The sequence below is a fragment of the Cervus canadensis genome, chromosome 3, assembly GCF_019320065.1.
Source record: "Cervus canadensis isolate Bull #8, Minnesota chromosome 3, ASM1932006v1, whole genome shotgun sequence".
Classification (NCBI taxonomy): domain Eukaryota; kingdom Metazoa; phylum Chordata; class Mammalia; order Artiodactyla; family Cervidae; genus Cervus; species Cervus canadensis.
Window position 1 is genome coordinate 83,663,036 of NC_057388.1, and position 72,089 is coordinate 83,735,124.

Consider the following 72,089-nt stretch of genomic DNA (forward strand, 5'->3'; position numbering starts at 1 on the left):
GTTAAGAAAACAACTCATACTCTTTTTAGAAAATTTCCCAGAAATTGTCACATGATGCATCAGCTTATATCTTTTAGCAGAATTCGGTCACCTGACCCCCAGCCAGCTTCAAGGAAGGCTGTTATATGTGATCTGTATTTCTGGCATCCATTAGATTAGATTAAAATCTATTACTACTAAAAAAGGGAACAGGCAAGTGGGGAATAATAAGCAGTCTCTGCATTACTATGTCCTACATGATAGACACTTTTTTTCATTTCCTTTTTCTCCCTGTACTCACTAAAGCTTCCTAAGTCATAAGGAATTCATCATTGTATTCCTAGGTCAAGCTCAGAGCAGGCACACAGGAGACACTTGAAAAATATTTGTTAAAACAAAGGGCAGTAATTCAGTTATTTTTAGTCAAAGATGCATATTAAAATCATTAGGGGAGATAAAAAATCCACACATGCGCATACCTGGAAGTGACTGTTGGGAAAAGGCAGTCCTAAACTGTGTAGGGCTTTGTGCTAGACAAGGGTCTGTCATTAAAAGAGTCATAAGAGTTTTTCAGATGCTATCAGCATGCTATTTACCTCACAATATTAAATTTTACTCCATAAGAGAATTAAGACCTTCCCTTAGTGGAGACTAAGCATTCTCCAAGAAGAAAATAATCTGTGATATTAATGAAGATCAACATCAGGGGTTATTTTCTAGCTACTCTAAAAATAAAGCAAGGATTTCTTTCTGAGTAATGATGCAGGACTCAATTCTGTGTTCCTGAAAGACCAAGCATCCCCCTTTCAGTCCATTATATCTTTTCATATACACTCAAGATCTGCATCTGAAATTACTTACTTGTCTTTCAACTTATTGAAAACTGATTTTCCCAATAGCTTTGTCACCATTAGGCCTGATTGTGGAAATCCAGGGAGAGGTGAAGACAAGGAGTAATCACTGGTGACTAGGTCAGGGTGGACTTAATTGTCCCGACTGGGTGGATTCCTTCTGTTACCTTGTTTAATAACTGATCACAAATAAGTAATAATAAATTTCAACATTGAAATCAAACACTGTATTTAAACTTCTCGATTCTTTCCTTTCATTGACTTTTGACCCACACAATTTAACAGACACTTGGCAGGTCCCCCAAAGTCCCTATTATAGTCTGTGTGCATCCCCTCCCCCACATTCAGTGGCTTTTCTTCCTCCTTGCTGCCTGCCATTCAGCATGACTTTGCTTCCTGAAGCCCTTAATTGGATCTGCAGTGTGATCAGGCTAATGCTGCCTTCTGTAGGACTTTACATGAAACTACACACTTTCTTGGTTTTTTCAACCCCTTTCTTCTGTGGCTTTCTTTCTCTGAGAGTTTCTACCTGAAAAAGCTTTCCTAATAAATCACTTGCACATGAAACCTCATCTTAGGGTCTGCTACTGGGGAACTTAAAGTCCCATTTATTCTCCAAATATTTAGAAACAAACATAAAGAAAAGCAGCTTGCATTACATGGAAACAATACCATGTAATTACATGGAAACAATACCAATACTCAAAACATGAACTGAAAAAATATATTTGGAATACATGACAAAATAATAATTCTGATCATATATAAAGAGTTCTGAAGCAAATCAATTCAAAACAACTCAAACCTAACATGGGAAAAGGACATGGACCAAAAATTACGACAAAAAATGATGCATGACCCAATTTCTCAAAATAAAATAGTAATTATTAAATAATGAGATATTATTTTTATATTACTTGGATTGGCAAAGACTCTTGCAAAGTATAATAATACAGTGTTAGTTTGGGTCTGGGGAATAAGCCCTAATTTTTGGCAGAAGTGTTAACTGCTACAATCTCTTTAGGAATTAACTTTATATATTGTATACTGTAAAATGGACAAGAATTGCCTTTTTAACTCTGCTCTTTCTCATTTTTGTCTTTAAATCCTATAATAGCATTTGCCACAGTCTGAATGTTTGAACCCCTCAATCTTCATATGCTGAACTCCTGATGCCTGTTGGGATGATATTAGGATATTGGGCCTCCAGGAGATGTTTAGATTATGAAGAATGGGTGCCTTAATCCAGGAGGCCTGAAGAGCTTGCAAGCCTCCTTCCACCATGTGAGGACACAGTGAGAAGTCTGCAACCTGGAAAAAGACCCTCACCTGAGCATGCTGGCACCTTGATCTGAGGCCTCGCAGCCTGCAGAACTGTGAGAAAAAATTCGTGTTGTTCATGAGCTACCCTGTCTGTGGTATTTTCTTATAGCATCTCAGACAGACTATTCAGCATTTATCACTTTGAAATTATTTGTTTGTTTGGTTTTTGCTTATTATCTGATTCCTCTACTAGAATGTAAACCACATAAGAATAGAATCTGAAGACTTCCCTAGCAGGCAGGTTATGGTTCCACCCTTAAAATGGATACTTGTATATGTACGGCTGAGTCGCTTTGCTATGCACCTATTCACCTGAAATGATTATAACACTGCTTGTTAATCAGCTATACCCTAATACAAAATTAAAAGTAAAAAAAACCCAAAACTTCACGCTCCCAGTGCAGGGGCAACAGGGTGGTATGATCCTTACCCAGGAAACCAAGATGTTACATGAAAAAAAAAAAAAAAAGAACAAAATCTAGTCTACGTGGTATCCTCCATGTCTGCTCTTGGCATGTAATATCCTCCATGTCTGCTCTTGGCATGCACCATTTAAAATAGTTCAATCAATAAATCAAGTAGTCAACACTTATGGTGTGGTTTGAGATGCCCTAGTCACTCCTTGATAGCCCTCTTCAAGGTCTGAAATTCTTCCTTAGGCAATAAACGAAGACCCTGAGGGAGCCTATTAAACTATTATTTCATGAAAATCTAAACAGAAGTAAATTAGCTAAGGAAACAGAGCAAGAGAGGAGTAAATAATTAAAACTGAGGGTGTGAACCAGGTAAGGTCAGAATCACGCAGTATATTTTAACTGATGGCAAACAAGTAGATGTAGACATTGGAGGGAAGCTGGGGAGCCTCGCTTGGGTTGTAGAGATTACAGAACCCAAATAAGACAAGAGACATCTCAAGACAGTTCAGAGGAGAAACCAGAGTCTAAACCTAAGCAGGCAGAGGACCACAGTGCCCATCAGAACACTCAAAACAGAGAAGTAAAACCGAGGGCACAGAGGCAAATTGAAGGTATGAGGACAGTTCAAGCAGAAAGAAGTAGCGGGTTAGAGCAAGAGTCTAGAGAGACCAGCAAAGCTGAGAGTAGAATATATGGCAGTGTTTCCGGATGAAGTGGGAGACTTTTAAAGTATCAGTCATTTTGGCAAAAATACGTGAAATAAATGATAGAAACTCCTCAATTTTGCCACTTGTAGGACTATGGAAGAGTTTAAGGTGTGGTGTGTCCCTCCTTGTAGGACCCTCTGTCATGGTCCAGCTGCTGCCAGGGCTGCACTTGACTGCAGACCAACGCTCCAGGAGACAAGAGGGCTCCGGACACAGCCTGGGTTCAGCCAAACCTCTGTTTGGGGACTTTGCTTCCAGTCACACTTCCCTGGGCACTTTCTTGAGTTTTCTTCCTCGGATTTAAAAATTTTATTCTAAATCTTTGAAGATAGCCAGAAACATCTCAGACATCAGTCAAGTCAGACTTTTGATGAAATAGATCTCTTAAACTGAAGAATCCACTGGGCCTCCTTGAAACTGGCTTATTTTCTTCTTCTGACCTGCTGCATTAAGGCTCTCCAGGACTTTGCCAATGAAATAGAAGCAGTTCTGAAATCTGAATCCCAGGGATTCAATGGAAATTTGCTGAGGTGTAAAGAAGTTGAGTGACATCTGTAAAATAGGGACAATTCTTGTGCCTCCTTCATAGGGTTGATATTAGTATTAAATGTGTTGACACATGTAGAGTGTCTGAGAGAGAGGGAAGGAAGAGAGGTGGGGAAGAAAAAGAAAAGCTAAAATATTAGCACTCGTCAACTTGTCTCAGGATTGGGGCTGCGGTTAGGCTCAAACTAGTTCACTTTGTCCAGTTACTGTATCATGCTTTAAACCCCAAAGGTGTTTAGGCTTGAACTTGCCCATTCTCTAAGGCGTTTTTCTGAGAAAGTTATATAACAAGCTTCAATAACTAACTTTAATCACTGTTGGCAAAGTTAGAAGATCACATACATTAACCAGGAGTTGAAAGACCTCCACAAATAATTCAACTTACTTCTACTTTAGGTAAAGTGTTGGTCTCTTAGTTTAAAGGACGTATTCTAACTTTCAGGTTGCAGTATGTGGAAAGTTAGTAAATAATACAATATTTCCATTTTCCTGATCAAGACTGAGTAAACTAAGTTAAAACATAAGGCGCAACTGCTATGCTAACACTTTTAATCATTTGAAGCTAAAGCACACGCACAAAAATAGTTGAGTGAAAAAAATTAATAGAAGAAGTACCCATTCTGCAAATGTTATCTAAACCAAAACCAAGGGATCGTTTAGGGGCAGGAGAACAGCACTGGAGTCTATCTAAATGCATACCTTTGAAGATATTTAGACTGAATTTTAATTCCTTTCTTTTAAGTGGGGCTAATTCTAATATCCATATGCTGGTTAATTATACAAACAGAAAGATGTCCATCATCTACATACAGTACTAGATAACTAAAATATTTGGGCCTACTCTCAAGAATATGTCCTGTGTTTGTCTCATATTTTCATCTCTATGATAGTGGCTCATATAATAGACAGGCTTGGGCACAACTTGAGCATCAGAATTAGCTAGAACTGAGTTTTCTAGCTTTGGGATGGTGGTCATCTTTGAATCGTTTTCTAATGCTTATTTAGTCACTTGTAAGATGAGGATTATTCTTACTCCAGGGCGTTACTGAGTGATATAAATTCCATAATTAATTTTCACAGAAAACCCTTAGGTGATTTCAGAATCAGTTGTTGATTGTCTGATTTTAAGGATTTGGTTGAAATTGTTTTCCTGTAAACACTGTCTCTTAATGACATTTTAATGAAAGTCTTGCTGTACTCATGTTAGCATTTAAAATATAATAAATATCACACTAGTTAAGGCAATTTAGGCCATCCGTAAATATTACTCATTGTCTTGGATTTTTTCAATTCTAAGAATTGTGTGTTAAAAATTAAAAGCAGATAAGCCATACACAACTGAATAAAAGATATTTTTTGTTCAGACCATAAACATTCATTAAGTAGCTGAAGTATTAATTAAATACCACCTTGGGAGATTCATTACCTCATAATTATGTTGACAAGTGAGCACGTGCCTTTGAAATTTTAACCTTTTGACATTGTCTTGTAATCTGTCTAATCTGGCTTTTTTTTTTTAAGCAAAAAAAATTATTCTTTTAAAGATCTTGTCCTCATCCCTCTAACTCATACTTGGTTTATCCCCCGATCTTATACTAGGTTCAGACTCTTCAAAAATTCTGAAGTGGAACAGCCTACAATTTTCTTCACGTTTGTTCTTGGATATTTCCATAACTGACTTCTCCAGCCTCTCAGAGGTCCTTCTCTTCTGTGCCTTCTCCCAGTTGGTGAATTTCAAGGACACTCCCATCCTGCCATAAACTGGCCAGATTCTTAGTCTCCTGTCACACTTGCTCTGAGTTCCTGTTCCTCTGGTCTCAGGTGAAAATTATAGGGCACTCCTGTTCACCTCTGTTCTTGGTGGAGACAGACAGCAGTTCCTACTGTGCTCATCTACAAGGGTAAATGTGGTCAGGTTTTTACGGAATAGCAGAGAGGGGCAGAGATGACAAGGATTGTTCATATACCTTTATAATGGCACTAGAAGGTCAATGTTTTAGTTAATTTTTCTTTTTGATAGCATTAGTCGCCTATTTTGATACATATATGTGATGTGCTAGGCATATTGTTTAATTTGATAACAGCAATAATAATGGTTACTAATGATGGCTCTTATTGTGTAGATGTAATAAACCTGCCAATAGCCAAAGTAAGTTAGATGCCAAGAAATACTCTTCTTAACTACTGCTTCTTTGATTTTTGGTAACTGCTCTTTCTCCTCTCTGGTGAAATAGAAACAGAACCAGCCTGTTTAGCCAAACTAAGATATAATGACTTAAGGTTGTAAAACTATCTGGTTTCTATATTAATAATTTGTTTTGCTAATATTTGTTTTAAATGTCACTTATATGCCGCTTGCTTATTTCACTAATCCAATTGGAAAAACTGAATAGAAATCACATTTGACAGTTCAGAAAAATGTTTCAGTCAGGCTGAGAGAAGACAGTTTTAAGTCTGAGCTAGAATATGTTGTTTTCTAAGTGGACTTTTCTGCAGGACACAAAGAGGCAGCTAAGTTAAGGCAACATACAACACATACTAAGGCTTTAGTCAGTCTGATCTGCAAGAGTCATGACCCATGTAGATCTCATGTTGTTTAGTCACTAAGTCATGTCCAACTCCTTGTGACCTCGGGAACTGTAGCCCACCAGGCTCCTCTATTCCTGGAATTCTCCAGGCAAGAATACTGGAGTGGGTTGCCATTTCCCTTCCACGGGATCTTCCTGACCCAGGGGTTGAGCTCAGATCTCCTACTTGGCAGCTGGGTTCTTTAGCACTGGGCGAACTCAGGGAGAATATTGTAGTGATAAACGCCATCCCTCAGGCACAGCACCACCATCAGATCTGGCTACACTGCAATATGACTACTGAGTATTTCATTTCTACCAGAACAATTTCTTAATGGCTCATATATTTAGATTTTTTAAAAAGTCTTATTTTGGTGTTTCCTAGGAAGCTTTAATGCCAGCAGGTCTATGAATCATTATATGGTCTTGGATTTCTATCCTTTCTTTGTGCTTGTCTTTCATACAGAGGAAGGTGAAGGGTAATAAAAGGGATAGTTTTATTAATTATTATTCTTAATTTCTTGTTAATTTATTAACAATAAGAACATTACATTTATTTTGTATTTACAGTGTGTCTGGTGTAATGGCAGAAAAAGAACTTTCTTTTATCCTCTTAAGTTCTATAGCTGGAGCCTGTGAATTCAACTGGCCAAAGACAGATTAACAGGAGAAAAACACACAAACTTTATTGAATATTTTTACCCACACATGTAAGTTTTTATAGGAAAAAGGGTGACCCAAAGGACCAGTTAGGATCAAGAGTTTACAGATCTTTTAAACAGAGAATGATACATTGTGAAAAAGTGACAAGACAAAAGGAAAGGGGGTTAAGATTTGAGGGACAGTAAATTGTGACTAGGAAATATCTGAGGGAAACTACCGGGGGATAAGGGTCATTTTTGTGAGTTTATGCAGATTAATTTTAGCATCAGCTACCCGTCTCTGGTGATGTTTCCCTCTTCCTGGTACAGAGTACACCTTTCACAAGGGAAATCTTCAGGCAGCAAGGGAGAGGTCAAAATATTGTCTGCATTTGCTGTTGCTCAAGGTAGAGGTCAGAAAGATTGCCTGCATTTGCTGTTGCTCAATCACCTTCATCTCAAAATAGTCACAATAATATGGGAAAGGGGCACATTTAGGGTGGCATGTTTGGAACCTCTTCACAGGCTTTGTGCTAAGCAATCTGTGTGTTTTATCTCATTAAAATTTCACAACAGACCTGTGAGAGTGTTGCCATTAATAGTCATATTTTTTAATTGAAAAAGGAAAAAGGAAAACTAAAGTGCAGTGAAGTTAAATAGTTTGGGCAAGGCCATATTGCTCCCAAGGTGAGAAGCCAGGTTTCAGCTCTGCTTGTCCTCACATAGAAAACAAATTTGCCTAGTCCAGTAGTTCAGTCATTTATAGACATGAAAGAGCCCTGAGACAGCTCAGAATTCTGTTGTGGTTGCTGAAGAGATTAAAGAGAATTCATAACTTACCCAAGACCACATAATTAGAAAACAGCTGCAGTGAGGATGCAATATCCAGGTGTGTCAGGCTGAAAACTTTGAAGAATCAAAGTGATTTGATCCATTCCACAGTAAAAAAATACATTTTACACTGTGACCCAGTGCATGCATGTATAATATATATTGAAAAGGTTTGTAAATTCATACTCATGCTTAGCTTACTATATGGGAGTATAGTGCCTTCTGTGTTTCCTGTTCTTTCCCATTCTATTCTATCTTTTTCTATTTCACTCTACTCTTGTCTATTTCACTTATTTTCTTTAAAAAGCTTATTCCAACCAATTAAATCAATCCTGTGGTCCACTAATAGTTTGTGATCTACAATTTGGGGGAAAATGCTAGAGATAAGTCTACTCAACATCACTTTCTTAGATATTCATGTTCACAGTTACCCTGCTTTTGTGCCTAAAATGCACAGACTTCTTAGGTGATTTAGTTTCTGCTCTAAAATGTTAGTTTCTGTGTGTGGATTTTGACCAGTGACGATCTCAGTGCAGAGATTAGCTGTGCTTTCTTGTGGAAGCGCTGACTGAACTCTCCTATTTCCTTCAACCGGTGCCCTGTGATCTTTGTTGAGGCAAAGATCAGTCTTACAGTCATCAGGCAATGCAGTCTCATAATCTATAGATGGAGAGAAAGAGGAAATTGTTAATGCAGCTTGTACCAAATTTCCACATTTGAAGTGAATTTTGCTAGGTATGACTCTTCCCTTTTCACTGACTATATTCTTTAAATGAGGCTTAGATTACTGTTATTACCCCCCCCCCCCCAAATTCTCTGTATTGTCTAGCTATGTCAGTAGCCATGATAAACATTTCTTTATTGTTCTTGGACTATGCTTACTGCTGTGCTTGGTCGTTCACTCTTTGCAACCCCATGGACTGTTGCCCTCCAGGCTCCTTGTCCATGGGGATTCTCCAGACAAGAATACTGGAGTGGGTTGCCATGCTCTCCTCCAAGGGATCTTTCCAACCCAGGGATTGAACTCAGGTCCCCTGCATTGCAGGCAGATTCTTTACTGTCTCAGCCACCTGGGAAGCCCCTAGTTCTTGAACTAGGAATTCACAATTCCTAATTTTTTCTAGAGATATCCCTAGTCTAACTACACATATTGGCTTTTATGGGCTCCTATAAGTCAAAAACAATTCTCTCTACACTTGTTACTGCTATCTTTCTTATAGTTTGGGGCCAAATACAATGAACCACAATAAGCAAGATTTAATAATACAGGTAAGAGAGGGGAAATAACGCTACACTTCAGATATACAGAGCTTCTTGGGAAGAATACTTCACAGGTATCTTCATTGTCGCATCTCTGGGAGTTAGGCTAATCTAGGTGTTACCAATATATTTTTATTTAAAGAATTGAGTAATACCTAAAGGTTGAATCATTTGAGCTATCCAATCACTGGATAATAAAGCTAAGTGAAAGTGTGAAAGTGTGAAAGTGTTAGTTGTGTCCAACACTTTTGGGACCCCATGGACTGTAGCCCACCAGGTTCCTCCATCCATGGGATTTCTTAGGCAAGAATACTGGAGTGGGTTGCCATATCCTTCTCCAGGGGATCTTCCCAACCCAGGGATCAAACCTGGGTCCCCTGCACTGCAGGCAGAATCTTTACCATCTGAGCCTGGAAATAAATGCTCAACCCTTTTTTGAATATAGATTCTTTAATCCCCAAAGTCACCAGCCTTCAGGTCCCACTGGCGAATGGAAGACTCAGTTAAGACAGAAAGAAAAAAGTTAAAAGTAAATGTAAAAAAAAAAAAAAAGTAAATGTAAGTAGAGAGAAAAAATGTCTCCTTGTAAAGGAAAACACCAGTAAATGTTTCCACTGCTGCTGTGTGTGCTGTATTCTAATCTTGGATTATATCATATCATTAGGTAGAATGGTGGCAATTCAAGAAAATTCTAAGGGAATGAGATTAGTTAAAGTCCCTGCTAGGGAATTTCCTGACAGTCCAGTAGTTAGAACTTGGCCTTTTCATTGCTCAGCATTGGGGTTTGATCCCTGGTGGGGGAACTAGTTCCTGCAACCTCTGGGATGTGGCCAAAAGAAAAAGAAAATAATCTCTGCTAATTATAACCTCTAAGATACATTTTACTTTCCAGATAACAAGGTAAGGTAAAACATAGCTATTGTTACTGAAGAATGATAATTATCACATCCTCAACTCTTTATCTGGTTAACATTTAAGATATGATAACTTGAGTTTTATGCAATAGATATGCAAGAATGATAGAAGATTAAAAGTAATTTAGTGACACTTAGGATAAGCAAAAAGTAATTAGTTGAAAGGATTAGCAGATAGATTCACTCACTCACACACCCAGTTAAAAACTTAGAGGCCAAGCACAGTACTGGGAATTGGAACAGTCTAGAAAAGGAGGCAGTCCTGAATATTCATTGGAAGGACTGATGCTGAAGCTGAAATTTCAATACTTTGGCCACCTAATTTGAAGAATTGACTTCTTGGAAAAGACCCTGATGCTGGGAAAGATTGAAGGCAGGAGGAGAAGGGGACGACAGAGGATGAGATGGTTGGATGGCATCACCGATTTGATGGACATGAGTTTGAGCAAGCTCTGGGAGCCCGTGATGGACAGGGAAGCCTGGCTTGCTGCAGTCTATGGAGTCGCAAAGAGTCAGGCACGACTGAATGACTGAACTGACTGAGGGAGGCAGACATTTCAAATTTGAACACAAAGTGTGGCTGGTACTAAGAAAAAAGTACAATTTTTCTGACCGTGTTGATAGACTTAAAATAACCTTGGTGGCAATCAGAGATTAACACTTCAATCGTCATGCGTGCTAAGTCGCTTCAGTCATGTCCGACTGTCTGCTACCTCATGAGCTATAGCCCACCAGGCTCCTCTGTCCATAGGATTCTGCAGGCAAGAATACTGGAGGGGGTTGCTATGCCTTTCTCCAAGGGATCTTCCTGACCCAGGGATCCAGTCTGTGTCTCCTGTAGCTCCTGCATTGCAGGCAGATTCTTGACTGCTGAACCACCAGGGAAGCCCTAGTAATCATATCTATTGGTATTTGGAAAGGCTGCACAGTAGGAACAGACATGGAGAGATATATTTTTAGGCTCGGAATAGAGATTTTTAAAATCTAAGAAAAAGAGATTAACATGAGAGGTGCACAACAGGATCCCACTGGAATAAGATATATAGAATTCCCATATGTAATTAATTCTGTCCATGAGAACCTGTAACTCCCCAAACTTCTCCTTCAAAGGAATAGGAACTTTCATGGGTAATGAAAATTTTGACTTTTATTTTTGTTTACATCCTGGCTGAAAAGCTGGCCTAGACTGGATTGCCACACATTCCTGCTGGGAAGACTTGATTGCTTGAGACTTTAACCATACTTTTGCTTTCACAAAATAGGCATTAAAAAAAATTATTCATTTATATGGTGGTGCTGTTGTAGTTGCTGCATGTGGGATCTAGCTCCTTGACTAGGAATTGAACCTGGGACCCCTGCATTGGGAGTGTGGAGTCTTAGCCACTGGATCAACAAAGTCCCCCAAATATGTGTTCTTAAGGCAGACTGCAGAACATGGCTTTCTAGGATGATAAATGCTAAGTCACTTAAAACTCTTGACAACATGTTTGAACCAGTCCTCTATCCTAAGAAAAAAATAAGTCTGCACCCTGAGTGCTCCATGTAGAAGTTATCTCTACAGGCTCCAGATATCTTAAACAGATAAGAAGAAAACATCTGTTTGTCGCATTGTCTTTTGAAGTTGAGCCCATCTGTTCTTTAATGGTACTTATCTTCACCCTTAGTAAATGTGTTCAGGTACATTTAATGCCATTGGGTCCTTGTTGTCTTTGGACAAAGGAAATTTATGAATACGCAGGTGTTTTCTGTTTGTGTTAGACTACAGTGATCATTTGGACCTTTGATATAATCTCATATGTAGAAGACATAGTAACCAGGACTTTGACGATTCAGAGAAATAATGTCATCTGACTGGTCCAGGGAAGACAACTCTTATGGCTAATAGGAGATCAAGTGCAAACTCATATCTCATGTTATAGCTATTTTACTGATGTGAATTACACTGTGCAAAGCACTGGTAATGATGGAGGTATTCATTATTTTTCTTAAACTTGAACTTGACTGGTACTGTCCAGGAAGTGGAACTATTCCTTGCTACCCTTCTGAGTTCTTGTGCCTGTACTGGTAATAAAATTTACACAAGACACATTAACAGAAGAAAATTTCATGTGCACAAGAGATCATAAAATGATGCTCAGAGAGTGATATGAAGTAGAAAGCTTTTGTGTCTTTTTATGTAAGGAAACAATACATTTGTGAGCATTTGCCAAGACAAAGAGGCTTAGGTTTGAGGCCTTAATAAATAAGGAAATAAAGCAAAAATTAGGCTTGGATAGTAAAGTATTAAAGAAGGAACAGGGTTTGTGTATATGGGCTTCTCAGCCCTGAAATGAATTATCTCTGGTGATACGGATGTCTCTATTAGGATCCTGTTACTGGGAGGGTACTCTTCACAAGGGAGATTTATCTCCTGTATTCAGGGAGACAAAGAAGGATCAAAGGGTTCATATATGTGCTGCTTTCCAAGTAACTTTAACTAGAAATAATCAATATGCAGCTTTGGCATCTTTGGGGGCAGGCTATGTGCCCTTAACTCCAACCTGCTAAGCCCCCTTTGTCCATCAGTACCAGGCAGCTGAGGCACTGGAACCACAGAAGAACCAGCCCTGGTCCCAGATTTACGTGATGGAATGTTGGTGTGATGACTGCAAGTCAGGAGTCATGGCGCTCAGCCTGGGGTCTGACAGGAGCACCCCCGGGGAAGCTACTGTGCTTCTAATTAGCCTCTAGGATTTAGGGGCTCTTCATGGCTCTATTCCACTGTTCAATTACTTCATTTCAGTCATATCTGGGGGTGTCAGGAAGTCATGCTTGGCTATAGGAAATATTACTTGTCTTCTGAGTAATGTTTGAATTCTGGCTTATGGATGCTATACATTTTTTTTTTTTATGTTTGAACATCTTCATTTTAAAGTGTCACCACAAGCCATGATTTTGAGTTTACTGAAATTCCAGGTACATCAAAGTCATTTATTTCATTAACTAGCTAACTCACTTAGCATCCACAAACAGGGGGCTGACAAAGATTCTCCACTGGACCCTACGTGTCAGGCTCGCTGAAGTATCTTTTTGCCATGGCCTCAAACACTGGGCTTCTGTGGCCTTCCTCATAGAGTCCAATTAAAGCAGGAACCCTGGGAAGGCAGCTTACCACGAATCCCCCCTCCTCCTCCTCTGATCCACGGGACGTGTAGCAGCTTCCTCATGTGCCACCCCCCACCACGTGACCTCTGACCACCTGGCCTGCATTCAGCAAGAATCCTGTCGGGTGACTTTAGCCAGACTCTCCTCTCACCCCTGATGTTTCCTTTAGTAATTTTGTACCCACTGACCACCCTCAGCCCTCTGTTCTTCAGTTATAAATTCTCAGAGTCCTTGCTGTATTCAAAAATTGAGCCCAGTTGTATGCTGAGGTCTTTTTTCCCCTATTGCAGTAGTTTTTCTTCACAAAATTTGTTTTTACTGCTTTAATTGCTGTCTCGTTCTGGTTTCTGTTTGATAGTTCTGAGGCTCCTGGATGATACATTTCAGTTCTTGTTTGAAAATCTTCATTTTAAAGTGTCATCATAAGCCATGGTTTTGAGTTTACTGGGATTCAAAGTATGTTGAGTCCATTCCTTTAATAACTAACTCCTGTGTGTATCTATTGAGTATCAAATAAGTGACTTAGAAAGTTGACAATAACCTAATCCTACAGTTAAAGGTATATTATGTACATCTTTTATAATACCTCTAGGGTGTACAAAGATATTTTGGACACAGAAAATCCTTAGTAGGCACATTCACATACTTTTCAAAGGAACTGTTGTCCAAGAATAAGAGGAATTGCTTTCTTATTTTCAATTAAACACTGTTGGTATTAACCCTGTCATGCATTTTCAATAGGTTGATATTTATACCTTTTACAATATGTCAACATAGCTTGTTTACAGTTTCAATATTTAGAATTCATGTTTAATTTTACTATGGTTTTCTAGCTTCTTAACTATATTACTTTCTGATTATGCCATGGCTCAACAGGGCAAGCTTTTATTGCATAAAATGAGCTTGTATAAATTACATCTCTTTGTTCCACTACAGCAATTGAATAAAATTAGATTTTGGGGACTTCTCTTGAGGAACTATGTTATTTATTTGACTCTTCTTTTTCTCTTCTTCCCTCTCCAGTCCCACCTTATGGAATGAAGCAGAACTCAGAAAATTATTTTCCTATGACTAACAAATATCAAACATAGCTTTCTTCATCATTTTGAAAATATTCAGTCTAATTCATTTTTTAAAATTTTGTAGTAAAATATTAATTTTACACTGAATGCTACATTTCCTTGAAACCAGTGTCTTAAAGTTGATTCTTCATCTATATTACACTGCAGAAATCTGTCATTATATCACAAAATGTTTAACCATCAAAACAACTGCCATAAGAGTTTGTTCTATCATTGGGTTCTTAAACTTACTTCAAATGCCAATGAAACATTTATAGCATTCTTATATTAACTTATCATCCTGGCTAATTCTTTCTATTAGGAAGGCACTTGAATTTGCTGGAATTCAAACACACATATTGAAATACATATACCCACCCACACATACAAAATTCCCCTTTCCCCCATCACACAATAACATCTCAAAAAATTAAGTCTTTCTTTGACTGGGCAAAGAGCTGTCTTTTCTCATCCAGCAGGTTAAATACTGAAGAACTATTAGATTATCTGGAACTGTTTCTGACCTAAAGACTTTTTAGAAGAAAACTTAAATTTCACTTCAAAAGTAAGTAGTCTTTTCAAATTTCTGCTGCATAGCCTGATAGGGAACACGAGATATGGCTTTCTGTGAAAAAAAATAATTAAAAGTTGTATAATGTGCTGTGTTTTTAAAGCTATGTATTTGACTTTAGGAGGAAAATTTTTCTGCATTTACTTGTGCCTTGTAGGGAATACACAGATTAAGGATTAGCAATATGTTTTAGCCTTGAGGATCTCCAACCTGTGCAAAATTTATCTGGGGGAGAAACTGACAAAGTTGAGACAAAGTGGAAGGAACCAATAATAAGGAATACTGATGATGATAGTAATAATAATGATAGGAATGGGGAAGGAAAAGGAGTTGATGGAACGCCACCAAAAATGCTACTAACTTCTCTTATCGAACTAAGTTTATCACCTTATCTATTTCTGGCCAAGTTACATTATAAAATATCATAGCTTAATGTGAAATTTTCTAGGAAAAATGTCTTGCTTGAAAGCACCTTTCTTTCCCGAAAACATAAATTTCTGCTTTAAAAGAAGAAACTGCTTTGGGGATTTTTCTGCTTTGAGGATATTACACTGGTCTCTTATTTCAGAAGTTTACTCAGAATTCAGTTTGGATTCACTGTAACTTGTTATTGGAGGTAGAAGGCAGCCTTTGGGTTGAAATAATAAACTAAACAGTTCAGAAAGGGCACATGCTTTTCTGATATGATTAGTGTATAAGTGCTATCAGGGCAATACATCTGGGAACTGCTGCTTCACTTGGAATTATGCTTTTTATTTTTCATGTTAAAGAATGGTTCCCAAAGTTTTTATGAATATAATTTATATTCATATTATATATATCCATATATATATTCATACTATATATATATATAATCCCTTTCAGTATCATGAGGCTAGAGGCTGTTTGCTGGGTATTGTAACAGTGTGTTTATCATGCTTGGTTGACCTGGGGACTGTGAGGTAATGGAGACTGAGGAGGTGCTTAGGAAAGAAGACATAAAAGGAAGCTCATAGACGATTAAGATTTTATCTTGGCACTGTTTCCCCATTGCCAGTGATAAGAATGTTATCTTTCTGGTACCAAAGAGGGCATCTTTCTTATGGAAAATTTTGTTTCCTGCTTTTATGTAGAAATAGGGAGATCAGAAAGTCTTTCCTATACTTGCTGTTTCTCAAGTGTCTTCAGCTCAAAATCATCAACATGCTGAAGGGGCATATTTGAAGATGGCACATCCTCATCCCCTTCAATTTAAACATACACAGAAGTAGAAAAAATTGACCTCCATATCCTCATCACCAGTGTCTGTAAGGTATAGTTCGGGCCGAGGCAGTAAAGGAAAGACGATCTCAACAGAAGTAGGTTACCTTTATTCAGGCAAGGAGGGGCAACAGTCAGCCCAATGACCAGGCTGAAAGGGCTCAGGGAGGCTTCATATTTATAGGGAGGTTTGTGGAAGCGATAAGGGAAATGTTAATCAGGCAGGATGTTTTGGGTATTCTTTAGTTGAGATGGCATTTGTAGTTGGGCAGGGGGTGATAAGTCTTCTGGGCGGGTGTAGGGGGTGGTAGGTTTCTGGACAGGGGGTGATAAGTCCCAGAGAGATGCAACTGGCCTGGGGCATCAGGGCGGGACCTAAAGTTCTGTTTTGTTTTCTCCGAAGTTAGATGATTCCGCAAGGGCCTCTGAGTTTTCTTTTCTAGGCCCAAAAGACTCCTTCATTCCAGACCCTGAAATCATAAAAAATGGGAAAAAGGGTGCCGTATCTCTCGGGCTACTTCCTGCTGGATGGGGGCGATGGTTTTGGGTCTGGAATGGAGGATTGTCCTAGGGCCCAGGGTCTCTTTTTTCTGAGCTTGGGGTGAGGCTCTTGAGAAGAAGAATGGTCTTGACCTGATCTCGAGAGATGGCCCGAATCCGTTCTTGGAGAAACCTTTGAAAGAGATTGAAGAGACAGGGTCCAAATAAGAGGAATAGAATGATAAGTACCAATGGCCCCAGGAAAGGGAGCAACCAAGGGAGTATCTGTTGGAACAGGTTTTGGGGACTGTAAAGGTTTTGTAACTCTTTTCTGCGGTGTTCAATTCTGTCTCTAAGTTCTTTGACTCAGCCCTGGACTATGCCCGTTTCATAAACAAAATAGCAGCAGTCCTCTCCTAGGAAAAGGCAGGTCCCTCCCATTTTGTGGTGAGAAGGTCCAGGGCTCGCCTATTTTGTAGGGCCACAGAAGCTAATGAGTTAATTTGTCTTTGGATTGAAATGAAGGACTCCACTACTTGCTCCATGTCTTCATTAAGTTCTTGGGACAGCTTGTAGTAGAAATGGGCAGAGGTCGAGATGCCTCCAATCCCGGTGCCTAGGGCTGCTGCTTTGCCAGTCCCAATCAGGAGGGGGGCTATGACAGCTCGTCTTTTTCTGTGGGAAAGTTCCCCTTGGGGGTAGACTATTTGTTCTACCTCTTCTTTGAGGAATGTTAGGCCCGGGTCAGGAAGACCAAGATGCAGGGTCCAGGGGGGGTCCAAGGGGAGACATGAATATGCATAAGTCCCACAGAGAATGAAGATTCCCGGATTGGTGCAATTATTTGTGCTGTTCCAGAGAACCCAAGTGGAACAGAAGGAGAGAGCGGAGTTTGTAAGACCAATGTAGTTGGGACTAGAGTAGTTAATACAGGTTAGGTTTGAAGACCCTGAGAGTAGGACATTGTCAGAGACTGGCCCAATGAATTGTGTAGTTTTTTGTTGGGAAGGGGAGGTACAGTTGCCCTGTGACAGCCAGGTTGAAGGTAAAGAATTGCTATGTGCAGTGAGGGAGACAGTGACGTGCATATCCAGCACTGGGATGTGTGTTGTGTGTACTGGAAGAATTAGAAGGAAGAGTTGAAAAGGCGAGTAAGGTGTTGGTTGCCAGAGGGAGGTTTTAGGAGAGGCCGTAATTGGGAAAGGAGGTCTAGGCATTTATAAGTCTCAGGGGTCGCCTGTAATGGGGAAATTATGTTCTTTATGACTTGTTCTTGTTTCTTTTCCTGATTTTGATCTAGTACCCCATCCCCATCTGAGTACCCCCAGTAGGTAATGGGATAGAAACATATGTTTCCTCCATTTGGCTTATGGCAGGTACTCATGAAACTCCCTCTCTTTTGTACTTTGACAGTGAGTAGGGATTTGGACTTCCCACCCCCGAGGTTCATGGTGCATGGTTTTGGAGCTGTATTATAACATGAGGAATGTACGTAGGAATAAATGCCTGAGCAGGGGCAGGGAGTGGCCAGAAGGCTGGGGAGTGCAGCAAGGATAAGGAGCAGAGGAGTCATGGGGCTGTTAGCTAGGCAGTGCGGAGGAAATAGCGCCCTAGGAGCAGAACACAGCCAGCAACGTAGGCGATACCCACGGAAAGACGAAGGATAGGCGGCCAGTCTTGAGGGGAGACAGTTACTAGGCCTATAGCAAGGATTAAGATTAGGAGTGCAGTTATGGTTAGAGAGACAGGGAGAGGCCAGTCAGGGCGAGGGGCAGAAGGCCCCAAGTTGGTGGTTGTTTGAATCTGAGGAGGAACAGTGTTCATTAGGATGTAGAATGATGCAGAGAATGAGAGTAAAGAAATCAATTTCGTCTGGAGTCAGGTTGTAGAGGGTTCCCTGGAGTCACAGTTGAGACACCAGTGTAGTGAGGTCTTTGAGGGAGGTTCCTGATGGGGCGCTGGTCCAGAGGTCTTGTAGTAGTTGGGTCAGGAACTGTTGTAGGTTGAAGAGAGTCCAGGTCATTCAGTGTCTTCTTGGATGGTTGACAGAGGTTGTCGCCGGGTAAATTTTAAGGAGGTAGGCCCTGAGAGGGAGACCTGATAGGTGTCATTTAAGGAGGGCAGCGCAGGATCGGAAGTGACCCGTTTTAGGCGAGAGAGGTGTACCCAGGAGGTGACCTTCTCGAGTTTAGCTGCAGTTGGGGTAAGGAGGATGACTTTGAATGGTCCCTGACACTTTGGGGTTAGGTTACCCTGGGGGTTATCAGATAGATAGACCATGTCCCCAATTTGTAAAGGGGGCAGGGAAGCTTGGGGGTCAGGGGCAGGCAAGTTGTGGTTGACATATTTCCAGAGGCATTGCGGAGTTCCACCAGCGGAGGGGAGTGTAGAAAGCTTGGTGTGGGAGGAGGTTCAGGGGGGAGTCCAGGAGGGAGCGTGGGCCTTCCAAACATCACCTCAAAGGGGCTCAGCCCCAGGGGCTTTCTGGGCAAAGCCTGTATTCTGAGGAGAACAATCGGCAAAAGTTTAGTCCAATCCAGATGTACTTCGAGGGTTAGTTTGGTAAGGGTTCCTTTGATTATCCTATTCATCTTTTCTACCTTTCCTGAGGACTCGGGACAGTATGGAATGTGAAATTTCCAGGGTATTTGTAAGAATTGGACAAGTTGTTGGGTGACCTTGGACGTAAATTCTGGGCCATTATCAGACTGTAGGGATGAAGGCAGGCCAAACCTGGGGATAATTTCTGTGAGGAGGATTTGGGCCACTGTGTGCGCTCTTTTGTTTGTAGTGGGAAATGCTTCTAGCCATCCCGAAAAGGTGTCCACAAGGACCAGGAGGTATCTGACTCTCCGGACCAGGGGCATATGAGTAAATTCTATGTGAGTAAATATGAGTTATATGAGTAACTATGTGAGTTATATGAGTAAAGTCCTGTGCTGGGAGGTTGCCTCGCACTTGATGGGTTGGAAAGGATATCAGTTTAAGGTTGGAATTGGGGTTAGTACATTGACATGTTCGACAGGAGAAGGTAAGGTTATCTAAATATTGTTGGTCAGCATTGGATATGGGGAAGTGGCTATGGAGGAACTGTTGGAGTGTCTTGGACGAGGAATGAAAAAGTGAGTGTAGAGGAGAGAGGATTTCTCTGGTGGTGGGGGGGTCGGGTGGAGTCAGAGCTAAGATGACAGGGGACTGGAGGGAAGGGTGGGACAGTGCTATCTCCTTTGCCTTCTGGTCGGCAGCATTGTTGTAGGCTGATATGAGACTTCCCTTTTGATGTCCACTACAATGGAGGGTGGCGGCTTTGTTTGGTAAGAGTGCTGCCTCTAGAAGTTTGTGGATCAGGCCTGAATTAATAATGCGGGATCCCTTTTGGGTTAGGAAACCTCTTTCTCTCCACATTAGGATGTTTGAGTGATGTATGTTATAGGCATATTTGGAGTCTGTGTGGATGTTAACCCTTAGATTTTTAGCCAGAGTTAAAGCTCTGGTGAGAGCTATCGGTTCTGCCTGTTGGGAGGTGGTGTGAGGTGGCAGAGGTGAAGCTTCAATTGTCTGGGTTCCATGATTGTGTCAAAGGTCCCCCTGGATGATGGCATATCCTGCTGCAAAAGGTGGGGATTTTTGAGAGCTGCCATCAACGAACCAGTGTGGGGTGTCTGGGTCTAGGATGGGCTGATCTGTTAAATGTTGGAAGGGCTTTTGGGTAAGATCTACTGTTAGGCTGCAGCTATATAGGAGGGAGTCTGTTGTAGAGGACATGGGTAATAAGCTGGCGGGGTGAAGGGGAGAGCAGGGGGAGAATGAGACCTGAGGGTCGAGGAGAAAGGCATGTAGAACCTGTACCCTGGAAGGGGGAAGGGAGAGGAAAGCCCGATGTGATGGTAAGTCTCAGAAGGTGTGTGGAGAACAGACTGTTAAAGGGGCATGTATAGAGAGTTTATTTGCTTCGGGTACGAGGCTGCGATAGCAGCCATGGCCTGTATGCAGGGAGGTCACCCCTTGGTCACCATGTCCAGCTGTTTTGATAGATAGGCTATGGGAGCCCAGGTGTCTCCAGCCCGCTGACATAGAAGCCCCAGGGCCTGTCCTTGGTTGGAATGTGCAAAGAGAAAGAATGGTCTGGTGTGATCTGGCAGGTGGAGAGTTGGCACTCAGAGGAGACTCTGGGTGAGTTGGTGAAGAGGATTGGCCAGCGAGGAACGATTAAAGAGGGGCTCATCTAGACATCCTTTAGTTGCCTCATAGAGCAGCTTTGCAATGAGGGAGAAGTTAAGGATCCAGATACAGAAAAAATTTAGGAGGCCGAGGATAGACAGGAGTTCCCTTTTCATTTTTGGAAATGGACAGCTAATTAAGGCCTGGATTCTATCTGGGGGAATAGTTCTTTGTTGATGGGCTATGGAGAGCCCCAGGTAGGTGACGTTTGTCTGGGCTATTTGGGCCTTAGATTGGGATACCTGATAACCCTAGGATCCCATGGCCCCAAGGAGTTTGGCAGTATGTTGGAGGCAGAGTTTTTGGGTTGGGCTACAAAGGAGGAGGTCATCTACGTATTGGAGATGACTCGGGGCTAGGTCTGTAGGTAGATGTCTACCTACAGATGTCTGTAGGTCCTTTTGTAAAGCCTGTCCAAAAAAGTGGGGACTGTCTCTGAACCCCTGGGGGAGAACTGTCCATGTTAGTTGTTGGGAAACCTGAGTCTCAGGGTCTTGCCAGGTGAAGGCGAAAAGGGGTTGGGAGAGGGGGTGGAGGGGGATGGTGGAAAAGGCGTCTTTGAGATCTAATACCATGAAGTGGGTTGCAGTCTGGGATATGGCAGACAGAAGGGTGTAAGGGTTAGAGACTACTGGGAATGTCGGCATGATGGCCTCATTGATTTTTCGCAGATCCTGGACCAGTGTCCAAGAGTTTGGTCCCTTCCTTACTGCTAGAATAGGGGTGTTGTGTGGTGAATGGGTAGGAATTAGGATAGAGGCTTGAAGAAGATGGTCTATGATAGGCTTAAGTCCCTTGTGGGCCTCTGGGGTGAGAGAGTACTGTTGTTGGGTGATTATAGTCGAGGGGTCTTTTAGGGTAATGTGGACTGGGGGATGATGTTTGGCTATGGATGGGTGATCAGTGTCCCAGACTTGGGGGTCTAAGGTGGGTAGATCCAAGGGAAGGTCAGGGGTGAGGGATAGTGACCGTCCAGGTGCCATCTGCATGGAGAATATAGAGACTATATCGATGGGGGTATAGTAATAAAGACCCCCAATTTAGATAACAAATCTCTCCCTAGGAGTGCCATCGGGCACTGAGGCATTATGAGGAATGAGTGTATAAGGGTCGATTTTCCAAATTGACAGAGTAATGGAGGGCTGATTTTTGGCCTTAGGGGAACTCCAGAGACCCCCTTGATTGTGAGTTCTGAGTCTTGAGTTGGGCCAGAGTAAGGGGTTAAGAGAGAGAAAATGGCTCCATTGTCTACTATAAAAGAGGTCTTTTTTTCGGCCACTACCCCGTCGGCCCTAAGTTCCAAATTCGTGTTCGGGATACGGGCCAGGGGCTGGAACCCAGGCCCCATCATTGGAACAACTCTCGTAGGGTTGGGCTGGGGTTCTGGGGAGAAGTGGGGATCTCCCCAGAGGCACCAGGGTGTCCCTGTGGACATTCCACTCTCCAGGTCTGGGAGGTGGGGACCTCCCCAGGGGTGCCAGGGTGTCCCTGGCACAGGTTGGGCATGCTTTTGCGGGGGCCCTGGGTTTGGGCATGCCTTTGCCCAGTGTCCTGACTTGTTGCATCGGAAGCAGGGTCCGGGGCTGGGGGCTCTTAAGCCCCGTTCTGGGATGACTTGGGCCAGGCTGATCTCTTCCCTTAATTGCTGCTGCCAAAAAGGCATATTTAGCTTTTCTCTCACATTCTTTTTCTCTCTTAGCCTCCTCCTCTCTTTTATTGAACACCTTGAAGGCTACTTCTAGAAGGTATCTTTCGGGGGGAGGGGGTGTCTCAGGGCCCTTTTCTAGTTGTCAAAGCTTGCATCTGATGTTAGGGGCGGACTGGCTAATGAATTGAACGTAAAGTAGAGTTGAATTAGAATTGAACGTAGAATTGAAGGTAGAGTAACCCAGCAGGGGTGGTGCTATGTAGGTTGGTATACTTCTGGACTGCCTCTGCGAGGCGTGCCAAGATTATTCTTGGCTGGATATTCGGCTGGCCCTTGGGTGATTTCTCTGACTTTGTCATAATTGACATGGATATGAGTATTTTTTCTGCATTCCTTCTAGAATGCAGATAATCATATGATTGAGTCTCCTGATACCTGGGTCACCAGGCTGGTAAGTCCAGTAGGGATCTAACTGAGGCACCGCCTCATCAGCAACTGGGCTATCCTGGTCTTGGTTATGTAAATGATCAGCATGGGCTTTTGCCACTTGCCAGATACGGTCTTTTTCATCTGGGGTGAGAGTGGCATTTAGGATATAATAGATGTCACTCCATGTGAGGTTATAGGCCTGGGAGAGTCTCAGGAATTCTTTTCTGTATCTGGTAGGATTTTCAGAAAATGATCCTAACTTTTCTTCTATCTGGCTCATATCTGACAATGAAAATGGCACATGGACTTGGGTGGGCCCTCTGGTCCTGCCACCTCTCTCAGGGGAAACATGTGTTGGGTACATGACCGTGTGGCAGGGGCGGGGGAGGGAGTCGGGGAGATGGGGTAGCGGGGTCAAGGGGGAGTCAAGAGAGGTTTGGGGCGAGTTGGATGAAGGGGAAGGAGAGGGGCGGCGGGGTGGCGGGTAGGGAGGGGGCTCGTCCGCGGGGTCGAACTCTGGGGGTGCAGAAGGTTGCGGTCTGTGGTTAGTTGAGGAAGAAGAGCCCTTTTGCTTGGGAGGCAAGGTGCGTAGAAGGATCTCGTGGGTGGAGCAGGCCTGGCATAGGGAGGGTCTGCTCCGAAGGGCCCAAAAGGCTTGGGCATATGGGATATTCGACCACTTGCCATTCCATTTAAGGAAGTTGGTGAGATTTTGAAGAATGTTAAAGTCAAATGTGCCAACTTCAGGCCAGCGGTCTTGATTGTCTAATTGATATTGAGGCCAAATCTGTGTACAGAGTTGCTTTAAGTGGTTAGCTTTGAGTTCAGTGAGTGAGAGTGGTTTGATATTTTTGAGAACACAGGTCAGAGGGGAATCTTTTGGGACAGATTGGCCAGACCCCATAATTGAAAGGCTAGCAGAGGTTCCTATTGGGAGGTCGAGTCATCGCCCAAAGTTGCAACAGGAGTTATGAGAAGAGAGCTCTGTGTCGAGGTGGAGAGTCCCACGCTGTCGCCTACAGAGTGGCCCTGGGCCAGGGGTCCCCGGAACCTGGAGAGGACTGAGTTCTAGGGTGCCTCTAGAACACCGTCTGGATCTTACCTTAATCTAGGGGCCGGCTTGAGTGGAGTGTTGCATGTAGAGCAGTCGAATGGCAAGAGTTCCCTGTTCCGGAAGTCTTCAGAGAGAGAGAGAGAGAGGGGAAGGGGGTAGAGCCGAGGCCTGGGGGTATGCAAAGCACCAATAAAACCTTAGCACAAGGCTTGCACCGCTCATGAAGGCACTAGGCATCCCCAAGGGGAACTTAAGAGCCCTGGCAGAAAAGTGAGCTCCATGGATGTTCGTGCTTCCAGACTCCGGGAAAAGGGAAAACAATGAGAGGGAGGGAGAGTGACAGAGTGAGAGTGAGATGAGTGCCTCACCCCCTCCCGGGTTTCGGGCCAAGAATGTAAGGTATAGTTAGGGCCGAGGCAGAAAAGGAAAGACGACCTCAACAGAAGTAGGTTACCTTTATTCAGGCAAGGAGGGGCGACAGTCAGCCTAACGACCAGGCTGAGCACCAAGAGGGATCAGGGAGGCTCCATATTTATAGGAAGGTTTGTGGAAGTGATAAAGGAAACATTAATCAGGCAGGATGTTTTGGGTATTCTTTAGTTGAGATGGCATTTGTAGTTGGGCAGGGGGTGATAAGTCTTCCAGGCAGGTGTAGGGGGTGGAAGGTTTCTGGACAGGGGTTGATAAGTCCCAGATAGATGCAACTGGCCTGGAGCATCAGGGCGGGACCTAAAGTTCTGTTTTGTTTTCTCCAAAGTTAGATGATTCAGCAAGGGCCTTTGAGACTGTTGTTTTCTTTTCTAGGCCCAAAAGACTCCTTCAGTTTCTACAATTATTAATCCATGGCCGATCTTTTTCACCTAAACTCAAATCTTCTCCTTCCCACCTAGTTACCCTTCCCCAACCCAAATTATTTTGTAGTAGATCTGAACAGGGCATAAAATGACATCTAAAAAGAGCTTAAAAATATTTCAGATATCTAAGATATTTTATTTTTATAGGAAATTTTACTACCATTATCTTTGTCAAGTTTGTTACTATTTTTCGAACAGATGGAGAATTATGGGGATAAAGAGACTGAGTGACTGTCTTTTTGATTCAGTCTGAGGCCTTCTAACTGTTCAAGCCAGAAACCAAAGAGTCTCAAGTTACCAGCTTCCTTAATCTTCCAAATGCAATTGGTGATCAATGGCTGTTAAGTCTTGTTCTTTTCCCATCCTTATCACTCTTCTTATTTTTAATGTAAAATTTAAAAGATTTTTTTGATGTGGGCCTTTTTAAAAGTGTTTATTGAATTTGTTACCATGTTGCTTCTGTTTTTTGTTTTGGCCATGAGGTATGTGGGATTTTAGCTCCCTGACTAGGGACTGAATCCTCACCTCCTGCATTTGAAGTGTGGCATCTTAACCACTGGGCCACCAGGGAAATCCCCCTATCACTCTTCTACTCTCTAACTCATTTCTACTCCTTTTATCATGCCTCTCTCTAGTTGGGTATAGCATGGTTATAATAATTGTTATGAAACAAATTTGATCATCTCACTACCCTAACAAAACACTATTTTGGAGCAAAGATCCCTGAGAGACAACCCAAAGCTCTGTTAGCTGATATATTTCACACCGCCCCCGCCACAATGTTTGAACACTACCAACATTTATACATAAGACATTTGTCCTTATGTAAAATTATTTCCACATTAAAAATTTTTTCATATTAAAACTTGAAGGATTTGGCACCATTCCAAACAACTCAAGCCAAATAGCAGATGTTCATTTAGAACAGGATATGACCTTTGACCTTGGCCATAGTTCCACACATCTTGCGTTTTCACTTATTCTGTCACTTGCCTAAGGGCTACAATCAGAAATCCTTGGTATGATATCTGAGCCTCCTCATTGCCAACATTATCTTTCTTTCTCCCTACTGGATTATTGAATATATTGCTCCAAACGCTACTCCTCTGTGTCTAATCCCTGCTTCCATTCCCAGCCCCCACTCCTACTTCGGTTTGTCCAGCTTGAGCATTCTTCTCTGTGAGAAGCCATAGCTCAACTACCCAGAGGTCTTTGGTATTTGACTCTCATGGAGCTTTGGACACATCCTAAAGCACCACTGTGCCCTTTACATCTGGCCATCAATTTCTGCATTTCGAATACCTGTCAGCAAGTGTGTGCTATCATCTTTCTCTTCATCTCATCTTCCTTCTTTTTCTTTTCCTCTTCCCTCTCCTTCCCCTCAACCCTCTTCTTCTTTGTTACTACTGCTTGCCACAGTACCTGGCATACTATGGGGGTTCAGTGAATGTTGCATGCATGATTGGCTGATTTTATTATTATCTTTAGGTAATAAGGCCCCAAGTATATTGAGAGGTATTTGGGACAATTAAAACCTCAGCCAGCCCAAATGTACCTTTCCTACTCATATTGCTCTGGAATTATGCAGGTTCTTCTAACTGGGCCTCAGAAATGAGTGTTAAGAATCCCTAAGATTCTGCTAACAGTTTAGGTGGGATTCATTTAAGTCTTTGACTACAAATCTATGGTCTGTGATTTTGGGATATTGCCTTTGTACTTCAGACCTAAAACTGTTCTCTCTGCCTCCTTTCTTTTCTCTCACTTATATATTAACACCCTAGTCTCTCAACTATCTGTCTATTTGCCCAGAGATATTAAATTTCTCTAGAACTCTTCTCACCTCTGGGACTCAACCCTGCATTCAAGTTCAAGTGAGTCTTCCTGGCCTCATGTGCTTTGGATTCTGATCATTACCTTGGCTCACACAGATACCAGTTGTCTTGCTTTGTGTGAAACAGTGACATTTGAGGAGGTTATGTTGACAATCATCAGGTGGCCCAAAGGATGAAGGAATTCTCCTTTTCCCCTTAAACTCTGAAGACTTCAAGAAGGTTTTATTCCATAGAATGAGTCTGAAAGATGCAGGTTCTGGCTCTGTCACTGGTTTGTTGTTTTTAGGTCAGTTTGGGTAAATGAGTTAATTCATGATACATATATGTATACTAATCTTTCTCTTGAAACCAGTTTGAGAAAACAGACTTGTAGAAACTACAATCCGTTCTTCACGTTTGGTGATTAGAATGAGATTCTCAGGGCTACTGTAATGAATTGCCAAGGGCTTGGTGGCTTACAGCAATAGAAATTTATTATCTCACTGTGCTGAAGGATAGCAATTCTAAATCAAGGTGTCAGAAGGGCCATTTTCCCTCTCAAAACTCCAGAAAATAGCCTTTCCTTGGTTTTTCTTAGCTTCTGTTGGCTCCTGGAAATCCTTGGCATTCCTTGGTCCACACTGCATTACTTCAGTCTCCATAGTCACACAGCCTTCTTCCCTGTATCTCTCTATCTTTGTGTCCTCTCTTCTTCTTATTTAAGTACCAGTCACTGGATTTAGGTCCAACTCTAAATCCAAGATGATATCATCTTAATATCCTTAACTATTTTTATCTGCAAAGACTCTATTTCCTAGTAAGGTCACATTCTGAGGTTTGAGGTGGAAGTGTATTTGGGTTGGGGGGCATGTTAAACCCAGTAGAGTACCCAGCCTTCTTTAAATGTCAACAACTTGATTACTTTTTAAATTTTAGATTCACAATTTTCAAGGATAGAAGTGTCTATTCTTTTTTTTTTTTTTTAAACAATCTGCTCTATTTGATTATTTCTTCATAAGGAAGACACAAATGCCCATTCTTTTTTGACGATTTCTGTGGGTAGAATTCTTCCTAACAGGCTCATTCTGTCCCATGTTTTCCTTATATAAAATGACCATGTGGAAATTAGGTTTGAATGTTAATTATATAAATAAGCTTAACTTACTCCTTCACTGAGATATAGGGACATCCAATCCTTTCTTTATTCCATGTATTTGTTTCATTAGCTACCATTCAGGCACTTGTGTTGGTAATCAGTAGTTGAAAGGAATTAGTTTTTCTTCCACCATTATTTTAGGCGAAGATTTTCTAGGTCCTAAATAAGGAAGTTTAGAAGGGCTTAAACTGTAAAAATCTTTAGGTCCTTTACATGTTCTAAACATTAAGGTGAAAAAATCCATTATCTTCAAAGAATGAGACTATAACAATTCCTAGGATTTTATTTATTCTGTTTGTGATGTCCTCTTTAGAGTAATTCCTTTTATAGCAATGGGGATAATTTGCTATGGTAAGGTCACATGTTTGGGGGAAAAAATGGTACAATTCTCATTGTACCTTTATATAGCAGTATGCTACTAATCAGCTTCCCAGGTGGCTCAGAGGTTAAAGCGTCTGCCTCCAATGTGGGAGACCTGGGTTCGATCCCTGGGTGGGAAGATCCCCTGGAGAGGGAAATGGCAACCCACTCCAGTATTCTTGCCTGGAGAATCCCATGGTCGGAGGAGCCTAGTAGGCTACAGTCCACAGGGTCGCAAAGAGTCGGACATGACTGAATGACTTCACTTTCACTTTTCATGCTACTAATCTAGTTAAAATAGACATTCTATAGTTTCCTCCTAGAAATGATGTAGCATATTTAAATATGCCTTCTTATAGGTAATTTTTGCAGATACCAAGTGTTAAATAACACATAGCTTAATTTCTTATCCTTGACTATTTTCTTTTACCACAAAATATACCCTAACATTTCATACTGTGACAATAAGAATGACACTACAATCTCAATTATCAAAGGCTATAAAAGAATAAAGTTCACATATTGCTTTTATTAAGCAAAACCAGAACCAATCCTTCCAGTGGATGATATAATCTCATAAGATATTTTATCAACTGTAAACGTGATTGGACATTACTTTGACATATAGTAGAGTGAGCTTTCCTGGTGGCTTAGATGGTAAAGCATCTGCCTGCAACGCAGGAGACCTGGGTTTGATCCCTTTGTCAGGAAGATCCCCTGGAGAAGGAAATGGCAACTCACCCCATTACTCTTGCCTGGAAAATCCCATGGATGGAAGAGCATGGTAGGCTGCAGTCCAAGGGGTCGCAAAGAGTTGGACACAACTGAGGGACTTCACTTTCACTTTCTTTGACATATGATGGAGCGTCGTTCTAAATAGCACTTCAACTTACCCCTCAGTGGGAGGTTTTGTTTGATTTAATAGTTTCAATCAAATTTTAGAGTTATTACCTCTGGCAAAAGTGATTTTTGCCTCCTCCTCCCTTAAAAAGCATATATATATATATATATAAAACCTCAAAATTCTCTGAGGATGTTTTCACTTTTTTTGGCAGACCACTATAAAGTGGTCTTTTAGGAAATAACAAACAAGCTTAAGAGATTCAACTTGGAATTTATTTTTACTTAACAGTCTTTTGCTAAGGAATTGCTTGATACAGCATTCTTCACAACTAGGAAAGCACAAGGAAAAATAGCTTCATTCACTTCTCTGTAGATTCAATAATGATTGGAAAGACAAGAAAATTGTTAGCTATTATAGGTTTTGTATCATGCATAAGAGAAAATAATTTTATGGATTCAAACACAGAAGTCCTCCATTTTCAAACATTGACTTAAACTTCCTGCACTTGAAGTTGAGAACTTGGTAAAGCTTACAATCTCTTATGCAGAAATGAGTATAACAATCTATTCTACATTTCTTTTTTTCTTTTTTCAGTTACAGATGAAGCAACTTGCAAAACATTGCTAAAACAAGAAGCAAGAAGAATAATATTTACATACATATCATCATTATACATTTTTATCTGTCAAAGTGGCTTCATTCCACACTTTCTCTTCTGTGTTTATATCCTACATCAAATATTAGATAAACCAAAGTGTGTAGGAGAAAAAAAGTGCTTTTCAAATCATTACTCTTTGTGGTAGGAATGCTAAGGCACCAGTATATCTCTTTTAGGAACTTTGTTGGGTCCAATGGAGCACCCCAGGCAGTGTTCACCTTCCTTCTTGTTCCATGTTGTTTGGCTTTGGACTTTACAGCACCCCCTCTTATTCCAAATATTCCTTTCCTGTGGGCCTGGAATGCCCCAACTGACCGTTGTGGTAAAGTATTTGACATGCCTCCAGATCTGAGCCTCTTCTCCTTAGTAGGAAATCCCCAAAAAGATGTTACAGGACAACTTATTACATTATTTTATGCTGATAGGCTTGGCTACTATCCTCACATAGATGAAAGAACAGGTGCCTGTAAGAATGGTGGAATCCCTCAGATGGGTTCCTTAAAAAATCATTTGGACAAAGCTGCAAAAGACATTGCCTATTACATGCCAACCAACAACGTGGGCTTGGCGGTCATTGACTGGGAAAACTGGAGGCCTACCTGGGTAAGAAACTGGAAACCTAAAGATGTTTACCGGGATGAGTCTATTGAGTTGGTTCTGCAGCAAAATCTACAACTTACTTTCAAAGAGGCTACCAAGATAGCGAAAGCGGATTTTGAAAAGGCAGCAAAGAGCTTCATGCAAGAGACTTTAAAACTGGGAAAGTTACTTCGGCCAAACCGCTTATGGGGTTATTATCTTTTTCCTGATTGTTACAATCATCAATATAACCAATCTAATTACAATGGAAGTTGCTTTGATGTAGAGAAAAGAAGAAATGATGCACTCGACTGGTTGTGGAAGGAAAGCACTGCCCTTTACCCCTCTATTTATTTGAATACCAAGCTAAAATCTTCTCCACAAGCTGTCCTTTTTGTTCGTAATCGTGTTCAGGAAGCCATTCGGATGTCTAAAATTGCCAGTGTTAAAAGTCCACTTCCAGTTTTTGTATACGCCCGTCCAGTTTTTACCGATATGCTTTCAAAATTTCTTTCTCAGGTAAGAAAAGCAAGGAGAGAAGGCTTTGGAATATTGTCCGCATTTAGTGGCATTTAATGCAATTGAACATCATTTTTGAAAGGAGTGAAATTTAGGTTTAATAACCTTTAAGCTCCCCTGGTGGCTCAGACAGTAAAGAGTCTGCCTGCAATGCAGGAGACCCAGGTTTGATCCCTGAGTCGGGAAGGTCCCCTGGAGAAGGGAATGGCAATCTGCCTAAGTATTCTTGCCTGGAGAATCCCATGGACTGTAGCCTGCCAGGCTCCTCTGTCCATGAGGTTTCAAAGAGTCAGACACAACTAAGCCATTAACATTTTCACTTTCACTTTTCAACCTTTAGGAATATGCACTCAGTTAGTTCTGCCTCATTATATGGATGTAAAATAAATAAGACTCTATTTCATTTTAATGTAATCATATAATGTCTTAGCAACCATGGAGGATTTCATAATATAGATAATGTATTAATTCAGTTCTTCTTTTCTTTTACAGACCCGCTCTCTTGTCAATAGAAGTAATTAAAATAATAGCAGAAAATCTGAATTTTTGTTATAGTAGGGCAGTGGTGGCTTAAAAGATAGAAATGAATAGTGGAGAAATATTTACATAATTTTTGTAGGGTCAGGATTCTTGGCTTTGGTGTTACTGCCCAATGTATAACACTTCATTTTATTCCTCCCTGTTAACTCTTCACCTTTGCCAGGACGACCTTGTGAATACAATTGGTGAGAGCGTTGCTCTAGGTGCTTCTGGAATCATAATGTGGGGAAGCATCAACTTAAGCCGAACTAGGGTAAGTTGAAATGGTAGGAAATAGATGAAAATATTTTTGCTTTTAATGTTTTTTAAGGTTTCTGTGGGATTGAATAATAAAATAAACATGATCTTTGGCACAAAGTAGTAGTTGCTCAGTTAATAGTGGCTAAATCAAACTGTCATTTGTGTGGTTGTTTTGTAAGGCTGTTTTCCAGTGAGGAAACAGAAGTTTGATGAGATTAATTGAAATTGCCTAGGCTACATGACTAAGAAGTAGCAAAAACAGGACTACCCTTCTTAGTTTCCTTATGTGGTCTTTGGTGTTTTTTCTACTATATCATGTTGTGTTGTTTCTCAGAAGAGCTCAACTAGCCCATATGCATTCCTTCATTCTTTCATTCATTCAGTTACTGTTTATTGAGCACTTATTTATTTATTTAGTCATTAAATGTCAGTTTATTTCATGGACCAGCAACTAGTGGGGGGCAGCTAGGAGTTAGTTTCTGAAAATTTTACTAAATTGTTCAAAGCTTCCCTAAGGGGGAGAAAAAGGAACCCTTCTTTATTTTCCACAGATTATATGTAATAGAGTCTATTTTAAGTGATATTTTCAGTAAAAAATGTTTTATTAGGAAAAATGTTTATTTTGTTCTATATAGTATGAATTGTATTACTTTTCTCCTAATGCATTTTCTTCAAAAAGCTTTTAACTATGATGTCCTGAGCTCTGTGCTTAGTCCTTTTACATACATTGCATCCTTTCAGCTTCACAATAACTCTATTGTGCTATAATTATCTGTATTTTGCAGTGATGAAGCTGAATCATAGCCAGCTTAATTACTTTCTACAAGGTCACCCAGAAAGGAATCTAAGAAAGCTTAAGGAATTCCCAAGCTCACACAGCTAGCTATTCATGGATCTGTGACTCCAAACTGGGCAGAAAGATTCCAGACCCCATGCTCTGTTCCCTCCACCCACACTGTATATTCTGCCCCTTCCACCCCTGTTAGTGTAGGAATTACTGAGGAAGCCCAAGGCTGGGTATATTAAACTTCAACTGGTTAATTATTTCATGACATGAAATAGCATGTGAAACTTACAAATGTTACGAAGAACAGTTAGAATTGTCTTGCTTATAAAGGCAAGAAAGATAAAAACATTCCCTACTCTTACTGAGTCTGGTTTAATGTGTGTGCTTCTTTAGAAATTGTTTGGCCTCCCCTGGTGGCTCAGATGTTAGAGAATTTGCCTGTAATGCAGGAGACCTGGGTTTAGTTTCGGGTTGGGAAGATCCCCTGGAGGAGGAAATGGCAACCCACCCCAATATTCTTGCCTGGAGAATTCCATGAAAGATATTGCTTAACATAGTGAATTAATTCACATATGAACTCACTTGGATCTTAATAATCTGATCTTCTTGCGATTTTACAGCAATCTTGCATGAACCTAGGCAATTACTTGAACACCATACTGAATCCTTATATTATCAACGTCACTCTAGCAGCCAAAATGTGTAGCCAAGTGTTGTGCCAGGAGAAAGGAGTGTGTACAAGGAAAGACCGGAATTCACCCGACTATCTTCACCTGAACCCAATGAATTTTGCTATTCAAAGAGGGAAATGTGGAAAATACACCGTACATGGGAAACCCACACTTGAAGACCTGCTACAGTTTTCTAAAAAATTTTATTGCAGTTGTTATGCCAACATCCGCTGTAAGAAAAGAAATATAAAAAACATTCATACTATTAATGTATGTATTGCTGAAGATATTTGTATTGAAGCTTCTCTAAACTCAGACCACAGTGAGCACTCTTCTGGCCAGAAAAAGATATCTTCTACCACTGTTAACAGTGTCTCATCCTCCACACCAACTGCCAAAGTGTCTGCACGTGTTCCTGGGAAAGATCATGTGTCCCTCAAAATCAGGCTTTCGGGGGAAGCCCTCTCCAACACCATCCAAAGGGGCCATAAGAGTGTTGACTGGAAAAATACATTCCGTCAGTTATACATTCAAAACATTAAAAATGAGACAAACTATTAAAATATAAATTCAGTGATTATTAGATTTCCTGCCTGCATGTTTTATGTTTTGATTTTTTTACATTATAATAGTTTATAACTTCAATGACTTTTTAGGCAAATGATGTTACCTATTTATTTGAAGTTTTACATTTGAAATGTAAATCAAAATTCATGGTCAAGATAGTGTTTTAATTTTTTGAGCAAAGATTGCATTTTCATGATCAAATTTAACTTGATGTTAGTATTGATTGATAAACAAAGAATTGTGATCAGCACCTTTAATATTCAAAATCATAGGGCAGTGTTATTACTAAATCCACTGATGCTACATTTTACCTTTGAAAATCAAAGTAGACTCTTGATAATTAAGATAGCATAGAATTTACTTTGTAAGATGATACCCACTTTTTTTTTAAATTGCCGTGAGTGTATGGCAAATATTTCACATAGTGTGATGAATACATACTGAGAGATGCCTGTTATAGTCTTGGTTCTATCAGAGACTGATTATAAGGCCTATGATACTTAGAGATACTATGTTCTTCTGCAAAAAGTGAAAGTTTAAATAATATCAATGTACTGCAAATGAATGTCTTTATAAGTAGTTGGTAATTTGCAATAAAAATATCAAAAATTAAAAAATATATCAAAAATATTAAAGTGCAGCATCATATTTTTTTTAAGTAATATCTTAAGTGTACTAGTCTGTGTCAGCACAGAGCCATGTTTTTTAGCTATTTCATCTTGATAATTTGTTCAAGTTGTGTTTTATAAAAAGATAAACTTTACAAATAATCCTGTTAACTTTTGTACATAGTTTACAATGTCTTCAAAGTTCACATATACCTTATTCTAATTTTAATTCTTGATGTCAAAATTGACAATCTTGTGTACCTAAAATGCCTTGTTTCATCTAAGCATCTATTCACATCTTTCATATAGCATTTGTTGAATGTTTCTTCTCTGTTAGGCTAAATATTAAGCAGGTTCAAGGTGAAGCAGCATGCTTCTTGCTATCTGTGAGTTTGTTGTATATTTGAAAAAGACAGACATTGAAAGTGGAAACTTACAACAAAACATGTGAGAAGTGCTATAGTTTAGCATGCTCTTGTATACAAACAGGAGCCTGAGGGTGTCAGAGAAGGATTTCAGACACCATGAGAGATATGAGGTGTCCATTACCTTGAAGGCTGAATGGCAATTAATGCATCTGCTGGTATGAGATAGAAGAAACCTTATTAGAACAGAATGCTGATTGTGATGATTGGAGTGGTATTCAATAGACGATGGCCACATGATGAAGGCTGCTGTCAACCACATCAAGAAGTTTGGGCCTTATAAGCAAGATGCTGCCAAACTTCTTGACCTGCCCTGATTTAAACCATACCATGAAGTTTGGACTTTACAAGGAAGATGCTGCCAGACTTCTTGACCTGCCCCATTTTCCCCATGCACAATTATCACACAAAAATTTCTCTATTTTTACTTCCCATCACCTTTCTATAAGGTAAACATCATACGGACAGGTGTTTGTTTTTTTTGCTGCTGTATCCACAGGGTAATGGATAGCCTCTGAGACTTAGTAGGTGCCCACTGAATATTTTATGAACAAATAAAAGACAATGGGGAGAAATTTTAGGTGTGGGAGCTGTCATGACAAATTGGATCCTCTTGAACTAATGCTGCCCTTTTCCTTAGTTCTGTACTTCAGTCTTTGTTCCAATTATGCTTCTACTGACAAAGCCACAAAAAGAGACAATTTGATAGTGATCTGAAAAGGATGCTACAGTTGGACTATTTTCCTTAGAATGCATAAATGGCCATCAAGTGATAGAATGGAGATAGTAAGGTGAATTGGAAAAGGTATAGATTTTGGAGTTGGACAGTTACAAGGGCAAATCCCAACTTCCAACATTTACTAGCTTATGAGCCTGAGAAACTTAACCTGGCTCAGCTTCTATTCTAATAAAACAGCACCAATACATAACTTTTAAGGGTTCTTGAGAGGATTGGCTCATATAACACACGAAAAGAAATTTAGCCTTAGAAATAACACAATAGGGATTTCCCTGGTGATCTGGTGTCTAAGAAGCAGCTTTCCAATTCAGGGGATGTGGTTTGACCACTGGTCCCAGAGCTAAGATCTCTCAAGCCACAGGGCAACTAAGCCTGTGTGTCACAACTCCTGAGTCTGAGCGCTCTGGAGCTCACAAGCCACTACTAGAGAAGCCCATGCATCACAACCAAGGTGCAACACAGTCAAATAAACAAATAAATAAGAAAAAACACACTAAAAGTCTTTGGGAAAGGGATGGACATATTTTTAATGATTATCAAAGATGCCTGTATTACTGTTGTTGGATGGAGTATCAAAACAATAGACTTCAATCAAGGCAGACTTTGCCATGAACCCCGTGGAAAAAGAGGCTACTAAATAGAAAAAGACACTTGGCAGGAATATTTTGTATAATGCACAACTTTGTGTATGGTTAGGTTCATAGAAGCAAAGTTGTTTCCATTTAGATCCAGAATTTTTTGCCAGGGATCATGTTTGTGCCTGAGACACAAAGAGAATAAAACAAGTATCCTTGCTCTTTATGAACTTGCACACCGATGGGGATGCTGGCATGTAAACAGAACTTGTCCGTAGAATGTGTGATATACATAAAGTGTAAAAATTGAAGGGCTATAAGAACACAGGTTCATCTAATTACAGTTCAGTTCAGTTCAGTTGCTCAATCATGTCTAACACTTTGTGACCCCATGGACTGCAGCACGCCAGGCTTCCCTGTCCATCACCAGTTCTACTCAAATTCATGTCCATCGTGTCAGTGATGCCTCCAACCATCTCATTCTCTGTGGTCCATTTCTGCTCCTACCCTCAATCTTTCCCAGCATCTGGGTCTTTTCCAATGTGTCAGTTCTTTGAATCAGGCGGTCAAAGTATTGGAGTTTCACCTTCAGCATCAGTCCTTCCAATGAATATTCAGGAATGATTTCTTTTGGGATGGACTGGTTGGATCTCCTTGCAGTCCAAGGAACTCTCAAGAGTCTTCTCCAACATCACAGTTCAAAAACATCAGTTCTTCAGCGCTCAGCTTTCTTTATAGTCCAACTCTCACGTCCATACATGACTCCTGGAAAAACCATAGCCTTGACTAGAAGGACATTTGTTGGCAAAGTAATATCTTTGCTTTTAATATGCTGTCTAGGTTGCTCATAGATTTTCTTCCAAGCAGCAAGCGTCTTTTATTTCATGGCTACAGTCATCATCTGCAGTGATTTTGGACCCCCAAAAAATAAAGTCTCTGACTATTTCCATTATTTCCCCATCTATTTGCCATGAAGTGAAGGGACCAGATGCCATGATCTTAGTTTTCTGAAAGTTGATTATAAGCCAACATTTTCACTCTCCTCTTTCACTTTCATCAAGAGGCTCTTTAGTTCTTCTTCACTTTCTGCCATAAGGGTGGTGTCATCTGCATATCTGAGGTTATTGATAATTCTCCTAGCAATCTTGATTCCAGCTTGTGCTTCTTCCAGCCCAGTGTTTCTCATGGTGTACTCTGCATATAAGTTAAATAAGCAGGGTGATAATATGCAGCCTTGATGTACTCCTTTTCCTATTTGGAACCAGTCTGTTCTTCCATGTTCAGTTCTAATTGTTGCTTCCTGACCGGCATACAGACTTCTCAAGAGGCAGGTCAGATAGTCTGGTATTGCCATTTCTTTCAGAATTTTCCACAGTTTATTGTGGTTCACACAGTCAAAGCCTTTGGCATAGTCAATAAGCAGAAATAGATGCTTTTCTGGAACTCCTTGCTTTTTTGATGATCCAGCGGATGTTGGCAATTTGATCTCTGGTTCCTCTGCCTTTTCTATATGCAGCTTGAATATCTGGAAGCTCACGGTTCACGTACTGTTGAAGCCTGGCTTGGAGAATTTCGAGTATTACTTTGCTAGCATGTGAGATGAGTGCAGTTGTGTGGTAGTAGTGAACATTCTTTGGCATTGCCTTTCTTTGGGACTGGAAGGAAAACTGACCTTTTCCAGTCCCGTGGCCACTGCTGAGTTTTCCAAATTTGCTGACATTTTGAGTATAGCACTTTCACAGCATCATCTTTTAGGATTTGAAATAGCTCAACTGGAATTCCATCACCTCCACTAGCTTTGTTTGTAGAGATGCTTCCTAAGGCCCACTTGACTTCACATTCCAGGATGTATGGCTCTAGGTGAGTGATCACATCATCATGGTTATCTGGGTCATGAAGATCTTTTTTGTATAGTTCTTCTGTGTATTCTTGCCACCTCTTCTTAATATCTTCTGCTTCTGCTAGGCCCATAGCATTTCTGTCCTTTATTGTGCCCATCTTTGCTTGAAATGTTCCCTTGGTATCTCTAATTTTCTTGAAGAGATCTCTAGTCTTTCCCATTCTGTTGATTTCCTCTATTTCTTTCCATTGATCACCGAGGAAGACTTTCTTATCTCTCCTTGCTATTCTTTGGAGCTCTGCATTCAAACGGGTATGTCTTTCTTTTTCTCCTTTGCCTTAACTTCTCTTATTTTCTCAGCTATTTGTAAGGCCTCATCAGACAACCATTTTGCCTTTTTGCATTTCTTTTTCTTCGGGATGGTCTTGATCCCTGTCTCCCGTACAATGTCAAAAACCTCTGTCCATAGTTCTTCAGGCACTCTATCAGATATAATCCCTTGAATCTACTTTTCACTTCCACTGTAGAATCATAAGGGATTTTATTTAGATCATCCCTGAATGGTCTAGTGGTTTCCCCTACTTTCTTCAATTTAAGTCTGAATTAACAGAGATGGAACTGGGGCTTCCCAGGTGGTGCTAGTGGTAAATAATTCATCTGCCAGTGCAGGAAACATAAGAGATGTAGATTCAATCCCTGGGCTGGGAAGATCCCCTGGAGAAGGACAGAGTATTCTTGCCTGGAGAGTCCCAAGGACAGGGGAGCCTGGTGGGCTATGGTTTATAGGGTTGCAAAGATTTAGACACAATTGAAGCAACTTGGCACACACACATGCACTCACTAAAGGACCTGAGTAATTTAGTTTTAAAAGATAGGGAATTAATTTGTAAGATGCAGATAACATTTCTAAACTTTCAGTATCATACAAAACCTGTCTCTTTACCAGCAGAGGGCTCAGTCCCAAAGTTATTAGAGAAAACATATACCTTTATTTCTGTAAGTGAATCTGAAAGGAGAATAACATATAGTAGACCACTGGATTTATTGCATTCAGTTCAATTCAGTCTCAGTCGTGTCTGACTCTTTGCCACCACATGTACTGCAGCATGCCAGGCTTCCCTGTCTATCACCAACTCCCAGAACATGCTCAAACTCATGTCCATTGAGTCAGTGATGCCATCCAAACATCTCATCCTCTGTTGCCCCTTCTCCTCCTGCCTTCAATGTTTCCCAGTATCAGAATCTCTGCCAATGAGTCAGTTCTTCACATATATTCAATATTATTAAAAAAACTGTGGAAAATTCTCAAAGAGATGGGAGTACCAGACCACCTGACCTGCCTCTTGAGAAACCTGTGTGCAGGTCAGGAAGCAACAGTTAGAACTGGACATGGAACAACAGACTGGTTCCAAACAGGGAAAGGAGTACATCAAGTCTGTATATTGTCACCCTGCTTATTTAACTCATATGCAGAGTATATCATGAGAAACGCTGGGCTGGAAGAAGCACAAGCTGGAATCAAGATTGCCAGGAGAAATATCAATAACCTCAGATATGCAGATGACACCACCCTTATGGCAGAAAGTGAAGAGGAACTAAAAAGCCTCTTGTTGAAAGTGAAAGAGGAGAGTGAAAAAGTTGGCTTAAAGCTCAACATTCAGAAAACTAAGATCATGGCATCTGGTCCCATCACTTCATGGGAAATAGATGGGGAAACAGTGGAAACAGTGGCTGACTTTATTTTTTGGGGCTCCAAAATCACCACAGATGGTGATTGCAGCCATGAAATTAAAAGATGCTTACTCCTTGGAAGGAAAGTTATGACCAACCTAGATAGCATATTAAAAAGCAGAGACATTACTTTGTCAACAAAGTTCCATCTAGTCAAGGCTATGGTTTTTCCAGGAGTCATGTATGGACGTGAGAGTTGGACTATAAAGAAAGCTGAGCACCGAAGAATTGATGCTTTTGAACTGTGGTGTTGGAGAAGACTCTTGAGAGTCCCTTGGACTGCAAGGAGATCCAACCAGTCCATCCTAAAGGAAATCAGTCCTGGTGTTCAATGGAAGGACTGATGTTGAAACTGAAACTCCAGTACTTTGGCCCCCTGATGTGAAGAGCTGATTCATTTGAAAAGACCCTGATGCTGGGAAAGATTGAGGGCAGGAGGAGAAGGAGATGACAGAGGATGAGATGGTTGGATGGCATCACCAACTCAGTGACTGTGGGTTTGGGTAGACTCCGGCAGTTAGTGATGGACAGGGAGGCCTGGTGTGCTGCGGTTCGTGGGTCGCAGAGTCAGACACGACTGAGTGTCTGAACTAACTGACTGATGAGAATTAAGCAGACATTCCTAAGAGATGCTGAAAAACGATTTAAAGCTATTTGCTAAGCAGTAATGAAAGCATGAAAAGTGGTGTTAAAAAATGCCCTTAAGGACTTCCCTGGTGGTGCAGTGGATAAGAATGGCCGGCCAATACAGAGGACACAGGTTTGATCCCTGGTCTTGGAAGACCCCACATGCCGCCGAGCAACTAAGCCTGTGTGCCGCGACTACTGAGTCTGCACTCTAGTGCCCGCAAGCCACGACTTCTGAGCCTGTGTGCTGCAACTACTGAACCCACATGCCTAAAGCCTGTACTCTGCAACAAGAGAAGCCACCACAATGAGAAGCCCATGCACCACAACTAGAGAGACCCTTGCAAAGCAATAAAAACCCAGCACAGGCAAAAATTAATTAATTAATTAATTATTTTTTAAAAAGCTCTTGCCAGTGAACTTCAGATCAGTATGTCCATTTAGGAAAATTAATTGTTGGATTCTTAATCTATGCAGATATTATGCAAGCACAAAAATGATTAACAGGAAACAGCCCACAGGAATATATAGGAAAAAAATGAAAAGCAGAAGGATGTGAAATAAGAAATATTTCCAAAATACTAGCCTTTATTTGGTAATGTAGTAGTAATAAAAAATGAATTTCTCAAATTTTAATAAATTGGCTGTTGGCAAATTAATTGATCTTTAGCAGATGTTTGACCCATTATGAGGAAGAGGACTATTAGGTATACCCTGTTGTGGTGTGACTAGATAGTTGAGGACTGTGAGGACATTTAATTGCCACTTATCTTCACGTTGCACTTTTGAAGTGATTTCCGGCCTGTATTCTTTCTACCCCACTCCCAGATAAGCTCAGCGGAGGTATAACCACATGCTGGGATCCTATGACACAGCACAGTTCCTGGCACAGAATAGGTGCTCAATAAAAAGTTGTAGAAAAAAGGTTGTGGTGACTACTGAATATAATTACTATAGATTGAAAGTAAATTTGATGTTTCTAAGTCATTTGGTTAGCTACCTTGTGATGAATGCATTTTTGCTTTACTTTGCCAGTGGGTATTTATTTTGGAACCCTTCATTTAAAATTATTTTTGACTTTGGAAATGCTCCCTATCACTCTTCTCTGTTTTTGGGGGGTACTTGTTGAAAATGATCTTACTCCTAACTTCCTGTCTAATAATAATAGTAACAATCATTTATTTTCTACATCTTTGGATGTTCTAGCATCTTAAACACCTTTCTGGCAGGGAACGGACTGCATTTTCCAGGACTAGTCAATTCTCATGAATAGCAAGAAGCATGCAATTTGATATGGAAACCAATCCAAGTCCTACCTCCTCTACGGCCCTGCACACACCAGGAGGCAATACTCTTCTACCTTCATCATCCCAGGACCAGATTCCAGAGAACTGGAGAGCACCTCTTTAGCCCTGTTGGGGTTCAGGACACACAACCCCAAATTATGGCACATTGGTTACTGAATATTTTAAGTTGAAAGAGTTTGAGAAAAGAGTGGAAGCAAGAAGTTCACTTTAAGTCACTCCCCATTCCACTTTTCTTCCCTGAAATAGGCCAAAAGACCTTCATGTGAAAGGTGTCCCCTGTGGACCTGGAGGAAAGAAGCAGACTTTTCTCTGAAGACCAAAGAATGCCAAAAAGAACCTAACCAACTCACCTTGCTGTTTCCTCCAGTTTCCTACAATTAGCTCATACTCCTTTTAACTCATTGTATTTCTCCCCCACTGCCCTTCTTCATCCAGCCTAGAATAAAACTGCACAGGTTGAACTGTTTTCTTGGGGTCTTCATATTTTTGATGAAGGCACTGGTGTCCCATAAAATATATTAATAGATTTGTATGCTTTTCTCCTGCTAATCCACCTTTGTCAGTTTAATTTTTAGACCCAACTAAGGACTCCAAGCTGGAGGAGCGCATAGCAACCCACTCCAGTATTCTTCTCTGGAGAATCCCCATGGACAGAGGAGCCTGGTGGGTTACAGTCCATAGGATCTCAAAGACTAGGACATGACTGAGCCACTAAGCATGCGCGCGTGTGCACACACACACACATGCAAGGACAGTAAGAGGATCAAATAGAATGTTTTCCTCCCTGCAGCCCAAAGCCTGCTAAAGTTGTTCAAATGAGCCAATACTTACCTGTTTACCCTGGAATAAATACCCGTTCTCCCCTACTCCTGCATCTGTGTTTTGTCCAAAACCTGGTGTTCTTCACATGGTCCTCTTATAGCCACTCAGTTTCCTTTATAAATGAAGACTCACAGAACAAATGGGGAAGCAGAAATGCTTTTTCTCTTTGTAGTATTTTGTTCTTCTGTGTAAGTTCATAAGTCTACCTATCAGAGTAAATGAACAATATGCCCATTTTGAAGTGTTCTTTGTAGACTAACTCTGAAAGGCTCATCTCTCATGGAGAGGTCATTTTTGGAAAGACCTTTTTGAATTCACCATACCTGGTGAATGGCAATTTCCTTTTGAACTTGACAAGCAGTGCAATCTCAACCCTGGGTCCAGGACTGATATTTCAGGATTCAGCAGTTTGCCCACCAGTTGCCCCAGCTTAGAAGACTAAGACTTACATGATCTGTTTCGCAGGCAAAGCTGCTGGGATTGTGTCAACACAGTCATCCTGCACAAGATACTGACATTTTGATGACACTGAAATTTCATATAGTGTGTTTAAACTTTGGAAAGTGAAAATCTATTGATAAAACCCATCAATAAAATTGAGAACCTGGATTCTTATCTTTTCTCCTCTGCTTGCAGTCAGAGGGTATGGGAAGGAAGGAGGTGAGGAAGAGTGGGAAAGAAGAAAATAAAAGGAGAGAAGAGATAAAGAAAAAGAACTAGAATGCTTTCTCTGATTCTGCTGAGGACTGTAATTTGCACAGGATTAAAAGAAACATCTGATGCAGACACAATCAGCCTTCAATTCCCTGTAAAAGCCAAGAGCAGTTGTACTTGAATGCCCTACTTGGGCTCACCTGAATAAATGTCTCCTTCTTCCCTTGCCTCAGACTTCCTTTAAGAGGCAAAAGTGATGAAGGCATGAAGTGGTGGCACTGTTTGGGATGCACCAAATTCACAAGGGGCTGTATACTTGCAGGTTGTGGTACAAAGTCATTAAGATCTTAAAAGTACTCCAAAGAGACACAGATGACCAACAAACACACGAAAAGATGCTCAACATCACTAATTGTTAGAGAAATGCAAATCAAAACTACAATTAAGTATCATTTTACATAGATCAGAAAGGCATTATCAAAAAATCTGCAAACAATAAATCCTAAGAGGATGAGGAGAAGAGGGAGCCCTCCTACACTTTTGGGGGAGATGTAAATTGGTACAATCTCCATAGTGGGGAATAGTATGGAAGCTTCTAAAAAAAACTAAAAATGGAACTCCCATAAAACCCAGAAACCCTACTCCTGGGCATATACCTGGAGGAAACCATAATTTGAAAAGATGTATGCACTGTAATGTTCATTGAAGCACTATTTACAATAGCCAGGCTATGGAAGCAAACTAAATGTCCAACAACAGAGGAAAAGATAAAGAATATGTGGTCCACATGGGGACTTCCTGGGCCGTCCAGTGGTTAAGAATCCACCTGGCAATGCAGGGGAACTAAGATCCCACACAAGCCTCAACTAAGACCCTGTATGCCTAAACTAAGATTTACAGTCAAATAAAATAGTTTTTAAAAGTTAAAAAAAAAAAAAAGGTACCTATACACAATGGAACATTATTTAGTCATAGAAAGAGTGCCATTTGCAGAGATGTGGATAGACCTAGAGACAGAGTGAAGTAAGTCAGACAGAGAAAAACAAATGTTATATAATATCACTTACCAATGTGGAATCTGGTATCTAGAAAACTGGTACAGAGGAACTCGTTTGCAAATCAGAAATAGAGATACAGATGTAGAGAAAAAATTATGAATGCCAAGGGGGGAAGAGGATGAATTGGGAGATTGGGATAACAAATAAGAATTGGGAGATTGGGATTGATATGTATACCGTACTATGTATAAAATAGATAACTGATAAGAATCTGCTATATAGAACAAGGCGCTCTACTCAGTAGTGATCTAAATGGGAAGGAAATCTAAAAAAGAGAGGATACATGTGAACATGTAGCTGCTTCACTTTGCTGTATGGCAGGAACTAACACAACATTGCAAAGCAACTATATTCCAATAAAAATGTAAAAAGTCAACACTTTGAGGCATTACATTTCCTGAGAGGAAAAAGTTTTATTACAGAACTTGTCTCTTTATGTCTAAACTTTGTTTAATATTTGAGTTGAGATGGAGCAATCAAGATGATTCAAAGTCTTATTTTACATTTTTAATCTCCAATAGTTTTTTTTTTAATTTGAACTTTTTATTTTGTATTGGAATATAGCCGATTAACAATACTGTGATAGTTTCAGGTGAACAGAGAAGGAACCCAGCCATACATATTTCTAATCTCCTCCAGACTTCCCTCCCATCCAGGCTGCCATATAACTTTGAGCAGAGTTCCATGTGCTATACAGTAGGACTTCGTTGTTCATCCATTTGAAATATTAAGCTCCAATATTTTTTTAAAAAACAGAAACCCAGAAACACATATAGTCTTTTATATTATGTTGGTTTAAAGGCTTTTTTATTCTTTTAAAGTTGGAGCTTAACACCTTGATGGCTGTTTGTGATTGGTTGTCCTTAGTGTCTTGACTTTGTAACACTGAGGCACTTACAGGCTTAGATTTTTGGTTTGTTTATGTATGCTAAGAACCACCTTACTCTAATGGCCTCTTTGTTTAATTAATTAAACAACATATTAAACACAAATAAGGCTATGGTCCATAGTTGTCTACATAGTGCTCTTCCACATGACTGTATATTTTAGGTGTCTGTCCACATCAGGATGTTTCGTAGTGACCATGCTATATTCCACTATATCACATGAAAAATTTTTTGAAAGTTCTTATTGACAGACATTTCATGTTCTGGAAAATTTTTCCCCCTCTATCAAAAATGCAGCTTTGATAGATCTGTATTTAGAACAAATTTGTATTTGTATTTAGATGATACATGTTCTTGCCAGGATGAAATGGAATGGCTAATGTAAAAGATGTACACATTTTAACTTAGAGAGTTATTGCCAAATTTTCTTCTGAAAGTTTGTTCCTATTTAAGGATCTCACCAACAGTGAATGGGAGGGCCAATTTTACTTACCAGCACTGGGGGCTATCAAATTCTGTATTGTTATCCATAAGTAAAAATGGCATCCCAGTTTAAGAACTAGGATTTTACAAAGTAAAGTACATATTTTTTTCATACTTCGTTAAGGGTATTCTGTTTTTCTTGCCATATTTTTTTTCCCTAGGAGTAAAGCTTGTTTTGTTTCTCATATTGCTCAAAGTCTATTTTTAGGAGATGTTGCCATTTATGAAAAGTAAGGTATATCTTTTTCAGAGATCAACAGATTACAGTATGAAACTGGAAATCAAAGACCAGGTTTAAAAAGAAGATTTTATTTCTTCTGTCTATTACTTCTCATGTGGCATCAGCTTTGATTTTCATTGCTGTATTTTTATTTTTATTTTTTATTTATTTATTTATTTTCTTTTTTATTAGTTGGAGGCTAATTACTTCACAACATTTCAGTGGGTTTTGTCATACATTGATATGAATCAGCCATGGAGTTACATGTATTCCCAATCCTGATCCCCCCTCCCACCTCCCTCTCCACCCGATTCCTCTGGGTCTTCCCAGTGCACCAGGCCCGAGCACTTGTCTCATGCATCCCACCTGGGCTGGTGATCTGTTTCACCATAGATAGTATACATGCTGTTCTTTTGAAATATCCCACCCTCACATTCTCCCACAGAGTTCAAAAGTCTGTTCTGTATTTCTGTGTCTCTTTTTCTGTTTTGCATATAGGGTTACTCGTTACCATCTTTCTAAATTCCATATATATGTGTTAGTATGCTGTACTGTTCTTTATCTTTCTGCTTACTTCCTCTGTATAAGGGGGCTCCAGCTTCATCCATCTCATTAAGGAACTGTTCAAATGAATTCTTTTTAATGGCTGAGTAATATTCCATGGTGTATATGTACCACAAAGCTTCCTTATCACCATTCAATCCCTGATGGGGCATCTAGGTTTGGCTTCCATGTCCTGGCTATTATATAAGCAGTGCTGCGATGACCATTGGGGTGCACGTGCTCTTTCAGATCTGGTTTCCTCAGTGTGTATGCCCAGAAGTGGGATTGCTGGGTCATAATGGCAGTTCTATTTCCAGTTTTTAAGAAATCTCCAACTGTTTTCCATGCGGCTGTAACTATTTGGCAATTTCCCACCAACAGTTGTAGAGGGTTCCCTTTTCTCCACACCCTCTCCAGCAATTTATTGCTTGTAGACTTTTGGATAGGCGAGCCATCCTGCTGCGTGTAATGGTACCGTCATTGTGGTTTTGATTTGCATTTCTCTGCATAATGAAAGTGATGTTGAGCTGCTTTTTCATGTGGTTTGTTAGCCATCTGTATGTCTTCCTTGGAGAAATGTCTGTTTAGTTCTTTGGCCCATTTTTTGATTGGGTCATTTATTTTTCTGGAATTGAGCTGCAGGAGTTGCTTGTATATTTTTGAGATTAATCCTTTGTCTGTTTCTTCATTTGCTATTATTTTCTCCCAATCCGAGGGCTGTTTTTTCACCTTACTTATAGTTTCCTTTGTAGTGCAAAAGCTTTTAAGTTTCATTAGGTCCCATTTGTTTAGTTTTGCTTTTATTTCCAATATTCTGGGAGGTGGGTCATAGAGGATCTTGCTGTGATTTATGTCGGAGAGTGTTTTGCCTATGTTCTCCTCTAGGAGTTTTATAGTTTCTGGTCTTACATTTAGATCTTTAATCCATTTTGAGTTCATTTTTGTGTATGGTGTTAGAAAGTGTTCTAGTTTCATTCTTTTACAAGTGGTTGACCAGTTTTCCCAACACCACTTGTTAAAGAGGTTGTCTTTTTTCCATTGTATATCCTTGCCTCCTTTGTCAAAGATAAGGTGTCCATAGGTTCGTGGATTTATCTCTGGGCTTTCTATTCTGTTCCATTGATCTATATTTCTGTCTTTGTGCCAGTACCATACTGTCTTGCTGACTGTGGCTTTGTAGTAGAGTCTGAAGTCAGGCAGGTTGATTCCTCCCGTTCCATTCTTCTTTCTCAAGATTATTTTGGCTATTCGAGGTTTTTTGTATTTCCATACAAATTGTGAAATTCTTTGGTCTAGTTCTGTGAAAAATACCCTTGGTAGCTTGATAGGGATTGCATTGAATCTATAGATTGGCTTTGGGTAGAATAGCCATTTGAACATATTGATTCTTCACAATCCATGAACACGGTATGTTTCTTTTCTTTCCATCTGTTTGTGTTCCTCTTTGATTTCATCTTTCATCAGTGTTTTAATAGTTTTTCTATGTAATGAAGGTCTTTTGTTTCTTAGGTAGTATATACTTCCTAAAGTATTTATTGCTTTTTGTTGCAATGGTGAATGGTATTGTTTCCTTAATTTCTCTTTCTGTTTTTTCATTGTTAGTGTATAGGAATGCAAGGGATTTCTGTGTGTTAATTTATATCCTGCAACTTTACTATATTTGTTGATTAGCTCTAGTAATTTTCTGGTAGAGTCTTTAGGGTTTTCTATGTAGAGGATCATGTCATCTGCAAACAGCGAGAGTTTCACTTCTTTTCCTATCTGGATTCCTTTTACTTCTTTTTCTGCTCTGATTGCTGTGGCCAAACTTCCAACACTATGTTGAATAGTAGTGGTGAGAGTGGGCACCTTGTCTTTGTTCTGATTTTAGGGGAAATGCTTTCAATTTTTCACCATTGAGGATAATGTTTGCTGCGGGTTTGTCACATATGGCTTTTATTATGTTGAGGTATGTTCCTTCTATTCCTGCTTTCTGGAGAGTTATTATCATAAATGGATGTTGAGTTTTGTCAAAGGCTTTTCTGCATCTATTGAGATAATCATATGGTTTTTATCTTTCAATTTGTTAATGTGGTGTATTACATTGATTGATTTGTGGATATTAAAGAATCCTTGCATTCCTGGGATAAAGCCCACTTGGTCATGATGTATGGTCTTTTTAATATGTTGTTGGATTCTGTTTGCTAGAATTTTGTTAAGGATTTTTGCATCTATGTTCATCAGTGATATTGGCCTGTAGTTTTCTTTTTTTGTGGCATCTTTGTCTGGTTTTGGAATTAGGGTGATGGTGGCCTCATAGAATGAGTTTGGAAGTGTACCTTCTTCTGCAATTTTCTGGAAGAGTTTGAGTAAGATAGGTGTTAGCTCTTCTCTAAACTTTTTGTAGAATTCAGCTGTGAAGCCATCTGGTCCTGGGCTTTTGTTTGCTGGAAGATTTCTGATTAGTTTCAATTTCCTTGCTTGAGATGGGTCTGTTAAGATCTTCTATTTCTTCCTGGTTCAGTTTTGGAAAGTTATACTTTTCTAAGAAATTGTCCATTTCTCCTAAGTTGTCCATTTTATTGGCATAGAGCTGTTGGTAGTAGTCTTTTATGATCCTTTGTATTTCAGAGTTGTCTGTTGTGATCTCTCCATTTTCATTTCTAATTTTGTTGATTTGGTTCTTCTCCCTTTGTTTCTTAATCAGTCTGGCTAACGGTTTGTCAATTTTGTTTATCTTTTCAAAAAACCAGCTTTTAGCTTTGTTGATTTTGCTGTGGTCTCTTTTGTTTCTTTTGCATTTATTTCTGCCCTAATTTTTAAGATTTCTTCCCTTCTACTAACCCTGGGGTTCATAATTTCTTCCTTCTCTAGTTGCTTTAGGTGTAGAGTTAGGTTATTTATTTGACTTTTTTCTTGTTTCTTGAGGTAAGTCTGTAATGTTATGAACCTTCCCCTTAGCACTGCTTTTACAGTTTCCCATAGGTTTTGGGTTGTTGTGTCTTCATTTTCATTCATTTCTATGCATATTTTGATTTCTTCTATGATTTGTTGGTTATTCAGAAGTGTGTTATTTAGCCTACATATGTTTGAATTTCTAATAGTTTTTTCCTTGTAATTGAGATCTAATCTTACTGCACTGTGGTCAGAAAAGATGACTGGAATGATTTCAATTTTTTTGAATTTACCAAGGCTAGATTTATGGCCCAGGATGTGATCTATTCTGGAGATGGTTCCATGTGCACTTGAGAAAAAGGTGAAATTGATTGTTTTGGGGTGAAATGTCCTATAGATATCAATTAGTTTTAGCTGGCCCATTGTGTCATTTAAAGTTTGTTTCCTTATTAATTTTCTATTTAGTTGATCTATCCATAGGTGTGAGTGGGGTATTAAAGTCTCCCACTATTATTGTGTTATTGTTAATTTCCCCTTTCATACTCGTTAGCATTTGCCTTACATATTGTGGTGCTCCTATGTTGGGTGCATATATATTTATAATTGTTATACCTTGTTGGATTGATCCTTTGATCATTATGTAGTGTCCTTCTTTGTCTCTTTTCACAGCCTTTATTTTAAAGTCTATTTTAAAAATGGGCATTGCAGCGGTGGTGTGGATCCTGTCCATTAAGTGGAGAACAGGGAAATTGAAGGATTTTCCCCAGACCTTTAAGGTGGGTTCTTGTTTGGGGTGGGTTTTGTTTTTTTCCTCCTCCCTTCTGGAGTTTTACTTTTAAATGATACACTGCAGGCCTCAGGCATGACAGGCAATTAGCAGGTGAAGAACCGATGGTAAAGTGTTCCAAAACTCCTGTGTTAGCTAACAGGCTTCTGAATGTATCTCTGTGGTCCACAGAGGAAGCTGGACAAGGTAGCAAGGAGATGATGTATCAGCTATTGCAGCCTTAAAACAAAGTTGGTGTCTCTTTGGACTTCAAAATTGTTCCTATGCAGCTTATTTTATTTTTGTTTAATCAAATAAACAAGAGAGTTTTTTCCATTGGGGGGGAAAAAAGTCTGTTTTATCTGATATGAGTATTGCGATTCCTGCTTTCTTTTGGTCTCCATTTGCGTGAAATATTTTTTTCCAGCCCTTCACTTTCAGTCTGTATGTGTCCCTTGTTTTGAGGTGGGTCTCTTGTAGACAGCATATATAGGGGTCTTGTTTTTGTATCCATTCAGCCAATCTTTGTCTTTTGGTTGGGGCATTCACCCCATTTACATTTAAGCTAATTATTGATAGGTATGGTCCCGTTGCCATTTGCTTTGTTGTTTTGGGTTCACATTCATACAACCTTTCTGTGTTTCCTGTCTAGAGAAGATCCTTTAGCATTTGTTGAAGAGCTGGTTTTGTGGTGCTGAATTCTCTCAGCTTTTGCTTATCTGTAAAGCTTTTGAATTCTCCTTCATATCTGAATGAGATCCTTGCTGGGTACAGTAATTTGGGTTAGGTTATTCTCTTTCATTACTTTAAGTAAGTCCTGCCATTCCCTCTGGCCTGAAGAGTTTCTATTGAAAGATCACCTGTAATCCTTATGGGAATCCCCTTGTGTATTATTTGTTGTTTCTCCCTTGCTGCTTTTAATATTTGTTCTTTGTGTTTGATCTTTGTTATTGCTGTATTTTTAAACCAACTTCATCCACTGGTGGTGGTGGTGGCTTAGTTGCTAAGTCATGTCATACACTTGACCCCATGAACTGTAGCCTGCCAGGCTCCTCTGTCCATGGGACTACCCAGGCAAGAGTACTGGAGTGGATTGCCATTTCCTCCTCCAGGGGATCTTCCTGACTTAGGGACTGAACCCTGAGTTTCCTGAATTGCAAGAACTTTCTTGTATTGCAAGTGGATTCTTTACTGTTGAGCCACCAGGGAAGCCCACATCAGTCACTGTGTGTGTGTGTGTGTGTGTGTGTGTGTGTGTGTGTGTGTGTGTGTGTGTGTGTGTGTGTGTGTGTGTGTGTGTGTGTGTGTGTGTGTGTGTGTGTGTGCACGTGCACACACATGTGTACGTGCACATGCACTTAGTTGCTTGATACTGTCCGACTCTTTGTGACTCTATGGACTGTGGCCTGCCAGACTGCTATGCCCATGGGGCTCTCTAGGCAAGAATACTGGACAGAGTTGCCATTCCTTCTCCAAGGGATCATCCTGACCCAGGGGTCAAACTTAAGTATACTGTATTGCAGGCAGATTCTTTACCATGAGTCATCAGGGATATCAGTCACTAGGAGCTACCAGTTCATCTATCCAATGAATCTCTTTGCATTCATGTAGCCATAAAATCTAATAAAATTGGCAAATAATTATTTTACAAGATGTCTTTTAAAGAAAAATCTAGTAGTTTTTCATGAGAAGCCCTATCTTTGGCTGAAGGATATAGGGAAAAGGCAAACTAATCCCAATTTAGTCATCTGCAAGTTGTTGACCTTGGGCTAGATAGTTATATTCTGAGTCTATTGCCTCAACCTGAAGGGCCAGCTGTTGAGAAGATTAGAGAAAATAAACAAGAATCAGCAGAATGTTTGTCATGAAAATGGTAGGTACTTGATAGTGATCATCATTTATCTGAAGCCTTGATATACTTTCCAGGGTATTCCCTCTGAGAGGTGAGTTTAAATTTGAAATCTAAACTGATTGTAAAATTTTCAGTTTGAGGAATAGGATAACTAAAATATATGCACAGTTGTTCTTTATTTAAAAGACCTAAATATGTTTAATTTGACCATCCCACCCTCTACATTGTCATAGAGCACCTGATTTGAGCTTCCTGTGTCATATAGCAAATTTCCACTGATTATCTATTTTACATATGCTAACTTATATGTTTCCATGTTACTCTCATAATTTGTCCCATCCTCTCCTTCCACCACTGTGTCCACAAGTCTGTTCTCTATATCTGCATCTGCATGACTGCCCTACAAATAGACTCATCAGCATCATCCTTTTAGATTCCATATGTATGTGCTAACATACGATATTTGTTTTTCTCTTTCTGACTTACTTCACTATGTATAACAAGTTCTAGGTTCATCCACCTCATTAGGATTGACTCAAATGTGTTCTTTTTTATGAGTGAATACATATGTACCACAACCTGCTTATCCATTCATCTGTTGATGGACACCTAGGTTACTTCCATGTCCTAGTCATTGTAAATAGTGGGAAAACTGGACAGCTACATATAAAAGGATGGAACTAGAACACTTCCTAATATCATACACAAAAATAAACTCAAAATAGATTAAAGACTTAAATATAAGGCCAGAAACTATAAACCTCTTAGAAGAAAACATGGGTAGTACGCTCCTTTTTGACCCACCAACTAGAGTAACAGAAATAAAAACAGAAATAAACAAATGGGACTTAATTAAAAACTTTTGCACAGCAAAGGAAACAATAAACTGGATTAAAAAACAACCTACAGAATGGGATAAAATGCAGATGAAACAACAGACAAAGGATAAATCTCCAGACTATATAAGCAACTCATACAACTCAACACCAGGAAAATAAATAGCACAATCAAAAAATGGTCAGAAGACCTAAACAGACGTTTCTCCAAAGAAGACCTACAGATGGCTAATAAACACATGAAAAGATGCTCAACATCACTCACTGTTAGAGAAATGCAAATCAAAAGTACAATGAGGTATCACCTCACACCAATGAGAAGGGTCATCATCAAAAAATCTACAGACAATAAATGCTGGAAAGGGTGTGGAGAAAAGGGAACCCTCTTGCACTGTTGGTGGGAATGTAAACTGGTACAGCCACTCTGGAGAACAGTATGAAAATTCCTTAAACAACTAGGAATAGAACTACCATAAGACCCAGCAGTCCCACTACTAGGCATATATCCTGAGGAAAGCATAACTGAAAAAGATGCATGTACTCTAATGTTCATTACAACTTCTATTTGATTATTTTTTCTTCCAGGTGAGGAAACTGAGCTTTAAAATAGGTCCCATAGGTGGCAGAGCTGAAATGAAGACGTGAGTGGCTTTGACCACAAGCCTGTGCTCTGCACCATCACCCAACGAAGCTCTCCCATAAAGTTATAAGATGAAGTAACATCACAGCACATCGAACTTAAAACTATTTCCAATTCCTTCTTTCTACTCCACAACAGTACCTGACCATGGATGTCTGCCAACTGCTGAGACTTTTCTGATCCTAGGGCACAGGTGATGGAGACACTTAATTTTTTATATATACCTTCAAAGTGCAGCTTGTGCAGACTAAAGAGAAAATGACATTCAAAGGAAGAAAGCTTAAGAAAAGCTACTAGGATTTTGCATCACCTTGATCTATCCCCAGCCTCATACACAACAAAATGGAAAACCTCACATTTTCAGCAGCAAGGGGCAGTAGAAGGGCAGGGTCAACCCCCTTGGCTTCTTCAACAATAAATCTCTGTATCATTGAAGCTTTTGGTTTCAGCAAGCAGAAATACCTAGTCAAATGCTAACCATTTATGTCATTAGAAGAATCAGTCAGCTTTTCTTTCAGACAGAAAATGTGGGTTAAGATGATAAAATACACAAATACAATTGCTGGTTTGTGATTGTTTTGTAGGTTCTGTCTTTGAAAGATGACTTTAAAAAAATTTTTCCTTACTGATAAAACCGATTTAAAAGTGATTTTTTTTTTCTCTGCAAATAAAAAAAGGTTAATTTTGTGGGTAGTTTTGCAGGAAGGAAAACAGTGGGTAGGAAATTGAGTATCATCGTTTCCTTGTGAGTGATTGTTTTATGTATTCTTAGTGAGCTGAATAAAATTTTTAAATGTAGACACTAATATACTAGTTGTAATAGTGTGTGTATGTGTGTGTGTGTGTGTGTGTGTGTGTGTGTGTGTGTGTGAGAAAGAGAGAGAGAAGAGACAGAAGTGATATTTGGTGGGAGGTGGAAGTTGAGGCTGGAAAGGTAGAATGAAGTCAGATATGAGGGACCTTCTGGGTTCTGCTAATGAACACATAATTCATTCTTTAGGCAGGATTGAGATGGTCAGCTTTATATTTTAAATCTGAAGAGTCTTGGAGCCTGGAGGCAGAAATACTGGTGACAAGGCTGTATTATCTACAGCAGAAATGATGACAGCTTGAACAAAGTAAGTGTTAATATTAGGGATAAAGAGAATGTTGCAGGAAGGGGGACCCCTTCCAGGGCCCGAAACTGGGCTCTTGTCTAACACTCGGAAATGAATTGTCTGAGGAGACACATGCTGACAAAGCAAGAGATTTTATTGGGAAAGGGCACCCGGGTGGAGAGCAGGAGGGTAAGGGAACCCAGGAGAACTGCTCTGCCGCGTGGCTTGCAGTCTTGGGTTTTATGGTGATGGGATTAGTTTCCGGGTGGTCTTTGGCCAATCATTCTAATTCTGAGTCTTTCCTGGTGGCGCACGCATCGCTCAGCCAAGATGGATGCTAGCAAGAGGGATTCTGGGAAGTGGACGGACATGCGGTGTCTCCTTTTGACCTTTCCCCAACTCTTCCTGCTGGTGGTGGCTTATTAGTTCCGTATTCCTTATCAGGATCTCCTGCCATAAAACAACTCATGCAAATGGTTACTATGGTGCCTGGCCAGGGTGGGCGGTTTCAATCAGTGTGCTTCCCCTAACAAGAAGAGACTAGAACTAGAAATCAACAATTGATTGCTTGGAGGTGAGAAGGTAATGGGAAAGCAAGGAACTTAATGTGACTCCAGGTTTTCCCCAGTGTCATCCACTCTCGAGAAAGGGGCACAGGTGGAGAGGAGACTTGTGGGTTTCCTTTGTGTATGTTGTATCTGAGGTGCCTATGCAGCACCCAGACAGGTGCTTATTTTGCTTTCTTTTTATTGAAGTATAATTGATTTACAATGTCTGGTTAGTTTCAGATGTATAGCACAGTAATTCAGTTATATATATATATATATATAACTACATAAATATATACATACATCTAATCTTTTTCAGATTCTATTCCCTTACAGATTGTTATAAAATACAGAGTATAGTAGCCTGCACTTCATAGTAGATCCTTGTTGGTTATCTGTTTTACATATAAGGGTTTTTTTTTTTTTTTTTTCCCCCAAGCCACGTGATTTTGGAGCTCATGGGAAAGAGTAGGGCAACTGTCATCAACAACGGAAAACAATAATAGTCAGACACAGTGTGCCTATCACTTTGAGAAGATGGTCTCTGGAGCCAGACCGCCCTGGTGGGGCATTGGTAAAGAATTCACCAGCCAATGCAGGAGATGTGGGTTCAATCCCTGGGTCGGAAAGATTCCCTGGAGGAGGAAATAGCAATCCACTCCTGTATTCTTGCCTGGAAAATCCCATGAACATAGGTGCCTGGCAGGCTTCAGTCCATGGGGTAGCAAAGAACCAGACTGTGAGTGAGAACGCACGTGCCCCTTAATAAAGTACAACAGACTAGATGACTTAAATCATAGAAACTTATTTTCTTACAGTCCTGAAGGGTAGAAGTCCAAGAAACTAATGCTTTTTTTCTTTCTTTCTTTTTTATTCTGAAGGCCCTAGGAAAGGATCTGTTCCATGCCTCTCTCTTTGGTTTGTAGATGGCTGTCTTCTCTCTGTGTCTCCCATCTGCCCCTGTCTATGAGCAAATTTTCTCTTCTTGTAATGGCGCCAATCACAGTGGATTAGCGCCTACCCTGATGACCGCGTGCGTGCATGCGTGTGCGTGTGCGTGTGTGCTCAGTAGCTTCAGTCCATTCCGACTCTTTGCAACCCTATGCGCTGTAGCCCGCCAGGCTTCTCTGTTTATGGGGATTTTCCAGGCAAAAATGCTAGAGTGGATTGCCTGCCCTACTCCAGGGGATCTTCCGGATGCAGAGACAGAACCTGGGTCTCCTGCGTTGCAGTTGCAGGCAGATTCTTTGCCGCTGAGCCACTGGGGAAGCTTCCTAATGACATCATTGTTCTTTAATTACCTCTGTAAAGATCTTGTCTCCAAATAAGGTCACATTCCGAGGTCTGAGTGTGGGGCTTCAACATAAGAACTTTGAGGAGAGGTAATTCAGTCCATAACAATATCAGTACCTTAATGATGTTTAGCTTAACGGTTAAAGGCTTTGACTTTGTTGGAAATAAGTATAGAAATAAGTATAAGCAAAGAAACCCCATCATTTTGTGATATCCACCAAAGGAAATATATATATATTTTAATATCCTCCCAATCAGGTCTTCCTTCTCCAATTCATAGAATACTTAATAAGCTTTCCTCCTTCTCTTGATAAAGAATAAAGATTTGCACTCAGTTTTAAAGTTAAAATACATAGGTAACCGTGTTCATTCAGCAAACTCTGTCTCCTATGGTCAATATACTTTGGGGAACTGGAAAACCATGACTACCAATCACCAATGTCATTGGGTGTTAAATCCAGTCCCTTTCTTAGATTCTGCAGGGAAAAGGCAGCTTAGAAAAATGGCTCTGCAAAGAACTAAACAGACATTTCTCCAAAGAAGACATACAGATGGCTAACAAACACATGAAAAGATGCTCAACATCACTCATTATTAGAGAAATGCAAATCAAAACCACAATGAGGTACCATTACACGCCAGTCAGGATGGCTGCTATCCAAAAGTCTACAAGCAATAAATGCTGGAGAGGGTGTGGAGAAAAGGGAACCCTCTTACACTGTTGGTGGGAATGCAAACTAGTACAGCCGCTATGGAAAACAGTGTGGAGATTTCTTAAAAAACTGGAAATAGAACTGCAATATGACCCAGCAATCCCACTTCTGGGCATACACACTGAGGAAACCAGATCTGAAAGAGACACGTGCACCCCAATGTTCATCGCAGCACTGTTTATAATAGCCAGGACATGGAAGCAACCTAGATGCCCATCAGCAGATGAATGGATAAGGAAGCTGTGGTACATATACACCATGGAATATTACTCAGCCATTAAAAAGAATTCATTTGAACCAGTCCTAATGAGATGGATGAAGCTGGAGCCCATTATACAGAGTGAAGTAAGCCAGAAAGATAAAGAACATTACAGCATACTAACACATATATATGGAATTTAGAAAGGTGATAACGATAACCCTATATGCAAAACAGAAAAAGAGACACAGAAATACAGAACAGACTTTTGAACTTTGTGGGAGAATGTGAGGGTGGGATATTCCAAAAGAACAGCATGTATACTATGTGTGGTGAAACAGATCACCAGCCCAGGTGGGATGCATGAGACAAGTGCTCGGGCCTGGTGCACTGGGAAGACCCAGAGGAATCGGGTGGAGAGGGAGGTGGGAGGAGGGATCAGGATTGGGAATACATGTAAATCCATGGCTGATTCATATCAATGTATGACAAAACCCACTGGAAAAAAAAATAATAATAAAAAATAAATAAATAAATAAAATAAAATAGAAAAAAAAAAGAAAAAGAAAAATGGCTCTGACTTCAAGATACTTAGAATTTCACGCTATTGTTCTTTTAACCTTTTTGACATCGTGGAGGCTTTGGGAATCTGGTGAAAACTACAGCTTCTCTTCTCAGAGATAATTACATACATAAAAATATTAGCAAAATTATGTACACCACTTATTTCATTGCATTGGATCAAAAAGAATTGTACTTTTTCCATCATTTTTTTCTTGCAAAATGAATTTCAGGCAATATTATTTTAAAAAAATAATAAGAAGAAAAGAGATCTAAAGTATGCAAAGAAAAGTAAAACATAACTTTGGGGGGGTTCTCTGGTGGCCTAGTGGTTAGGATTTGACACTTTCACTGCTGTGGCCTGGTCCAATCCCTGATCAGAGAACTGAGATCCTGCAAGCTGCAAAATCCAACCCTCCCCCCAAATTAAAAAGCACAAAGAAAAAATAATAAAACAAAAATCATTCAAAAAACTACATAAATAAATGGTTTTGCTAAAAAAAAAAAAAAAAAAAAAATGAGAAAGCATCTCTCCCATGACTTGAATGAGAAGCTAAAATTACTGAGTGGTCTTTAGCCTGGCAGCAAGCACACTTTCTATAGACTTTCTGTTTTGATGGTAATACATGCTAGAAACCTGGACTCACAACAGTATGTTGTAAACACAATTGGTTTACATTCCCAGATGACACAATGGACTTGTAACAAGTGAACACCAAGGTATTCCAAGACCATCTGAATTGGATTTATGTCCTTTCATTTCTGTTGGCTTCACATCACTGAGTTTCATCTGCAGCAAGGGGATGCTGTTGATGTCAGCAAAGCGACGATTAGGAACCCGTGTTTCAATTTTCAGGTTGTCTGGGCAGAAGGCCTTTAAGAGTCATGGGCAGTTTTAAGTTGTCTGCATATTTCTGTTTCACAGACTTGTGTAAGAGAAGGAGTTCATATTCTGCTGTCATCTTATGAGAAAACATTTTGAAAAGGCAACAATTCAAAGCCCTGACATTAACAGAGTTGACATCTTGCTGCATGCAAGCAGGACCCTACAAAGCAATGGGTGGTAGAGTTTGACACATAAAGATCTTTCCTCTAAGATGTGTTACCAAGCATCACAGGTGTTCTGTCTGTTCACAAAATGCCCAGTGAGTTTTATTTGCAAGATTAACTTTGCAGCCTTTCAAAGACATTGCCAAATTTGAAATTTCAAGGAGAACTTGCTAAGCAGGAATTCATTTCTGAAGACATCATCTGGCTGCATAAAAGAAGCTTTGAATCCCACCATCACATGCCTCAGAATAGTATTTTTAAAAAGTCAACCATCATGGAATAATTTCATTTTTTTAGAGGCACTACTTTAACGCCCCTCTTCTGCTCCCAACCACACAGGAACTTGGCTGTTTCTGGGGTACACAGCTCTTACCAGTTATCTTGCTGCTATTTTAAGATGTGGGTTCTGCATCAGGGCAACCCAAATTTTGGTGAAGCCTTGCCTTTTCAACCAACCTTTTCTTCTGGAAAAAGATCTAAGCTAATATATTTTTGGAACGGAAAGTATGAGGTGCTACTTTAACATTTTTGGCTTCTTGCTCCTTTCATCAGCAAGAACGTCATTATGCAAAAAAAAAAAAAAAAAAAAACAAAAACAAAAAACAAAACACTGGGTATTGGAGTCCTATCACATCGGGTGGAAGGCAAAGCCAAGGATACTTGCTATTTCTTCTTTATTATTTTCTTTGACATTTTCTAACTTAAGCCAGTCCTCAAGTATACAAAGATAGATGTTTATCATCATAATGGCAGGGCACATATTTTAAATCTCCTATCAGAGAAAAACTGTTCTGACATAAGACAACACTGACAAGTCTACAGTGTATGTGGACAGGAGCAGCCACACTAGACAGAATAGTGTGTTCCAAGATCTGGAAAAATCACATAAAAATTACTTCCATGTACAGTGGAGGACAGTGAAGCCTGGTGGGTTATTCTCCACGGGGTCACAAAGAGTCGGACATGACTTGGCGACTAAACAACACTGTGTGCATAACTGTCCATGCATATGTGTATGTGTACACACAGCCGCATGCCTGTTTCACAGACCTCTCTCTGATGCCCTCCCATGGACATCAAGTCACACACCCTGATGTAAAGGAGTGGGCAGTAGCTTCAGCCCAAGTCCAAATCCAATGTGATGACAATGATGGAGGTGAGCCCAGTGGTGGGAGAGACCCACTTTCCTGGTGACCTTAGAAAAGGCCTCATAAGAACCCAGTGAGATAACATTGAAGGGTGTGTGTATGTGTTAATTGTTGAGTCCTGTCCAACTCTTTGCAACCCCATGGACTGTAGTCCCCCAGGCTCCTCTGTCCACAGAATTCACCAGGCAAGAATACTGGAGTGGGGTTCCATTCCCTTCTCCAAGGGATCTTCCTGACCCAGGGATCAAACCCAGGTCTCCTGCATTGCAGGCAAATTCTTTACCATCTGAGCTACCAGGAAGGTTGAGTAGTAGCTTATTAGATTGAGAACATTCTATACAGAAACTAAAAAGGGAGATGCCGTAATGAGGGAAATGTGGGTGGTGTGGATGCCTCTAAGCCTTCTGTTGGAAGTGCTCAGCTGCAAAGACAGAACAAAATGCCTTGGCATGTAGTTTTACTCTGATTTTCTCTTTTTGCTTCAGTTTTCTCATTTTTAATATGAGGAAGGCAGTTTTGTGCTTGTCCAAACATGATTTCTTTAGTCCCTATTTGCTGCACCGAGTACATAAATGCCCGATGAGAGAGGATATAGTCAGTCACCCTATCTTTGTTTTGGGTAAATAATAAGTAATAGTAGCTATAATTCTAGTAGAGGAAGTAAAATGAGCCTCTATTCTGTGTTAAGTATTACATTAAGCCCCTTGCATGTATCATCACATATTGCCTTTTTAACATCTGAGGAAGAGAGTGCTATTGTATCCCTGACAAGGAAATGGAGGCTGAAGTATAATAAGTCTCCTACATACGAGTATTCAAGCTATAAGCTTTCAAAGATGTAAACATGCATCTGGTTCCAGCAAGGAACCAGAACCTGTGTCATTAATGTCAGGTGTGATGAAGAGTTTGCCCACCCTCTCCTACTGCTGACAAGCCTTCAGCTCTACCATCTCCCACCTCTTTTCCCTCCTCCAGTCAGTAACTCTTTTTGCTTGTTCCCTCAATGCCAGTCCCTGTATGCCAACTGTTGTACTGTACTACTGTGCTTATAAGATTAGAGAACTGTACTGTAAGATTAGAGATGTTTATTTTGTATTTGTTTTTTACATATGACTTGTGAGAAAAGTTTTATGAATCTGTTACAGTACAGTACTATATAGCTGATTGCTTTAGTTGAGTACCTTGACTAACTTTGTTGGACTTAAGAACAAAATTGGATTTACAAATGAACTCACAGAACAGAACTTCTTCATATGTAGGCCCCTTACTGTAGGTTAGGGCTTCCCTGGTAGCCCAGTCAGTAAAGAATCTGCCTTCAATGCAGGAGACCTGGGTTTGATCCCTGGGTCAGAAAGATCCCCTGGAGATGGAAATGGCAACGCACTCCAGTATTCTTCCCTGGAAAATCCTATGGATAGAGGAGCCTGGCAGGCTACAGCCCATGGAGTTGCAAGAGTCAGACATGACTTAGCAAACAAACCACCTACTGTAGGTTAAGAGACATGACTGAAATTTCTCAGAGAGCAGTCATAGAACCAGACTAAAATCAGGCTCTTTCCTCTGCTCTTCTTCACTTGTGTCCAGTGATCTCACACCTGGATTCACCATCCCTGGCCAGCCCCTCAGAATGAAGCCTCCTTTGTGAGCCACACATACTAGATAGACTTCTTTCTAGAGGCTGTTTCTGATCATCTTCCTGGCTGCACACGCCTCAGTCTACGTGCAAGTGACACAAAACCCACTTGACCTGAGCTAGAGGACATTGTGCTTCAGATAGGACCCAGGGTGTGGGCCCCTCTTTGTCTGGGAGCTGGGCTTCTGCAGTAGTCAGCTATTTTCAGGGCCATGGAAAATAGTTTCTTCTGTAATGTCCTAGAAATGACTGCCCCTGTGAGTGAGATGAAGTTGTGTCAGCCTAAAGCTGTGATTGCCCTGGGTCTCACCAGCATGTTCAGAAAACTGAGCGTTGGGAGGACAGAGAAAGAAAGAAAAACAAACATCAAAAAGGGAAACATGGAGGAGGGATGAACTGGGAGTTTGGGGTTAGTAGATACACACTATTACCTATAGAATGGATGGGCAACAAGGTCTTCCTGTATACCACAGGGAACTATATTCATTTCCCTGGGACAAACCATAATGGAAAAGAATATAAAAAAGAAAAGGTATTTGTATAACTGAGTCCTTTTGCTGTGTAGCAGACATTAACACAACATTGTAAATCAACCATACTTCAATTAAAAGAGAAAAAAACTTAGTTGTGTTTTTTTTTCCCCAAAGTGATCCAGCAGTGGAGGCAAGGTGCTTCTCTGGGTGTATACAAACACAGGCTGGGTTTCTTTTCATTCTGAGGAGTTTTGTCTACACTCAATAGAGGAGCTTGTTCTGCCCGAAGGAAGTGAACTCTAGCTGGATCTAGCTTGAATTAACTGTTGACATTTCTGAATTTCTTCCCTCTTATCTCTCCCTGCCAAATTATCTTACCCAGCTAGCTCAAGATTAGAGCAGAAAAGTATCTTTGTTGATGTCTTAGTTTATTTGGGCTGTTATAACAAAATAAGCAGGTAGCTTATAAACAACAGAAAGTGCTCACAGTTCTGGAGGCTTGGAAATCCAAGGTTAAGGCACCAGCGTGGTTATGGTTTGTGAGAGTCCTCTTCTAAGTTCCTAGCTGACCAGGTTCTGGTTCGAGATTTTCTCTGTGTCTTCATCTGGTGGAAGTAGCTAGAAAGTTTGCTGGAGCCTCTTTTATAAGAACACATATTCCATTCACAAGGGCTCCACCCTCATGAACTAAGTACTTCCCAAAGGCCCCACCTCCTAATACCATTCTCTGTGGGAATTAGGATTTCAAAATATGAATTTGAGGGAGACATAAACATTCAAATTCCCTGGGAGTTCTCAGTCTCTTTGCCAGATCCCCAGGTTGGAAAATCTGCTGTGGGTCCTAGAAGTTTATCTGGTCCCATCACTTCATGGCAAATAGATGTGGAAACAATAGAAACAGTGACAGACTTTATTTTCTTGGGCTCAAAAATCACTGCAGATAGTGACTGCAGCCATGAAATTAAAAGACACTTGTTCCTTGGAAGAAAGATGATGACCAACCTAGACAGCATGTTAAAAAGCAGAGACGTTACTTTGTCAACAAAGCTCTATATAGTCAAAGCTATGGTTTTTCCAGTAGTCATGTATGGATATGAGAGTTGCAGTATAAAGAAAGCCGAGTGCCAAAAAAAATTGATACTTTTGAACTGTGGTGTTGGAGAAGACTCTTGAGAGTCCCTTGGACTGCTAGGAGATCAAACCAGTCAATCCTAAAGGAGATCAGTCCTGAATATTCAGTGGAAGGACTGATGCTGAAACTGAAGCTCCAGTACTCTGGCCACCTGATGTGAAAAAATGACTCATTGGAAAAGACCCAGATGCTGGGAAAGATAGAAGGCAGGAGGGGAAGGGGATGGCAGAGGATGAGATGGTTGGAGGGCATCAGTGATTTGATGGACATGAGTTTGAACAAGCCCTGGGACCAATTACCTGTTCAGGGAGGCCGGGCATGCTGCAGTCCGCGTGTTCACAGGTAGTCAGCCATGACTGAGTGACTGAATGGAATGACTAAACATTCAAACCATGGCAGTTAATTTCTGCCTTTTTTATTTTTTGAGGTTGATTTTGTGAAGTTACATGGTAAAGATTAAAAAGGGAGAGGAGCAGAAGGTTAATCTGTCTTCTCATCCCACCACTTGAAAAGACAGGCTACAGGTGCCTTTGTCCACAGCCTTATAAACCTCCTGGACGCCTTCCTGATCTTAATTAAAAAGTAATGTCTCATGCTCCCTGCCACAGCAGACATGAATCTTTCCTCCTGTTTCAAATGATTACATAGGAAGTCTTATGGAGGGATCTAGGAGAAGCGTCAGCTTAGTGTCCCTTACATTTCTACTATGTGATATATTTTGAACTAGATTTGCAGTCACTTCAAAGGCATATTTACAGATATAAATTCATGAGTGATTTCTCTCAGCTAAACAGACAAGAGAAATTTTAATAATGTTAAAGAAAACTCTGTCATAAACTTGCTTTCTTTTAAGTGTTTATTTTTTTCAGTTTATATATTTATTTGGCTGCTCCAGGTCTTATATACAGCATGAAGGATTTTCAATCTTTGCTGTTGCATGTGAACTTTTAGTTTGACCAGGCATCAAACCTGGGCCTTCTGCATTGGGAATGTGGAGTCTTAGCCACTGGACCACCAGGAAAGTCCCATAAGTTGTTTTCTTTACCATAAAAAGGATTCATTCATACACACTGTGGCATGAAAGCCTCAAAATTAGGAAGTCAGAATAAATGCTCTTTTTATACTGGAACAACTCTGGACAGATGAAGGATCACAGTGCTAAAGCAGCTTGCATGTGGCATTTGAAGTGATCCCTGACCACGCCGTAGTTTCATCTCTGTCCCTTCCTACCTTGGGAAAGTTTCCGAAGCCAGTCTTGAGAGCTTGTAATGAGCTGCCGTGTTTACTCTGAACATACACAGCCCTGATGTCAAAGCTGCTTTCCCTGCCTGAGATCAGGCAGGTTCTCAAAACACTTCAGGAACTTTTAACGAGTCCTCACAAATCCCCTGTGAAGCGGGACATTCTTCATCTGCCTCTGAGCAGGAGGTAAAACATTTATCTGACTTGTTTAAGGTCACAGAGAAGGAGAGAGCCAGAGCAGACAGAAACAGGAATGGGGCTGGATGGGAACCAGTCCTGTGGGCGCAACAAAGTCAGGGTGATGTGCATGGGTGAATGGGGCCAGGCTGTAGGTACTTTGTAGGGTGATATGGCAATCAAGGGAACAGATGCTGAATGTAGGCCCTGTGCCTTTCCTCGGTGTGAAAAGGCTTCTGAGTGTGGGCTGGATTGAGGCAGGGACTGTGTGAAGAGAGAGGAAGAAAGCAGGGGTCAAAGATCAAGTGTCAGGGTGAGAGAGCAGGGAGGGAGACGCAGGGACTGAATGTAACGGGATGGTGATGCAAGAGTGGAGTCAGAAACAGGTCTAGAATGAGTGGATGGAGAGGCTTGTTTTGTGTCTGGGTCTTAATTTAAGAGGCTGACTGAGTGATGTTATGGAGTAGTTGATGTCATTGAAAACCAGGTTTAAAGTTATTCATACTCTCTCTAGGAACAAGAGATGTGGTTCACTACACAACACCTGAGCAGCACCAGGTGTTGGTCAGGAAGCAGTGGGGATGGGTGTGGGTCAGGGAGTACTAGGTCATAGCCTTCATTGGGGTTTGCATGGGAAAGGCAAGGCAGGGCTGGGTGAAGAGTTTAGGATTAAATCGTTTGAATAATTTCGGTGGACTTTGGGCGCTAGGGGTGATCTCTAGTTGCCCGGCTACTTGCCCTGGCATGATTAAGGCAGGGCTGTGTGCAGCCAGCTGTCTGCGTATCAGATACCATACCTTTTGCTATCTCTAAGAATGGCTAATCCTGGGAGGGGTGGTTTCTCACCAGCCAGAGATCAAAACATCACACTATACAGAACATAAAACACATGACTAACACAAGTTCTGGTTGGCCTAGGAGGCAAAGTGGGAAGATTAGAGGGGATGGGCATGTGGCTCTGCGGCATGTGAACTCTTAGTTGCAGCATGTAGTATCTGGCTCCTGAAGCTTAGTGGCTACACTGGGAGGTACGTGTGTGTGTATGTGTGTGTGTTAGTTTCTCAGACATGTCTGATTCTGTGATCCTATGGACTGTAGTCCACCAGACTCCTCTGTTCATGGAATTCTCCAGAAAAGAATATTGGAGTGGGGAGTCATTTCCTTCTCCAGGGGATCTTTCCGACTCATGGGTTGAACCCACGTCTCATGCATTGCGGGCAGATTCTTTACCATTTGAGCCACCAGGGAAGCCCCCAGTGGAAGGGGCAGGGGTGGGAAATCATCTCCCCAAAACTTGGATTCCCCATTCTGTCACTGATACAGATTTCCTCTATCCATCATAAGAGTTTTGCTGTTTTGTTTGTAGAAATTAGCTGGCTTTCTTGCAGGTATGATGGGGCTTATAATTCTCAGTTTAGAAGAACTGATATATATTGGAAAAGATTTTATCTTTAATCTATAGAAACTACCAGGTTCTTTTTCCCACACCTGGTTTAATTCTCTACCACCAACACTCATCTTCTCATTAGTTGAACATAGGTTTTGTTCTTCATTTCTTCCCCTCCTTTCTGCTTTTCCCTACTTTCTCCAACTGTCATTCCCAGAGCCATCCTCGAAGCCTATTTAGCCTGCCTCAGGCTTGACCTCACTGTATGCACTGGCTAAGCTGCTTCTACTTCCTAACTCTTCCTTCCCTCCTCTCTCTGGGTATCTGTCCTAAGGTGCTTTTTTCTTGCTTCTCTGTCTCTTGTACCTTCACTTCCAACTTCAACATGGCAATTGTTTGTGGCTCATAAATGAGTCTCCCCAGTCTCTGTTAGGAAATCAGGTTAAGGGACCCCTTGCTTTGAGCCAGTGGATTGGGTATCTGGGGTATGTAGAGTTGCGAGAAATGGACACGCTTCCAAACCATTTCTTTAAAAAAAAAATACTTATTTTGAATTGAAGGATAATTGCTTTATAATATTGCATTGGTTTCTGCCAAATGTCAACATGAATCAGTCAAAGGCACACACATATATACCCCTCCCTCTTGAATGTCCCTCGAACCTCCCACCCCTTCCCACCCCTCTAGGTTGTTACAGAGCCCCTGAGTCACACAGCAAATTCCTATTGGCTCTCTGATTATTTGTTTGGCAGTTAGGGTCTTAGATGTGGCATGTGAGATCTTCATTGCAGCATGTGGGATTTTAGTTGTGGCATGTGAACTCTTAGTTGCGGCATGTAGTATCTAGTTCCCCAACCAGAGATCAAACCCAGGCCCCCTGCACTGGTAGGTTGGAGTCTCAACCACTGGACCACCAGGGAAGTCCCCAAAGCTTTCCTTTTTATTTTCATTTTTAAATGAGATAACACTGATTTATGCAATTATATAAGTTTCATGTGTACAACATTATATTTTGGCTTCTTTATTGACTCAAGCATACTCATCACCCAAAGTTTAGTTTCTATCCATCAACCATTCAGTTTCTATATGACTCCTGCTTTATCATTGCTAATAATTCCTTAGAATCATAAAACTACCAGGTATAGTTTATTATTTGCATTTAATAAAGAATACTTTAGGATTAAAGATGTGTGTATTTTAAGATCAGTGGGGATGTGGAAGCCACTACTGATTGTGATAGGGGCAAGGTTACTGCTCCTTCCTGGTCCTCAGTTTTCAAAAGGGTGAAAAGTTATACTCATCCTTTCAATGTTAATGGGATGTCTTCCATGATAGGAATCTGCTCAGCTACATTCCAGTCTCTGAGAACATTTTTCCAGTGGAAGTATTAGTACATTCTCAATAACAGATTGATTTATCTTTCTGAGATTATGTCTGATTTGAAAGTTGGACTCTCTAGTGGTCTGAAGGCAATAAGATACTCCACAAAATAGGTTCCTTGCAGGTGTCCTATAGCCCATTTTTATGCCATGGAGGGGCCTCTGAAGAGTAATATTATACCAGGGACTGCCTTTGTTGGTGGCCAGTGTACTTCTATGGTGAAGCTCTGTGTTTTCTTTTCTATTTTTCCATCAAACTCAAATGAGTGTGTAGTAATATGGATTCCCTACAGAGGTGAGTAAAAACTGAGTTCTATAGTCTGTTAAACATCTGAACTGCTAAATTTTTTATTTTATGGTCAGAGCCAACCGTGAAATATAATTCCTAATGAAAATTTTAATATTAAAAAAGTTAGCAGTAACAACCAACTCTGAAGAAAAGTTGCAATTCATCAAATTGTGCGGGATCAGTTTATGTTATAGAAGCAAGGTAATTCCTGTCTGATTTTTATGATTATAGATTTATTTTTCTATTTTATACATTGATATAAATAAAATCACACAGTATTTACTCTTTTGTGCTTGCCTTTCCCTCCATCTTTGCTTTTGTGAGATGCATTCCTATTGTTGTACTAGTAGTTTATATTTTTATTGATGTAAATATTCTGTTGTATGACTACATATGCTAATTTATGTAATAAACCACTCCTACTTTATATACAAGGAAATGGATGGGAAGTGCACCAAAAGACGCCTTCAAGAATGTCTATAGCAGCACTCAGTCAGTTCAGTTCAGTCGCTCAGTCGTGTCCAACTCTTTGCGACCCCATGAACTGCAGCACGCCAGGCTTCCCTGTCCATCATCAACTCCTGGAGCTTATTTAAACTCATGTCCATTGAGTTGGTGATGCCATCCAACCATCTCATCCTCTGTCATCCCCTTCTCCTCCCACCTTTAGTCTTTCCCAGCATCAGGGTCTTTTCCAATGAGTCAGTTCTTCACATCCAGTGACCAAAGTATAGCAGCACTAATCTAACCTAAATGTCCACCAGCAGATTCACTTCCAGTCTGATGGCTTTCACTTTTTCTTATCTTAATACTTTCTTTCAAAGAACAGAAGTTCCTAATTTCAATATAGCCCCATTTATCAATCTTTTTTCCTAAGGGTAGTAGATTTGTGCCCTGCTTAAGAAATCTCTGCCTAAACCAAGGTCGTTAGTACATTCTATGTTATCTCTTAGAAGATTTATTGTTCTATATCTCATATTTAGGCCTGCATTCAACCTAGAGTTAATTTTCCTATGTGAAAGGTAGGGTCAAGATTAATCACTTTTTTCCTCTTTAGATATCCAATTTAGCCATTTAGTGACAAGACCATTGCTCTTCAGTGTCATCTTTTTCTACTGGTTTTATTTTATTCATTTTATTTTTAAAAATATTTATTTATGTACTTGGCTTTGTCAGGTTTTACTTACGGCATGCTGGATCTTCAGTCTCCATTGCTGGCATGTGGGATCTTTAATTGTGGCTTATGAGATCTAGTTTTCTGACCATGTATCGAACCCAGGACCCATGGGAGCACTGGGAGCATGGAGTCTTGCCACTGGATCACCACGGAAGTCTCTCTACTGGTGTTAAATAATGCTAACTAAATGGAGGAAAGTTAAGAACAATGTTGTTTTGTTTTTTCTAATACCTATACAGCTTTCTGTTTATATATGTGGAAAGAAAAAAGTGAAGGTGTTAGTGGTTCAGTCGTGTCCAACTCTTTGTACCATGGACTGTAGTCCATCAGTCTCTTCTGTCCATGGAATTCTCCAAGTGGGTATCTGGAATCTATGGTAAAAGATTTTTGCTTTTTTTGCTAAGCTGGATTTGTTTTTTTAGATGTATTTTAATGATCCTTAAACCAAGACCACTGCAAGATTTGACGGCAGTCTTGGATTTTTGCCATGGTCTTGAGAAGGCAATTTAAATTGGTTTTTGTGTTGCTTTTATTTCTTTTTGAATCATTGGAAGGAAATAAAAGGGAGATTGCTTGAGGTCAAACTTTCTTCCCAAGATAAACTATATTGTTGCTGAAAAACATTGCTTCCATAAAGTGAAAAAAAGAGTAGACTTGTCACAGAAATGTAGTTAGCATCACGTAACTGGAAGACACTTAAGTTTCTTAGATTACTGAAAAGATGTCAACAGTTTTTAAAAGTCTGAATTTCCAAGGTTCAAGAAAGCCACTTTGCTTCCGGGTCCAAAGAGGGAGCTTGATAGAGTAGTAGAGTTGAAAGGGTCATGTTCCCAAGTTCCTGTTCTGCCAGAAGATACTTATTGACTCTTTTGTTTCCTTCTTTTACAATTAAAGATGCAGGTCAGTACTTATGTTTTTCCTGCTGTGACCCTGTCACTTGCTTCATTGTATACCCTACTCCCAAGTGCACAAGTGGTCCACAGTCTGGCCTCTGTGTATTAGTTTTATTTTTGTTGTACCTCCTATTCAGGAAGCTTTCCTGAGGGTAAGAAAATAAAAGACCGCTGCTGTTGTTGTTGCTAAGTCATATCTAACTCTTTGCAACTCCATGGACTGCAGCTTGCCAGACCTCCCTCTCCTTCACCATCTCCCTGAATTCTCCCAAGTTCACGTGCAAAAGGCTACTACATAGCAATAAAATTTTTTCCTCTGTAATTTATTAAACATAATTTTCAAATTATTATCACTAAACACTCACCTGTGGCCATGTAAAACTCAGGGCTTGAAATAGCCTTTAGTTCCTCCCAGATCCCTCTCATTTCTTTTTCTCAGTTTTTGTTTCCTAAAACTATTGTCTTTTCTTACTATACAAACAGCGTTGATTTTTCCAGTATGCCTAAGGAAATGTGTGGTTCCTCTTACATGTTCTCAGCGAATTCCACCTGGTGACTACAAATTTATTTCCCAAGTACTTAAAGGTTAAAGATAAGTCTGTGACTGGGAAATGCAGTAAAATTAATTTACAACCTGGAACAACCGTATTATTATTTTTGTCAAGGCTGTGTGGCAAGCTGCAAGATCTTATTCCAAAACCAGGGATTGAACCAGAGCCCCTTGCATTAGCAGCACAGTGCTTTAACCGTGTACCCCCAGGGATATTCCATAACTCTATATAATTGAATCTAATGCACCATCAATTGTGAGGTGCACCATCTTGTTAAGTATCAGGTTTAGTTCAGTTCAGTTCAGTCACTCAGTCATGTCCGACTCCTTGTGACACCATGAATTGTAGCACGCCAGGCCTCCCTGTCCATCACCAACTCCCGAAGTCTACCCAAACCCATGTCCATCCAGTTGGTGATGCCATCCAGCCATCTCATCCTCTGTCGTCCCCTTCTCCTCCTGCCCTCAATCCTTCCCAGCATTAGGGTCTTTTCCAATGAGTCAACTGTTTGCATGAGGTGGCCAAAGTATTGGAGTTTCAGCTTCAGCATCAGTCCTTCCAATGAACACCCAGGACTGATCTCCTTTAGGATGGACTGGTTGGATCTCCTTGAAGTCCAAAGGACTCTCAAGAGTCTTCTCCAACACCACAGTTCAAAAGCATCAATTCTTTGGTGCTCACCTTTCTTCACCGTCCAACTCTCACATCCATACATGACTACTGGAAAAACCATAACCTTGACTAGATGGAACTTTGTTGGCAAAATAATGTCTCTGCTTTTGAATATGCTATCTAGGTTGGCCATAATTTTCCTTCCAAGGATTAAGCGTCTTTTAATTTCATGGCTGCAATCACCATCTGCAGTGATTTTGGAGCCCCCCAAAATAAAGTCTGACACTGTTTCCACTGTCTCCTCATCTATTTCCCATGAAGTGATGGGACCAGATGCCATGATCTTAGTTTTCTGAATGTTGAGCTTTAAGCCAACTTTTTCACTCTCCTCTTTCACTTTCATCAAGAGGCTTTTAAGTTCCTCTTCACTTTCTGTCATAAGGGTGGTGTCGTGTGCATATCTGAGGTTATTGATATTTCTCCTGGCAGTCTTGACTCCAGCCTGTGCTTCTTCCAGCCCAGCGTTTCTCACGGTGTGCTCTGCATATAAGTTAAATAAGCAGGGTGACAATATACAGCCTTGACATACTTCTTTTCCTATTTGGAACCAGTCTGTTGTTCCATGTCCAGTTCTAACTGTTGCTTCCTGACCTGCATACACGTTTCTCAAGAGGCAGGTCAAGTGGTCTGGTATTGCCATTTCTTTCAGAATTTTCCACAGTTTATTGTGATACACACAGTCAAAGGTTTTGGCATAGTCAATAAAGCAGAAATAGATGTTTTTCTGGAACTCTGTTGCTTTTTCAATGATCCAGCAGATGTTGGCAATTTGACCTCTGGTTCCTCTGCCTTTTCTAAAACCAGCTTGAACATCTGGAAGTTCACAGTTCACGTATTGCTGAAGCGTGGCTTGGAGAATTTTGAACATTACTTTACTAGAGTGTGAGATGAGTGCAATTGTGTGGTAGTTCCAGCATTCTTTGGCATTGCCTTTCTTTGGGAAAGTATCAGGAAGAAATAAAAAAAAAAAATTCATAGAACTGTTCAATTTCAGTTTCTTCAGCGTTACTGGTTGGGGCGTAGGCTTGGATTACTGTGATATTGAATGGTTTGCCTTGGTAACGAACAGAGATCATTCTATCATTTTTGAGATTGCATCCAAGTACTTCATTTTGGACTCTTTTGTTGACCATGATGGCTACTACATTTCTTCTAAGGGATTCCTGCCCACAGTAGTAGATATAATAGTCATCTGAGTTAAATTCACCCATTCTAGTCCATCTTAGTTCACTGATTCCTAGAATGTCGACGTTCACTCTTGCCATCTGCTGTTTGACCACTTCGAATGTGTCTTGATTCATGGACCTAACATTCCAGGTTCCTATGCAATATTGCTCTTTACAGCACCAGACCTTTATTCTGTCACCAGTCACATCCACAACTAGGCATTGTTTTTGCTTTGGCTCCATCCCTTCATTCTTTCTGGAGTTATTTCTCCACAGATCTCCAGTAGCATATTGGGCACCTATCAACATGGGGAGTTCCTCTTTCAGTGTCCTATCATTTTGCCTTTTCATACT

The 72,089-nt window shown here is 40.4% G+C and overlaps 1 protein-coding gene across 1 annotated transcript; it reads left to right on the plus strand.

Moving 5' to 3' along the window:
- Positions 1-5,655: 5,655 nt before the first annotated feature.
- LOC122437938 (hyaluronidase PH-20-like) lies at positions 5,656-34,000 on the plus strand. Its single transcript, XM_043462404.1, has 4 exons — positions 5,656-5,723; positions 29,502-30,663; positions 31,367-31,456; positions 32,851-34,000. The coding sequence occupies exons 2-4, from the start codon at positions 29,713-29,715 to the stop codon at positions 33,460-33,462; spliced, it is 1,653 nt and encodes a 550-aa protein (XP_043318339.1). The 5' UTR covers positions 5,656-5,723; positions 29,502-29,712; the 3' UTR covers positions 33,463-34,000.
- Positions 34,001-72,089: the final 38,089 nt, after the last annotated feature.

Bases quoted from the DNA above. Each gene is read 5' to 3' on its own strand.
- LOC122437938 (XM_043462404.1), top strand. From the start codon at position 29,713: ATGCTAAGGCACCAGTATATCTCTTTTAGGAACTTTGTTGGGTCCAAT. The intron at 30,664-31,366 runs GTAAGAAAAGCA...CACCTTTGCCAG, and splicing joins TTTCAAAATTTCTTTCTCAG to GACGACCTTGTGAATACAAT. The intron at 31,457-32,850 runs GTAAGTTGAAAT...GCGATTTTACAG, and splicing joins TCAACTTAAGCCGAACTAGG to CAATCTTGCATGAACCTAGG.